The sequence below is a fragment of the Triticum dicoccoides genome, chromosome 6A (assembly GCF_002162155.2).
Source record: "Triticum dicoccoides isolate Atlit2015 ecotype Zavitan chromosome 6A, WEW_v2.0, whole genome shotgun sequence".
Classification (NCBI taxonomy): domain Eukaryota; kingdom Viridiplantae; phylum Streptophyta; class Magnoliopsida; order Poales; family Poaceae; genus Triticum; species Triticum dicoccoides.
In genome coordinates this window covers 401,560,137-401,632,225 of record NC_041390.1, presented here as the reverse complement: position 1 = coordinate 401,632,225, position 72,089 = coordinate 401,560,137, and the positions used below count along the sequence as shown (strand labels likewise).

Genomic DNA, 72,089 nt, shown 5'->3' with positions numbered 1-72,089 from the left:
TCGTGTTCTGCGATGTTGTTGGAGACCTTCTCGCCGTGCTGAAAATAGAGTTGCACGGCGTAGTAGAGCTTGTCCTGAGTGGGCGAGATGAGCACTGCTCCAGCCCCCGTGCCCTGGTGCGCGAAGGCGCCATCGAAATACATGACCCAATCGTCTGGTGCCTCACTTCCTGGGGAGGTGGGCCAGTCTTCCCCTTCCTCAAGAGCCGGGGCATCTTTCCATTCCGCCACAAAATCGGCGAGCGCGGCTCCCTTGATGACCCTGGTAGTGCTGAACTCCAACTGGAATGCTTGCAACTCGATGTTCCACTCAGCGACCCTTCCGGCTAAGTTAGGGCTCCTGAGCACCCTCTCCAATGGGTAGGCTGAGACGAACTTGATGGGGTGGCCCTGGAAGTAGTGCCGCAGCTTGCGCGAGGCCACCAAGAGTGCGAGCAAGAGCTTTTTCGGCATGGGGTAGCGTGCCCTCGCGTCCCGCAGTACGGTGCTGACGAAGTACACCGGGTCCTCGACGAGGGCTAGCACACTGTCGAGGCTCGGGTCCCACGGAGATTGTGGCATATCCTGAGGTGGTGGGTTTCCTGAGACCTGACCGTCCTCAGGAGCTTCTGTGATGTTGTCCTGCTGAGCTTGGTCTTCCGCCGCTGATGGCTTTGCTGCACCTTCCTGACCCCGCGCTGCATCAGCTCTGGCTCGGCGCGGCACGCCCTTGTCTTGGCGCTCCTCTTGAACCACCATCAGCGCCGCGCTGGCGGAGTACGGGGTGGCGGCAAGGTAGAGAACCAGAGGCTCGAGAGGCCGCGGTGCCACCATCACTGGGGGGTTGGTGAGGTATTTCTTGAGGTCTTGGAAGGCCCGGTCGGCCTCCGGGGTCCACTCGAACGGGCCCTTCTTCTTCATGAGCTTAAAGAAGGGTAAGGCACGCTCGCCTAGCTTGGAGATGAAATGCCCTAACGTGGTCACCCGCCCTGCTAGCTTCTGGATTTCCTTGAGGGTCTGTGGTGGGATCATGTCTTCGATGGCCTTGATCTTCTTCGGGTTCGCCTCGATCCCTCTGTGGGATGCGAGGAACCCCAGTAGCTTGCCGGAGGGGACGCCAAAACGCACTTCTCCAGGTTAAGCCTCAAGTTCACTTGGCGTAAGCTCTCAAAGGTCTCCTCCAAGTCTTGAATCAATGTTCTCGCCTCGCGAGATTTGACCACTGTGTCATCAATGTAGGCCTCTATGTTTCTGCCAAGCTGCCGCCCCAAGGCAGTTTGCATCAACCGTTGAAAGGTTGCGCCCGCATTGCGCAGCCCGAAGGGCATGAAGGTGTAGCAGTACACCCCGCATGGTGTCGGGAAGGCTGTCTTCTCCACATCCTCCACCGCCATCTTGATTTGGTGGTATCCTGAGAATGCATCCAGGAAACATAGCAAGTCGCACTCGGCGGTGGAGTCGATGATTTGATCGATGCGTGGAAGCGGGAACGGGTCCTGGGGTCACGCTTTGTTAAGGTTGGTGAAGTCGACGGACATCCGTTCTTTCCCGCCGTTCTTTGGTACTACGACGGGGTTCGCCAGCCATTCGGGGTGTCAAACTTCTCGGATTGTACCTACCGCCTCCAGCTTGCGCATCTCTTGGACGATGAAGGCCTGCTTCTCACTGGACTGCCGTCTTGCTCGCCTCTTCACGGGGCGTACGTTGGGGCACACCCTTAGATGATGCTTGATTACCTCTCTTGGGACCCCTACCAGCTGATTGGGCCCCCACACGAATATCTCCTTGTTCGCGCGCAAAAATCTCACCAAAGCTTCCTCTTGTCCCGGGTCAAGGCATGTTCCTATGGTGAAGGTGGCTCTTGAAGACCCGTCCTCGTTGACCGGCACCTGCTTGGTCTCCGCCTTGTCTTGAGTGAACAACTGCTTCTTCTTGGTGGGCGTGGTCTCCTTGGCCTCGGGCATACCGGCACCGGCTGGCTGTGCTGCTGCCGCAGTCATGAAGGCGAGCCTGAGCGCCGCCACGGCCTCCTTAGCGTCCCCCTTGATGGTGAGGACGCCCTTGCTCCCTGGCATCTTCATGAGGTTGTAGGCCGGGTGAGTCGCCGCCATGAACTGAGCGAGAGTCGGGTACCCGAGGATGGCATTGTACGGGAGACCGATGCGGGCGATGTCAAAGTCCACCAGCTCGATGCGATAGTTGTCTCGCGTGCCAAAAGTGACAGGGAGGCGGATCTGTTGGAAATATGCCCTAGAGGCAATAATAAATTGATTATTATTATATTTCCTTGTTCATGATAATCGTTTATTATCCATGCTAGAATTGTATTGATAGGAAACTCAGATACATGTGTGGATACATAGACAACACCATGTCCCTAGTAAGCCTCTAGTTGACTAGCTCGTTAATCAATAGATGGTTACGGTTTCCTAACCATGGACATTGGATATCGTTGATAACGGGATCACATCATTAGGAGAATGATGTGATGGACAAGACCCAATCCTAAGCCTAGCACAAGATCATGTAGTTCGTATGCTAAAGCTTTTCTAATGTCAAGTATCATTTCCTTAGACCATGAGATTGTGCAACTCCCAGATACCGTAGGAGTGCTTTGGGTGTGCCAAACGTCACAACGTAACTGGGTGGCTATAAAGGTACACTATGGGTATCTCTGAAAGTGTCTGTTGGGTTGGCACGAATCGAGATTGGGATTTGTCACTCCGTGTAAACGGAGAGGTATCTCTGGGCCCACTCGGTAGGACATCATCATAATGTGCACAATGTGACCAAGGGGTTGATCATGGGATGATGTGTTACAGAACGAGTAAAGAGACTTGCTAGTAACGAGATTGAACAAGGTATCGGTATACCGACGATCGAATCTCGGGCAAGTACCATACCGCTAGACAAAGGGAATTGTATACGGGATTGATTGAGTCCTTGACATCGTGGTTCATCCGATGAGATCATCGTGGAACATGTGGGAGCCAACATGGGTATCCAGATCCCGCTGTTGGTTATTGACCGGAGAACATCTCGGTCATGACTACATGTCTCCCGAACCCGTAGGGTCTACACACTTAAGGTTCGATGACGCTAGGGTTATAAAGGAAGCTTGTATGTGGTTACCGAATGTTGTTAGGAGTCCCGGATGAGATCCCGGACGTCACGAGGAGTTCCGGAATGGTCCGGAGGTAAAGATTTATATATAGGAAGTCCTGTTTCGGCCACCGAGACAAGTTTCGGGGTCATCGGTATTGTACCGGGACCACCGGAAGGGTCCCGGGGGCCCACCGGGTGGGGCCACCTTCCCCGGGGGGCCACATGGGCTGTAGGGGGTGCGCCTTGGCCTACATGGGCCAAGGGCACCAGCCCCAAGAGGCCCATGCGCCTAGGGAACCCTAGAGGGAAGAGTCCTCAAGGGGGAAGGCACCTCCGAGGTGCCTTGGGGAGGATGGACTCCTCCCCCCCCTCTTGGCCGCACCCCTTTCTTGGAGTAAGGGGCAAGGCTGCGCCTCCCCCCTCTCCCTGCCCCTATATATAGTGGAGGGGAGGGAGGGCATCCATACCTGAGCCCTTGGCGCCTCCCTCCCTCCCGTGACACCTCCTCCTCTCCCGTAGGTGCTTGGCGAAGCCCTGCAGGAATGCCACGCTCCTCCATCACCACCACGCTGTTGTGCTGCTGCTGGATGGAGTCTTCCTCAACCTCTCCCTCTCTCCTTGCTGGATCAAGGCGTGGGAGACATCATCGAGCTGTACGTGTGTTGAACGCGGAGGTGCCGTCCGTTCGGCACTAGGATCATCGGTGATCTGAATCACGACGAGTACGACTCCATCAACCCCGTTCACTTGAACGCTTCCGCTTAGCGATCTACAAGGGTATGTAGATGCACTCTCCTTCCCCTCGTTGCTGGTTTCTCCATAGATAGATCTTGGTGACACGTAGGAAAATTTTGAATTTCTGCTACGTTCCCCAACAGTGGCATCATGAGCTAGGTCTATTGCGTAGATTCTTTGCACGAGTAGAACACAAAGTAGTTGTGGGCGTTGATGTTGTTCAATATGCTTACCGTTACTAGTCCAATCTTGTTTCGACGGTATCGTGGGATGAAGCGGCCCGGACCAACCTTACACGTACGCTTACGTGAGACCGGTTCCACCGACAAACATGCACTAGTTGCATAAGGTGGCTGGCGGGTGTTTGTCTCTCCCACTTTAGTCGGATCGGATTCGATGAAAAGGGTCCTTATGAAGGGTAAATAGCAATTGGCATATCACGTTGTGGTTTTGCGTAGGTAAGAAACGTTCTTGCTAGAAACCCATAGCAGCCACGTAAAACATGCAAACAACAATTAGAGGACGTCTAACTTGTTTTTGCAGGGTATGCTTTGTGATGTTATATGGCCAACAAGAATGTGATGAATGATATGCGATGTATGAGATTGATCATGTTCTTGTAATAGGATTCACGACTTGCATGTCGATGAGTATGACAACCGGCAGGAGCCATAGGAGTTGTCTTTATTTATTGTATGACCTGCGTGTCATTAAACAACGCCATGTAATTACTTTACTTTATTGCTAACCGGTAGCCATAGTAGTAGAAGTAGTCGTTGGCGTGACAACTTCATGAAGACACGATGATGGAGATCATGATGATGGAGATCATGGTGTCATGCCGGTGACGATGATGATCATGGAGCCCCGAAGATGGAGATCAAAAGGAGCAAAGTGATGATGGCCATATCATGTCACTATTTGATTGCATGTGATGTTTATCATGTTTATACATCTTATTTGCTTAGAACGACGGTAGTAAATAAGATGATCCCTTACAACAATTTCAAGAAGTGTTCTCCCCTAACTGTGCACCGTTGCGACAGTTCGTATTTCGAAGCACCACGTGATGATCGGGTGTTAGATTCTAACGTTCACATACAACGGGTGTAAGACAGATTTACACACGCAAAACACTTAGGGTTAACTTGACGAGCCTAGCATGTACAGACATGGCCTCGGAACACGGAGACCGAAAGGCCGAACATGAGTCGTATAGAAGATACGATCAACATGAAGATGTTCACCGATGATGACTAGTCCGTCTCACGTGATGATCGGACACGGCCTAGTTTGACTCGGATCATGTAATCACTTAGATGACTAGAGGGATGTCTATCTGAGTGGGAGTTCATAAGATGAACTTAATTATCCTGAACATAGTCAAAAGGTTTTTGCAAATTATGTCGTAGCTCACGCTATAGTTCTACTGTTTAGATATGTTCCTAGAGAAAAATTAGTTGAAAGTTGATAGTAGCAATTATGCGGACTAGGTCCGTAAACTGAGGATTGTCCTCATTGCTTCATAGAAGGCTTATGTCCTTAATGCACCGCTCAGTGTGCTGAACCTCGAACGTTGTCTGTGGTTGTTGCGAACATCTGACATACACGTTTTGATAACTACGTGATAGTTCAGTTAAACGGTTTAGAGTTGAGGCACCAAAGATGTTTTTGAAACATCACGAAACATATGAGATGTTTTGAGGGCTGAAATTGGGATTTCAGGCTCGTGCCCATGTCAAGAGGTATAAGACCTCCGATGACTTTCTTAACCTGCAAACTAAGGAGAAAAGCTCAATTGTTGAGCTTGTGCTCAGATTGTCTGAGTACAACAATCATTTGAATCGAGTGGGAGTTGATCTTCCAGATAAGACAGTGATGGTTCTCCAAAGTCATTGCCACCAAGCTGTTAGAGCTTCGTGATGAACTATAACATATCAGGGATAGATATGATGATCCTTGAGGTATTCGCGATGTTTGACACCGCGAAAGTAGAAATCAAGAAGGAGCATCAATTGTTGATGGTTGGTGAAACCACTAGTTTCAAGAAGGGCAAGGGCAAGAAGGGATACTTCATGAAACGGCAAATCAGCTGCTGCTCTAGTGAAGAAACCCAAGGTAAAACCCAAACCCGAGATTAAGTGCTTCTGTAATAAGGGGAACAACCACTAGAGCAGAATTACCCTAGATACTTGGTAGATAAGAAGGCTGGCAAGGTCGATAGAAGTATATTGGATATACATTGTGTTAATGTGTACTTTGCTAGTACTCCTAGTAGCACCAGGGTATTAGATACCGGTTCGGTTGCTAAGTGTTAGTAACTCGAAACAAAAGGCTACGGAATAAACGGAGACTAGCTAAAGGTGAGCTGACGATATGTGTTGGAAGTTTTTCCAAGCTTGATATGATCAAGCATCGCACGCTCCCTCTACCAAAGAGATTGGTGTTAAACCTAAATAATTGTTATTTGGTGTTTGCGTTGAGCATAGACATGATTGGATTACGTCTATCGCAATACGGTTATTCATTTAAGGAGAATAATGGTTACTCTGTTTATTTGAATAATACCTTCAATGGTCTTACACCTAAAATGAATGGTTTATTAAATCTCGATCGCAGATGATACACATGTTCATGCCAAAAGATAGTAATGATAGTACCACCTACTTGTGGCACTGCCACGTAAGTCATATCGGTATAAAACGCATGAAGAAGCTCCATATTGATGGATCTTTGGGCTCACTCGTTTTTGAAAAGTTTGAGACATGCGAACCATGTCTATTGGTGTATATGCATGAAGAAACTCCATGCAAATGGACCGTTTTGACTCACTTGATTTTGAATCACTTGGGACATGCAAATCATACCACATGGGCAAGATGACTGAAAAGCCTCGTTTTCAGTAAGATGGAACAAGATAGCAACTTGTTGGAAGTAACACATTTTGATGTGTGCAGTCCAATGAGTGCTGAGGCATGCAGTGAATATCGTTATGTTCTTACTTCACAGATGATTCGAGTAGATGTTGAGTATATTTACTTGATGAATCACGAGTCTGAATTATTGAAAGGTTCAAGTAATTTCAGTGTGAAGTTGAAAGATCATTGTGACAAGAGGATAAAAGATCTATGATATGATCATAGAGATGAATATCTGAATCACGAGTTTGGCACAGAATTAAGACATTGTGGAAATTGTTTCACAACTGATACAGCCTGGAACACCATAGTGTGATGGTGTGTCCAAACGTCATAGTTGCACCCTATTGGATATGGTGCATACCATGATGTCTCTTATCGAGTTACCACTATCGTTCATGGGTTAGGCATTAGAGACAACCACATTCATTTTAAATAGGGCACCATATAATTTCGTTGAGACGACACCGTATGAACTATGGTTTGGAGAAACCTAAGTTGCCGTTTCTTGAAAGTTTGGGGCTGCGACGCTTATGTGAAAAGGTTTCAGGTTGATAAGCTCGAACCCAAAGCAGATAAAATGCATCTTCATAGGACACCCAAAAACAGTTGGGTATACCTCCTAATTCAGATCCGAAAGCAATAGGGATTGTTTCTTGAATCGGGTCCTTTTTCGAGGAAAGGTTTCTCTCGAAAAGTTGAGTGGGAGGATGGTGGAGACTTGATGAGGTTATTGAACCGTCACTTCAACAAGTGTGTAGCAGGGCACAGGAAGTTGTTCCTGTGGCACGTACACCAACTGAAGTGGAAGCTTATGATAGTGATCATGAAACTTCGGATCGAGTCACTACCAAACCTCGTGGGATGACAAGGATGCGTACTACTTCAGAGTGGTACGTAATCTTGTCTTGGAAGTCATGTTGCTAGACAACAATGAACCTACGAGCTATGGAGAAGCGATGGTGGTCCCGCATTCCAATAAATGGCTCAAGGCCATAAAACCCGAGAGAGGATCCATGTATGAAAACAAAGTGTAGACTTTGGAAGAACTACTTGATGGTTGTAAGGCTGTTAGGTACATATGGATTTTGAAAGGAAGACAGACAATGATGGTAAGTGTCACCATTGAGAAAGCTCGACTTGTCGTTAAGATGTTTTTCGACAAGTTCAAGGAGTTGACTACGATGAGACTTTCTCACTCGTAGCGATGCTAAGAGTCTGTTGGAATTATATTAGCAATTACTGCATTATTTATGAAATCTTGCAGATAGGATGTCAAAACATTGTTTCCTCGACGATTCTTGAGGAAAGGTTGTATGTGATACAACCGGAAGGTTTTGTCTATCCTGAAATATGCTAATAAGTATGCAAAGCTCCAGCAATCCTTCTGAGGACTGGAGTGAGCATCTCGGAGTTGGAATGTATGCTTTGATGATGATCAAAGATTTTGGGTGTATACAAAGTTTATGAGAAACTTGTATTTCCAAAGAAGTGAGTGGGAGCACTATAGAATTTCTGATGAGTATATGTTGTTGACATATTAATGATCAGAAATGACGTAGAATTTCTGGAAAGCATATAGGGTTATTTGGAAAGTGTTTTCAATAGAAAACCTGGATTAAGCTACTTGAACATTGAGCATCAAGATCTATAAGGATAGATCAAAACGCTTAATAGTACTTTCAAATGAGCACATGCCTTGACGTGATCTTGAAGGTGTTCAAGATGGATCAGTCAAAGAAGGAGTTCTTGCCTGAGTTGTAAGGTATGAAGTTAAGACTTAAAGCTCGACCATGGCAGAATAGAGAGAAAGGAACGAAGGTCGTCCCCTATGCTTAAGACATAGGCTCTACAGTATGCTATGCTGTGTACCGCACCTGAAGTGTGCTTTACCATGAGTCAGTCAAGGGGTACAAGAGTGATCCAAGAATGGATCACAGGACAGCGGTCAAAGTTATCCTTAGTAACTAGTGGACTAAGGAATTTTCTCGATTATGGAGGTGGTAAAAGAGTTCGTCGTAAAGGGTTACGTCGATGCAAGCTTAACACCTATCCGGATAGCTCTGAGTAGAGATACCGGATACGTATAATGGAGCAACAATTTAGAATAGCTCCAAGTAGAACAGTTATTTGGAATAGCTCCAAATAGAACGTGGGAGCTGCATCTAGGAGATGACATAGAGATTTGTAAAGCACACACGGATCTGAAAGGTTCAGACCCGTTGACTAAAACCTCTCTCACAAGCAGAACATGACCAAACCCCAGATCTCATTGAGTCTTGATCACATGATGATGTGAACTAGTTTAGTGACACTAGTAAACTCTTTGGATGTTGGTCACATGGTGATGTGACCTGTCAGAGTTAATCACATGGTGATGTGAACTAGATTATTGACTCTAGTGCAAGTGGGAGACTGTTGGAAATATGCCCTAGAGGCAATAATAAAAGTGTTATTATTATATTTCTTTGTTCATGATAATAGTCTTTTATTCATGCTATAACTGTATTATCCGGAAATCGTAATACACGTGTGAATACATAGACCACAATATGTCCCTAGTGAGCCTCTAGTTGACTAGCTCGTTGTGATCAACAGATAGTCATGGTTTCCTGGCTATGGACATTGGATGTCGTTGATAACGGGATCACATCATTAGGAGAATGATGTGATGGACAAGACCCAATCCTAAGCATAGCACAAAGATCGTGTAGTTCGTTTGCTAGAGCTTTGCCAATGTCAAGTATCTCTTCCTTTGACCATGAGAGCGTGTAACTCCTGGATACCGTAGGAGTGCTTTGGGTGTATCAAACGTCACAACATAACTGGGTGACTATAAAGGTGCACTACAGGTATCTTCGAAAGTATCTATTGTTTTATGCGGATCGAGACTGGGATTTGTCACTCCGTGTAAACGGAGAGGTATCTCTAGGCCCACTCGGTAGGACATCATCATAATGTGCACAATGTGACCAAGGGGTTGATCACGGGATGATGTGTTACGGAACGAGTAAAGAGACTTGCCGGTAACGAGATTGAACAAGGTATCGGTATACCGACGATCGAATCTCGGGCAAGTAAAATACCGCTAGACAAAGGGAATTGTATACGGGATCGATTGAGTCCTTGACATCGTGGTTCATCCGATGAGATCATCGTGGAACATGTGGGAGCCAACATGGGTATCCAGATCCCGCTGCTGGTTATTGACCGGAGAACGTCTCGGTCATGTCTGCATGTCTCCCGAACCCGTAGGGTCTAGACACTTAAGGTTCGATGACGCTAGGGTTATAAAGGAAGCTTGTATGTGGTTACCGAATGTTGTTCGGAGTCCCGGATGAGATCCCGGACGTCACGAGGAGTTCCGGAATGGTCCGGAGGTAAAGATTTATATATAGGAAGTCCTGTTTCGGCCATCGGGACAAGTTTCGGGGTCATCGGTATTGTACCGGGACCACCGGAAGGGTCCCGGGGGCCCACCGGGTGGGGCCACCTGCCCCGGGGGGCCACATGGGCTGTAGGGGGTGCGCCTTGGCCTACATGGGCCAAGGGCACCAGCCCCAAGAGGCCCATGCGCCTAGGGAACCCTAGAGGGAAGAGTCCTCAAGGGGGAAGGCACCTCCGAGGTGCCTTGGGGAGGATGGACTCCTCCCCCCCCCTCTTGGCCGCACCCCTTTCTTGGAGTAAGGGGGCTGCGCCTCCCCCTCTCCCTGCCCCTATATATAGTGGAGGGGAGGGAGGGCATCCATACCTGAGCCCTTGGCGCCTCCCTCCCTCCCGTGACACCTCCTCCTCTCTCGTAGGTGCTTGGCGAAGCCCTGCAGGATTGCCACGCTCCTCCATCACCACCACGCCATTGTGCTGCTGCTGGATGGAGTCTTCCTCAACCTCTCCCTCTCTCCTTGCTGGATCAAGGCGTGGGAGACATCGTCGAGCTGTACGTGTGTTGAACGCGGAGGTGCCGTCCGTCCGGCACTAGGATCATCGGTGATCTGAATCACGACGAGTACGACTACATCAACCCCATTCACTTGAACGCTTCCGCTTAGCGATCTACAAGGGTATGTAGATGCACTCTCCTTCCCCTCGTTGCTGGTTTCTCCATAGATAGATCTTGGTGACACGTAGGAAAATTTTGAATTTCTGCTACGTTCCCCAACAGGATCTGCCCCAGAGAGTGGGCAGCTCCACCACCCACTCCAGTGAAGGGCTTGCTGAGGCCGAGCCGTTCGAGCGGCACATGAAGAAGGCTGAAGGCTTCTATGGAGAGCAAGTTGAGGCTGGCGCCGCTGTCGATGAGGGTCTTGGTAACAGAGCATCGGCAGCATCCCGGAGCCGGCGGTGGAGTCGGGGTGGTCTTCTGAGCCGAAGGTGAGGTTGGCCTCCGGCGCAGCCCAACCCGGCGGAGCCCCTGGGCACTTGGAGGCTGCCCCAATCTGACGGAAGAAAGGTTTGACGTGGCGATCTGAAGGCGGTGCTTGAGATCCACCCAACAGTGTCGCGACTGCGTGGTGCGCCGGCACCGTGTAGCGCACGGTGAAGAGGTTGCGGAGCTCCCCTAGGATGCCACCGTGGAACCCGGGAGGTTGAGCAGCCAAGCGCGCGGCTCGCCGGCGAGGGCCATGGGGAACCAGTTGGCCATGATCTTGTCGTCGCCTCCGGCTTCGAGGACGGCCTCCTCGTACGCCAGCAGGGACGACGCCGAGTCTGCCGCGCTGTCGTAACACAGCGGCATCTCCGGCTTGAACTTGGCCGGCCACTGCACTCGCCGCAGGGCGGGGGCCAGGGCTCGGTACCCAGACTCCCTGCTGCTGGTGTTGGCCGCAGAGGTGGGTGGCGGGGCACCTGCCATGGGAGCATAGTGCGGCGATACGTGGTGCAGGTTGGTGGAGAGGAGCCCGGCGCACCCCTACCTGGCGCGCCAAATGTCAGATGTGGGGTTCCGGCAAACCCTTAAGGTTCGAACACTGGGGTGCACGCGAAGTCTTTCTTTCCTACCGATCTACACCCTAGCTCGCTAAGATCTCGCGGACGAACTCAACGAAATCGCAACATAGAAAGACACGAGGTTTATATTGGTTCGGGCCACCCTTGTGGTGTAATACCCTACTCCAGTGTGGTAGTGGTGGATTGCCTCTAGGGCTGATGATGAACAGTACAAGGGAAGAACAGCCTCCTAAGGTTGAGGTGTTCTTGTGAGTAGGCTCTCGATCGGGTTGGATCAAGCTAAGATCAGATGCCTCTACTATGGTGGCTAGCTCTACTTATATAGGCCATGGTCCTCTTCCCAAATATCGAGCGGGAAGGGAGCCAACAATGGTGGGCCAATTTAAAGGGGGACAACTAGTACAAGCTATCCTGACAAAAGTGGTCTTCGCCTGCGAAAAGCTCTGTTGGTGACGTCGTCTTGGGCTCCACGATGACCTCCGTCTCGCCGTCCTCCTGGTCTTGGTCTCGTTGCACCAACATAGCAACATTTGCCTGATGCCTCGGTACTCTTCGCCTGCGCTGGCCTCCTTAGCACCAAAGAGGAAATAAGGACGCTGCGCGCGCTGGCGCCCGCCTGGTGTCGTGCGTCATGGCTCACGTCACGAGGGCCTCGTGAGGTTTGCCCCGCCTTGATATCTCCGCTCCTTGTGAGCCTGCTTGGCTAGGCTACTCCAGTGGAGGTCTTGCGTCGTCTGCCTCGCGAGGCTTGGACCCTCGTGAGGGTCTTGGATGCCTTGTTGATGAAGATGGGCCGTACAGCCTGCTGGCTTAGCCATGCCGTGGGCCGCAGGTAGGCAAGTCTGGGGACCCCCGTTCCCAGAACGCCGACAGCCATGGACCCTGGCGTCTAGGCCGGACGCCGAGGACCATGGCGTCTGGTGCTGGAATCCGAGAAGGACTCTTCCTTGCGTTCCAAACCGACTTTAGGGAGGCCCTCTCCCCAAGTAACGACCCTAGGGCTCAACATATAAATAGAGGAGCAGGGCTAGCCCCTAGAACACAAGTTTTTGAGCCTCCTCTAGTTGATTTAGTTCTAGTTCTAGTTGGTCCTGGTTGACTCATTAGAGCTAGCCCTAGCTACCTCAAATCCTTATAATTAGAAGTCCAGTGTGGTTCTAATCTCCTCCATCTGGTTCATCCTTCACTCTAAATCCATTGTGCTTGGCGAAGCCCTGCGGAAATAGTTTCACCACCGCCGTCACCACACCGTCGTGCTGCCGGAACTCATTTACTACTCCGCCCCTCTTGCTGGATCAAGAAGGCGAGGATGTCATCGAGCTGAACGTGTGCTGAAAGCGGATGTGCCGTACGTTCGGTGCTTGATTGGAACGAATCGTGAAGGTGTACGACTACATCAACCGCGTTGATAAACGCTTCCGCTTAGCGATCTACAAGGGTATGTAGGTGCTCTCCCCCTCACGTAACTATGCATCTTCATGGATTGATCTTGCGTGTGCATAGAATTTTTTTGTTTTTCATGCAACGTTCCCCAACAATTACTTGCCCGAGATTCAATCATCGGTATCTCCATACCTAGTTCAATCTCGTTACCGGCAAGTCTCTTCACTCGTTCCATAATACAAGATCTCGTGAGTAACTCATTAGGCACATTGCTTGTAAGCTCTGTACGATGTTGTATTACCGAGAGGGCCCAGAGATATCTCTTTGTCACACGGAGTGATAAATCCCAGTATCGATCCGTGCCAATCCAACAAACACCTTCGGTGATACATGTAGAGCACATTTATGATCACCCAGTTACGAAGTGATGTTTGGATACATACTAAGTATTCCTATGGTGTCAGGGAGTTGCACGATCTCATGGTCTTAGGAATGGATAATTGACATGAAAAAAGCTATAACAATAAACTGATACGATCAACTGCTAAGCTTAAGGTTGGGTCTTGTCCATCACATCATTCTCCTAACTATCGAACTATGTTTTTCTCTGATTTTGTATGATGACTATCCAACTATTTTGTTACCTACTCAACGCATACCTTTAGCTAAACCGAATCCCCTCATTAACAACATAACTATTCAGGTAAAATACTAAAATTTACAAGGAAACAAGTTCTTCACACAAACACATAATATATCGGGACTTTTCGTTTATGGTCCTCTTTACAACGAGTGAAGAATCGAGACATATTTACGGAGGTGTGTACACGATTGGAGGCTATGGTGAGGGATGCTTTTACCCAGCGTGGATGGCAGCATGATCTTAGGATTAGGCCACCTTCAGTTTAGGCGTTATACAAATAATTTATTTTTTCTTGTATATTGTCTTCTTCTTTTATTTTGACTTGGTGTGAGGACTTTGTTGGCTGTGTGTTTCTTAGTTATGCGGAGGACAGGTGTAATGCTTAAATCTTTTAAGTAATAAAGCGTTCATTTTCGAAGAAAAAACATATATTATATGCATGTAAAACTATTTCAGTTTTTTTCAAAACTTCAATTAAATTATTTTCGTGCTTTTTAAAGGGGCTCCAAAATGCATTTCCATCGTAGCTAGCCCGTGTTGTTTGAGCCTAAGTTTGCTTGGTATAGCTCAAACATTTCGTGTATATGTATAGGGGAATTACGTCGATAACTTGATGATAGCAAGCTTAAGCCCTTGCAAAAATCAAGCACGCCTTACTATGATAGATACACGGAAATTATCTTAGCAAATCAATCACACCTCGCTCTTGTACGCGAGAAAATTCTTTATTTGACACTGTCTTAAAATCTGGTTCCTTATTTGATACTGGAAATATTTTTCTTTCCTATTTGACACTAGTCTTAAATTTTATTCCCTATACGACACTTTCGTCCATTTTAAGCCTAAATGATACCCGAAAAGACGATTTTACCCCTAATGCGGTATGTGTGTGCGCACGCGTGTGCTGTTGCGTGTGTGGGTGCACGCGCACATGTGTGCTGCTGCTGTATGTGTGTGTGCATGTGTGCTGCTGCGTGTGTGTTTGGTACTGCGTTTGTACGTGCGCGCGCGTGTGTGTGTGCTGTTGTGTGCCTATGTGCTGCTTGTGTGTGCTGCTGCTGCTGCGTGTATGTATGTGTGTGTGCTGCCTGCGTGTGTGTGCATGTGTGTTGCTGCGTGTTGTTGCGTGTGTGTGCGCATGCGTGTGTGTTGGTGCATGTGTATGTGTTGCTGTGTGTGTGCTCCTGCCCTCGCACTGATGTTGCGTGTGTGCGCTATTGCCCCACATACACATACCACATGAAGGGCAAAAGAGTCTTTTCAGGTGTCATTTAGGGTCAAAATGGACGAAAATGTCATATAGGAAATAACATTTAAAAGTTGTGTCAAATAAGGAAGATAAATTTTTTTCAGTGTCAAATAAGGAAGCAGATTTTAAAATAGTGTCAAATAAAAAATTTTCTCCTTGTACGCGGAGCAGCACGCCAAACCAAACCAAACCAAACCAAACCAAACCGGGGGAGTTCAAAACACACACACACACACATCGTTGAACCGCAAAGCCGAAGGCAGGCCAGGTCAGGACACCCGGAGGCACTGCTGCTTGAACATCTTGCTCGTCGGCTGCCCGCTGGCAGAGTCTTCCACCGTGAGCCCCTGCGCGCCGAAGCAGATGTTGATGAGCCTCCCGTTCCCGCACCCGTGGTTCCTCCGGGCGGCCACGCCGACGACCCCCTCGTCGGCGAAGGACGAGTTCGAGCACGACGGGTCGTCCGCGCCGTCGTCGTTGTCCAGGATGATGTCCTTGAGCTTGCCGAACGGCGGCGTCACCGTCGTGCTCTCCTCTTCTTCGAAGCAGATGTCCTTGAGCTTGGTGGACGTCGGCGCGGAGGACATGGAGGACCTCGGGAGCGTGCTCGGCGGGGACTGGGTTGATGCCGATGGCGCCGCGAGGTGCGGCATGGCCTCCATGATGCCGTGGATGAGCTTCTTCTTGCTGGCCGAGCTGGGGGCGGAGCTTTTGACGGCGAGCGTGCGCTTGTTGTTGAGCGCCGTCGTCTTGGTGAAGGCCTGCCTGAGCGGAGTCGGGGTGTCGGCGACATGACTGTTCAGCTTCTTGATGGTGTCCAGCGGGCCGCCGTCCTCGGATTTCCTCGGCGTCCTGGACATCTTCTCCCTGTGGCGAGGCCAGCGCAGCATCATCTTGAGACGGTCCTTGGCTCGGCCGGCAGAGCTGAGCCTCTTCTCCGACGATCCATGGTTCTCGTCACCTTCGCCGTTTGCATCCGCATGTACAGGGTCACACTTGCCATCGCTAGAGCACGAGCTAGCCCTTCGGGACTCCGTCGCCGCAATGCCCGAGTGCAACAATATCTCCGCATCCGATATCTTGAACATGGTGCCCGGACTGATCGCGATCCCTCCCCGCATCTTTATCTGCGAAACGACGGCCGACCGGCTTCTCAGCACGCTCGAGCTCAGCACCCCTCCGGCGGAGACTATCTGCTTGATGAGCCTCTCCGACGTGGTTGATCGCAGCTGCTCCTTGAGCAGCGCCAGCGGGGTCGTGCCGTCAGCGTCTTCGACATTAAGGTCGATGGACGGCGTGGTCATCAGGAGCTCGACGAGGTCCGGATGCACGCAGCCAATCACAGCCATGTGCAGGGCGGTAAGGCCCGCGTCGTTTCTCAGGTTGATGATCTTCCGGATGTCTGCGGCTCTCTCTCGAATGAGATGCTTGGTGAGCTCCAGCTGCCGGTCGAGCCGACGGAACCCCGGGGTTCTGAACCCTGCGATCGCCGAGTGGAGGAACGTATCACCTGCATTGTTGACAGCTGATATGGCTGATGGAGATGCAGCAACCAGTGCGTTTACAACGGGCAGATGCCCTCGGTAGGCCGCTACATGTAGTGCAGTGTTCCCTTGGTTGTCGGTTGAGTTGATCATGTCGAAAGAGGCCATCAGGTACGTGACAACCTGCATAAGATATTTTCTAAATGGATCTTTGCACCTAACAATTCAATGACAACAGTAGCAAGAACCATCACATGCGACATTAAGAAACAGAAGGAAAGTTGGCTGAATATCACCATCGAGAAAACAGAAAGGGAGCCGTAGATCTAAAAGTTGTTTGGTACCAATTCTTTTTCTATCTGGACAGAAGTAGAAGTACACTCGCTTTTGCCTCAGTTTATTGGAAGGGGGTCTCATGATTGGAGCTTTGACGTTTCAGTATTGTGTACTGGTACCAATCTTCTAACAAAAAAATTGGATCGTGAATTGTTCGAGCTGATCCAACTAAGAAAGGGAATCAAGTGTCTACTGATGATCGACCTCTCGTTCCCAAGTGTTGATCACGATGGTAGTAACAATAATATCTTTACTGCAATGCTTGTTATATTAAATCATAGTGCTTTTTTTTGACAAAGTAAATCATAGTGCTTGTATGTTAAAGTAAAGTACTCCTAGATAATTATCATAAATAACACAATGATTATCCTTGAATGACACTAGACATTTCATTTTGGATAGTGGCCTTTACACAATTCCAATTATCGACCGGAAAGGCGAATATACCTGAAGCAAACCGATTATCACGCACCAAAATTCCAAAGCATTTTCTTTACTGATAACGAGATCTAAACTACACGATGAACACAAACTAAACAAAAAACATGTACAGAAGATGTAAGCAATGGCAGGAAACAGTTGGCTCACCTCGAGCTGCCCTCTCCCAGCAGCTGCATGAAGCACGGTGGATCCACGGATATCAAGATACGCCGACACGTCGGAGCGACCGTCGATGAGCTCCTTCAGCATCCGCACGCTCCCTCCTCTCGCGGCAGCGTGTACAGCCCTGCTCATCATCTCCAGCCGGAACACCGAGGCGCGGTCACCGGCGCCGGCGCCAGTGCTATCCCCGTCGCGACCATACGTCGAGCACCTCGGGGACATGGCGTGGTCCAGCAGCATCCTGAACAGGTCGGCGTTGCCGCCCCTCGCCGCCGCGTAGAACATGTCCGTGACGCCGTACTCGCCCTCGCCGAAGACGAGCAGCGGGTCCCTGTCCAGCAGCTCCTGCACGAAGCCCGCGTCCCCCGCCGAGGCCGCCGTGTAGAGCAGCCAGCCGCCGTAGCCGGCCCGGAGCAGCGTGTTCTCGGCGCCGTGCTTGCACTCGCACTCCAGCAGCAGGCCCCGGGCGACGGAGGCGCGGTGGCGGGGCGCGTGCACGAAGCGGGCGTCGTCGTCCCAGAGCGCCTCGAGACGGCGGATCCGGCGGAGCGAGGTGAGCTTGATGAGCAGGTTGGGGTCAAGGTGCAGCAGCTGGCGGACGATGTCGTAGTGGCCATCGGCCGCCGCGCAGTCGATGGGCGAGGCGTACCACCACTGGTCGCCGGTGCTCTCCCACCGCAGCGGGAAGTAGCAGGACCGGTCCATCGATCTTGGAAGGACAGATCCAATCCACCGGTGCCGTGCTGTCAGTCCGGAGTGAGACGAGCTCCGCTCCGCTCAGCTTAGCAGCACATCACATGGGAGCAGCTGCAGCTGCATCAAAGGTGGAAGAAGATTAAAAGGAGGAGGGAATGTGCATGGGCAAGGCGCCATGTGGGCTGAGCAAATCCATGGAGGCAAATATGGTTTCTTTATTGCTTGTGATGAGATTGGGATCCAAGTGCAACTGCAAGCATCTGTGAACTGCAAGTGAGGCATCATGCAAACAGATGGAAATGGATAAAGCAAATCACCGTGGGGACGACGCAGCTTCGTCGTCGGCCTCGCCCGGGAACGAACGAAACGGAGAAGCACGAGGGCCTGCGACACTTATCAACCGAGCTGAGGAGATCCACTGGACTGGATTAGTAGGAGCGTTATTATGAGTGAAGCATTTAGGCCGCCAAAGTGGTTATGCGTGCTTGTAGTGGCACAGTGCGAAGGTGGCCACTCAGTTATGGACGGGTGGGGGAAGGGAACAGTGAGGCAGCGACAGTGACAGAGCGAGCATCGTGGTCCTTCTCCTCTACCCTTTGGAAAAGGAAGTGCCGAGACATCAATCACATGGTATGGAATTGAATGGATGCTTTTCCGTTGATCGAACAAAGTGCACCGGAGAAGGAGATGAGAGGAGAGGAGTCTTTGGGAGGGGCTGGCTGGCCGGCTAGTAAGGCCAACTCCATCGCACGACCCCAATCGAATGTCTTTTTTGTCTGGATTTCGTCCATTTGGAATGTCAATGAGAACGGAAACGGACATGCATGTCTGGCTCTTGCTGGAGGCGCCCGACGCGGCGATTATCCTAAACTGTCCGCCTCGCCTACGTGCCCACGCAGCCGCACTCGTGCCGTGCTTGCCGCCCGCCTCGCTCGCGCTCGCCTCGCCACCGCCGCTCGCGCTCGCGCTCGCCGCGCCCGGCGCCCGGCTCGTGCTCGCGCCAGCCGCGCCCCGCTCGCCTCTCCGCCGCCTGCTCTCGCCAGCCGCGCCCCGCTTGCCTCGCCCTGCAGCTCTTGTCATCGCCCCCGGTTCCCGCTTGCTTCCCGGCGAAGATGGTCTTGAGGTAGGCCTTGGAGGCCTTGAGCTGGCGGCCGAGGTTGAGCTGCCGGACGAACCGGAGCCTCCTGGACCAGGGCTTCTCCTCGCTGCCAGCGAGAGCCATGCCGGCGTACTCCCGGAAGAACTCCTCCACGTTGAGCTCCCGCTCACAAAGCACGAGTTGGCCGGCGACACGCCGCGGGAGCGCTCGCACGGCGTGGCGGGGGCGGTGCTAACGACGAGGCCGCTGAGCCGCGAGCCGGCCCTGCCCCGGACGGCGCCGTCGAGGAGGAGCTCCTCGACCATCTGGACGCGCGGCGACATGTGCAACGGCAAGAGCTTGCCCTTGTAGAAGAGCTCGTCGGCCGGGGACGCGAGCGGCGGCTGCCCCGACCTGTCCAGCGGCGCCGACATGTAGAAGTGGAACTCGAACTCCCTCCCCGCCGCGCTCGCACCCCGCAGCCGCGCCTGGCTCGCGGCTCGCGCCCGCCCCCGCTCGCGTCCGCCACGCCGCTGGCCGTGCCTCGCCCGCCTCGCCGCCGTCCACGCCTCGCCCTCGCGTGCCCCCGCCTCGCCGCGCCCCCAGCCGCGCCTCGCCTAGCCCGGCGCTCGCCCTCTGTCCTCCGCACCCGCTTGCTTCGGCGAGACGAGAGAAGCCGGGGCAGGTGGCCCCAGCGACGTGGCCCAGGCGTCCAGCAGAGGAGAGAGAGGGAAGGGGACAAAAGCACGGGCAGGTGGCTGTCATGTGGGCCATATGCGGACGCGAGGACGCAGACAGGCTGTCCGCGGCTGTCCGCTTTGCCTCAAATCCATCTCAAGTTTGCTTTGGATATGGGGTCGAAGCGGACACTAAACGGACAAAAAGGCAAAATGGGGTTGCGCGTTGGGTCGTTGATTTTGTTCCTTTTACTTCAAACGAACGGGGCCGGACAATTTAAAATCGTGCGGTGGAGTTGGCCTAAAGGTGGAACAGGGCCATCAATGGCAGTGCAGCTTTTGCATCAGAATCAACAGGACAGAGGCCAAAATAGTACGGCGTCGTAGGGAGGGAATAGGGGGGTGGTTGGTTTGGGTTGGCAATGATGCGAAAGGGTGGCTCTGTCCTCTGCTGTTCGGTGGTCTGCCTGCATTCGGTTCGGCTATGGAGATCAGATCAATGTGTTGCATGGCTGGAGGTTTCTTTCTTTTTGCTCTTCTTTTCTCAAGGCAATCCTTGAGACGCATCATGATGGTGTGCATGCGGCATGCACATGGATGGATGGCGCGCGGAAATCAACTCATGATGCACTCCAAAGTTTGTTTTCCAAGTTGTACTCCTAGATAATACTCGTACTATAATGGAATCATCGAAACAGTGGCGCCGAGCTCAACATCCATCCATGCATATAAATATCCTAGGATTTGTAATTCCGCACTCGAGGAGTGTACCGAATATCCTAGAACTCGCGTTTCCTAAATGACCGTGCATTTGTAACATTCGATGCGTGTCGCTTCTTCGTTGTTTTCTTGCGAGGTAAATACACCCGTGGTGCTTCAACTTGTCATGGATGTTCAGTTTAATGCCTGAACTTGAAAAATACGTCAAATTGGTTCTAAAACTTGACACGAATATGCAAATACGGTGGTAATCATCACCCGTAGACGTAAAGTGTGTCCAGGTGGCACCATATATGGCTGATGTGGCACAGACATGGGATGGGTCCACTTATAACTACCAAACATAATTATTTGAATAGTTAACATCTCTATGACTAGTGGACCCGCCTGTCAGTACCTTAGCAAAAATGAAATGTAAAATGCGCGTGACAGGAATCGAAACAGGAAGCACGAAGCTTGTACACCGATCGCGCTAGCCACCACACCGACCAAGTTTCATGTTGAATTCGGACCCTTAGAGAGCAAATATATTGTGCCAGAAACTCCTGTGTCCTGAAATGGACTGCAGCCCGTGGCCCATATTGCACACGTTATTTTTTTAATGTAAAAGGTACGTAAATAATAATCATAATAATAAAAGTAAGATTCAAATATTCATGTGTTATAAGAAAGTACCTCACGCCACACAAATATCCATGTGCACACAAGGTAAATATATAGGGGTATACCGTATAAAATAAAATAAATTATTAAAAATATTCCTGTAATATTTAGAAATATTAACTTATTATTTAGAAAATAATTATTATTCGTAAAATGTATTTTAAATGTTAATATATATGAAAACAATTAAACACTCATGGATTATTTTTAAAATAGTATTTTGGAATAATAAGTTATTTTTTCTAAAAATTACAGGGACATTTTTAAGTAAGATATTTTATTACATACCTCTATATCTTTATTTTGTATGCAAAGGGATATTTGTGTAGCATAAAGTAATTATTAGTAACACATGTATATTCAAATCTAGCTTTTATTATTATGATTATTATTGACATACTTTTTACATTAAAAAAACAATGTACGGAAAATGGGCCACAGGCTGCAACCCATTTATGTATACATGAGTTTTCGGTTCAAATACATTAAGGTTGAGGGGCTGACAGTATCTTGAAAACATATTAGGTGGAATGGTGAGCACAAGTATTTCCCAAGCGTAAGGTCACAGGTTTGATGCCCGTACAATATAATTTTATGTTAATTTTCTTACTAATTACTTAATAACAGGTGGGCCCACTTGTCATAGAATAGTATTCTAGTAATTCTGTTTTGTAGCTACAAGTGAGCCTCACGCTATGTCAGTGCCATGTCAGCCATACACGATGCCCCGTCGACGCGCTTTACGTCTATGAACAGGATTAGCATCGTATTTGCACGTTCGTGCCAAGTTTTAAAACTAGTTCGGCGTATTTTTCAAATTCAGTCACTAAAGTGAACATCGGCTACAAGTTCAGACACCATCAGTATATTTACCTCTTTTCTTGTTTGTTTTTTTAGTGTCATCATCAAGACAAAGATTGTGTTCCCGAGACCCACCTTGCTCGTCCACTCCTTGCTTCAGTTGCAACTTACTCCTACAAGGCCAGAGGAGGGGCCGATTTGTCATTGTCAGATTTTACGCAACGCCTGCAACGAGATCAAGTGTCATGTCGGCTCTACAGCTGGAATGTAAGGCCATCCTATCAGCCTCCATTTGGAGTAAAAGGAATAAACGAGACGGTCTAGTGCACGGCCTCAAACGAACAAATGTCCCGATTCGTCCTTTTTCGACCCATTCTCGACCCAAACTTGCGCTCGGTTTGGGGTGAAACGGACGCGCACGGACAGCCTCGACGCACGCCCTTCTTCTCTCCTTGCCCGCTTGTCGGGGACACTAGCAGTCCCTCTGCTCCCAACGCTTCACCCTCTCTCCCCGCCCCGTCCCGCCGCCGGCGCCGCCGCTATTCTCCGGCCGCCTCCTCACCGTGCAGCCCCCCCGCCGTCCATACCAAACCACGTCTCGACATGGCCGCCACCACGCCCGCGCTTCCGCCGTAGTTTTGGTCGTCGATCGGAGGAGGTTTGGCCGTCGCCGTCCTTGCCGGTGGCAGAGGGGACACGACTGTCGGCGACATATCACGGCGGCCGAGGCAGATTCTGACGAGAGTTCCAGAGTGGCCAGTAGCCGGCCGGCAACCACCCCCGCTGCGTCGAGGTGATCATCGTGACCTCTTCGCCACCACGACCGCAAGGTGTTCGACCTTTTGCCAACAAAGGTATGGACAGTGAAGACGAGTTTTTCTTTCATCACTTCCTTTGTTCATCGGACGATTCGTCGTCGGATCATGACGATCTTGTGGTGGCTGCACTGGTCGTTCACGACCATATTCAACAGCAGCTTCCTCGGTACAGGGGGTCAGTCCCTGGCCGTGCTCCCAATCTGAACCGCAATAGGGAGAGAGGTCACGCCCTGCTCTATGCCGATTACTTTGCCAACACCCCGCTCTTCAAGTCGGATAAATTTCGTCGCCGTTTTCGTATGGCAAGGCATGTGTTCAATCGTATTCGAGAGGGAGTGGTTGCTCATGACCCATACTTCGAGTGCAAGACGAATGCCCTTGGCAAGCTTGGATTCTCCTCCTACCAGAAATGCACCGCGGCCATCCACATGCTTGCATATGGAATTCCAGGCGATCTGGTGGATGAGTATGTGCGTATGAGTGAGACAACATGTCTGATGTCAATGTACAAGTTTTGTCAGGCTGTGATCGAGGTCTTTGGCGCAGAGTACTTGAGGCAGCCAATTGCCGCTGATACAGAGAAATTGTTGGCGACCAACGCAGCTAGAGGCTTTCCAGGTATGCTTAGCAGCATAGATTGTATGCACTGGGAGTGGAAGAACTGTCCATTTGCTTGGCAGGGCCAGTACAAGGGGCATGTTAACGGGTGCACTATCATATTAGAAGCGGTGGCATCACAAGATCTTTGGATATGGCATTCTTTCTTCGGCATGGCAGGTTCTCACAATGATATCAACGTGCTGCAGCGTTCTCCAGTCTTCGCGAGGCTTGCAGAAGGCCACTCCTCACCTGTCAACTTTGAGATCAACGGCCACCATTCCAACAAGGGATACTATCTAGCAGATGGTATATATCCTCAGCGGTCAACTTTTGTGAAAACAATCTCGAAACCCCAAGGTGAGAAGAGAAAGAGATTTGCCCAAATGCAAGAGAATGTTAGAAAGGATGTGGAACGTGCTTTTGGTGTGCTTCAATCCCGGTGGGGTATCGTTCGAAACCCTGCACTGTCATGGGATGAAAGGAAGCTTTGGGAGGTGATGACTGCTTGTGTGATCATGCACAACATGATCGTCGAGGACGAGCGTGATGAGAGTATCTTCGACCAAGGATTTGATTATCAAGGTGAAAATATTGAGCCCCTGCACCAAGACCCGGTCACATTTGAACAGTTTGCCCAATTCCACCGTGAGATGCGTGATTGACACACTCATGTGAATCTTCAAAATGACTTGGTTGAGCACGTGTGGGATCATATTGGCAACCAATAGATGTATTTGTCCATTTTATGTTCAGTCAAGACAATTTCGATTTGGTTGTAAAACTATTTTATTAAAGATAATTTCAATTGGGTTGTAAAACAATTTTAATTTTCAGACAAATATTTGGGTTTGAAACTAGTTTTGATATAAATTTGGGCATTTCTTGGTCCCAACGAACAGGATGGGGCAAAAAGATGCGGCCGCGCGCTGGACGCACGGCCACCGCATCCCAGGATAGACCTGGACACGACCCCAAATCCGTATTCAAAGGAACAAAAACCGGACAAAACGGACGTCTATTTGGAGTCGCGCGGTGGAGTTGGCCTAAAGGAGTCGCCCTGGTTGATCGAGGCAACTCTGTTCGTCCGATCAAATGGCAGTATGGTGTTGAGTCGATGATTTATCTCATATTCTCATCCAATTCGTAGACACCACAACTGGGTTGATCTCCTAACTACTCAGACGACGCTGATGCTTCAGCGACATCGATCCATGTATGCATGTGTATCATTGGCCAGCACATGTTACGCCATGCAACTGTACATGGGCCGTGGCTGGCTCTTAACGATGAGCCACAAATACTGTGCGAAGATCGTGGTTGATCTTGACGTGCGAATGGGATAATACTGTAGTAAACATGGTTGTTTGGAATGGATGTAATAGTCGCAGTTGCATGGTGTGACGTGTGCACTGGTGATCGAGACCGGGACCGGGAAATTGCTTTTGGTTTGGATCCTTTCTCCATGGAGCACGGAATTTCAAAAAATATGAATTTCATATTTTGAAGTTTCAAAAAAATTCTTAAAACGATTACACACAAACCTAGGGATATATACTACACCTCCTAAATTTTCATGATGAAATGCGTTGTGGTTCAAGCTACACTATCGCCCCAATGAAAACCAGGGTACCTTGGACCTGCGGGCCGAGGACTTAATGGTGGCCCCCAGCATGCGAACCCATCCCAAGCGGCGCGACAGAGGGTTTGACCTCTCTTCGAATCCGAAGTATGGGCGTCCAAGGTACCGTCCAAAGTACTCCGTGGGCTTCCCGGCGTCGGGAAGCGCCTCCGGGAGCCTCCCAAGAGGTGGTCTGCCCAGCGTGACCCATCCCCGCGAATGGAGCGGGGAGTCTGTTTGTCATAAGCATTGAGCGCGTTACATCCCCCCTCACAGCTACCAGCGTCGGCGGTTGGGATGGGACGCATAGGAGCTCCAGCAAGGCGCCTCGTTCCCGAGGTCATCAACAGTGATCGCTGGAGATTCACCTGCTCAGCACGCAACTACAGGAGCAGTGCTCGGCAGGCGGCAGGCGGCAGCCACCCACTTTGTACGGACGGGCACGCCTCGATCGGCCGCGTCGTGCCAGTACAAACAACTCCATCATTTCCTTTGTTTATACCAAGCCAATGGGAGACTCCGACAGCAAGGGTGAGACCCCGAGGCAGTATAAATAGGGGAAGACCTCAGCCTAGGAGGTCGACTCAGATTCACACCAAAGAACACATATCGTAGCTCTCCACACAACAATAGCATTCTAGAACTGGAGTAGGGTATTACACCTACATGGTGGCCTAAACCTGGATAGCTCCGGTGTGCTCTTGTATCTTCTTCTCTCATCTTCGGCGATCGATGACTTAGGAACTTGACGCGTTCAGTCCCTGGCTGAACTCTCAAAGGGTTGTACCTAACAGCCCAATGTCTGGTTCCTAGACACCGACATTTGGCGCCCCAGGTAGGGGGCTATGGCATTCTCGTTTCCTTTATTCGGGTCACTTGTGATGTCTACTACACAACCTTCTTCTTGTAGACTCGTGTTGGGCCTCCAAGTGCAGAGTTTTGTAGGACAGTAGCAAATTTCCCTCAAGTGGATGACCTAAGGTTTATCAATCCGTGGGAGGCGTAGGATGAAGATGGTCTCTCTCAAACAACCCTACAACCAAATAACAAAGAGTCTCTTGTGTCCCCAACACACCCAACACAATGGTAAATTATATAGGTGCACTAGTTCGGCGAAGAGATGGTGATACAAGTGCAATATGGATGGTAGATAAAGGTTTTTATAATCTGAAAATATAAAAACAGCAAGATAACTAGTAGTAAAAGTGAGCGACAACGGTATTGCAATGCTTGGAAACAAGGCCTAGGGTTCATACTTTCACTAGTGCAAGTACTCTCAACAATGATAACATAATTAGATCATATGGAAATCCCTCAACGTGCGAGAAAAGTCACTCCAAAGTTCCTATCGCGGAGAACATTGATACGTCTCCAACGTATCTACTTTTCCTAATGCTTTTCCTCTTATTTTGGACTCTAATTTGCATGATTTGAATGAAACTAACCCCGAACTAACGCTATTTTTAGCAGAACTATCATGGTGTTGTTTTTGTGCAGAAATAAAAGTTCTCGGAATGGAATGAAACTTTTCAAGGATTTTTATATAATATATAAGAATTTCTGGAGCCAAAACCTACCGGAGAGGGGCCCTGGGTGGGCATAACCCACCAGGGCCCCCTCTCCTGGTGCGTCCAGGTGGGTTGTCCCCACCTGGTGGCCCCGCAGACCCCGAAACCAACGCTACAAATTCCTATTTTCGGAGAAAAAAATCAGGGAGAAAGAATTATCGCGATCCACGAGACAAAGCCGCCGCCAAGCCCTGTTCTTCCTCGAGAGGGCAGATCTGGAGTCCGTTTGGGGCTCCGGAGAGGGGGATCTTCGTTCTTCGTCATCACCAACCCTTCTCCATCGCCAATTCCATGATGCTCCCCACCAGGAGTGAGTAATTCCTTTATAGGCTCGCTGGTCGGTGAGGAGTTGGATGAGATTCATCATGTAATCGGGTTAGTTTTGTTAGAGCTTGATCCCTAGTATCCACTATGTTCTTAGATTGATGTTGCTATGACTTTGCCATGCTTAATGCTTCTCACTTTGGGCCCGGGTGCCATGATTTCAGATCTGAACCGTTTATGTTATCACCATTATATCCATGTTTTAGATCCGATCTTGCAAGTTATAATCACCTACTACGTGTTATGATCTGGTAACCCCGGAGTGACAATAACCGGGACTTCTTCCGGTGATTACCATAGTTTGAGGAGTTCATGTATTCACTATGTGTTAATGCTTTGTTCCGGTTCTCTATTAAAATGAGGCCTTAATATCCCTTAGTTTCCAATATGGACCCCGCTGCCACAGGAGGGTAGAACAAAAGATGTCATGCAAATTCTTTTAATAAAGCACGCATGATTATTTACGGAATACATGCCTACATTATATCGATGAACTGAAGCTAGTGTCGTGTCGCCCTAGGTTATAATTGTCACATGATGAATATCATCCAACAAGTCACCGATCCAATGTCTATGAACTTTTCCATATTGTTTTTGCTAAGTTACTACTGCTATCATCATTGTTACACTTTCTACAAAACTACTGCTATCACTGTTACTGTTACTATTGCTGCTGTCACTACTATCAAAACTATCAAACTACTTTGCTACTGATCACTTTGCTGCAGATAATTAATCTCTAGGTGTGGTTGAATTGACAACTCAGCTACTAATACCTTCAAATATTCTTTGGCTCCCCTTGTGTCGAATCTATAAATTTGGGTTGAATACTATACCCTTGAAAACTGCTGCGATCCCCTATACTTGTGGGTTATCAAGACCTTTTTCTGGCGCCGTTGCCGGGGAGCATAGCTATATTTGTTGAGTCACTTGGGATTATTATCAATTTATCACTATGAAGAATCTGAAGGATCCTAAGACTAAGATATTTCCCTCAAGGACGAGGGGAGGTAAGAAACTGCCATCCAGTTCTGTTTTAGATTCACCTTCTATTATGAATAAAATTGCAACACCACCACATGCTATTAATTCTGATATGTTGTAAGGACTTCTACTATGGATGATGCTTATGATGATGCTAGTACCTTGCTTGTTAATGATGATGTGCCACTTGGTGAATTTCTTGATAAACAAATTGCTAGAGTAATACAACATGATGTTGATGAGCTTGAAACTGAAACTCCTGAAACACCTGCTAGAACTAGCCTTCCTAGATATGAAATGCCTAAGGTACCGGAAGGTTATGTTATGAGTAAAGAAACAACTAGAGATATTCTTGTTTGCAATGATAGAGATGATCTAGAGAAATGACTACACAAGTATAAAGAAAAAATTCTGAATGCTAGAATGAAATGTGATCCTAAGTTTGCTACTTCACCTATCTTTATTGATGATAAGGATTATGAACTCTCTGTCGACCCAGAGTTAATTACTTTGGTTGAATCTGATCCTTTCCATGGTTATGAAACTGAAACTGTTGTGGCACATCTTACTAAGTTGAATGATATAGCCACCCTTTTTACTCATGATGAGAAAACTCGCTACTACTTTATTCTCAAATTATTTCCTTTCTTATTAAAGGGTTATGCTAAAGCTTGGTACAATACTCTTGCTCCTGGTTGTGTGCGTAGTCCCCAGGATATGATTTACTACTTCTCTGAAAAATATTTTCCTACTCATAAGAAACAGGTTGCCTTACAGGAAATATTTAACTTTGCTCAAACTAAAGAAGAGAGTCTCCCACAAGCTTGGGGAGGCTTTGCTAGTTACTTAATGCTTTGCCTGATCATCCTCTTAAGAAAAATGAAATACTTGATATCTTCTATAATGGACTAACCGATACTTCTAGGGACTTCCTAGATAATTGTGTTGGTTGTGTTTTCAGGGAACGGACTTTTGGACAATCCGGGGAATTATTGAATAACATATTGAAAAAGTATGATGATTGGACTCTTCCTGAACCACCACCTAAACCCACTCCGAAGAAGAGGGGTATATTATATCTCAGTCCTGAAGATATGCAAGATGCACAGAAATCTATGAAGGAAAAAGGTATTGAAGTTGAGGATGTTAATTTTTTTACCTCCTATTGAAGAAATACATGGTCTTAATACACGACCACTGCCTAAGGTGGTAGAGGTAAATTCTCTTACGAAGTTTAATCATAATGACAATCCTCACAATATGCATCCTAGTCAATGCCTTTATGAGTTTGAAAACTACATTAGGAAACAAGATCACTTCAATGCAAATGTTATGAAACAATTGAAATATAATTCTCATATGATTGCCCACTTGAGTGACTTGTTATTTAGAATCTAAAATGATGTTAGAGGTGTTGGAAAACATGCTTCTATGGTTCAAACTTAGTTAGAACAAGTTGCTAAATCTCAAAGAGAATTACTTGATGAAATGAATAATAATATGCATGACTTTGCTGTTAGAGTTGCAACTAGGGGAGGGATAATGACTCGGGAACCACTTTATCCTGAGGGACACCCAAAAAGAATTGAACAAGATTCACAAAGAGCTAACACTAGTGCACCTAGTTCTTCTAGAAAGAAAAAGAAAAAGAAGAATCATAGGACTTCACATGCTCCTAGTGAACCTGAAATAGAGAAACCTCCTCACAATGATAATGAAACTTCTATCTCTGATGCTGAAACTCAGTCTGGTAATGAACACTGACCTAATGATAATGAAAAATATAATGATGAGGTTCATGAATATACTCAACCCAATAATAAAAAAACAGAAAATGATGTTGAGATAGAACCACCTATTGATCTTGATAACCCACAACCTAAAAATAGAAGATATGACAAAAGAAACTTTGTTGCTAGAAAACACGATAAAGAAAGGGAAATGTGGGTTAAAAAACCTATGCCTTTTCCACCCAAGTCAACTAAAAAGAATGATGATGAAGAATTTGCGTACTCGCTTGACTGATATCCTAAAAATGCCTCGTTATGCAAAGTATATGAAAGACATCATCAAAAATAAGAGAAAAATACTGGAAGCTGAAATCTCCACTATGCTTGCTAATTACACTTTTAAAGATGAAGTACCTATAAAACTTGGAGATCCGGGAATACCAACTATACCTTGCTCTATCAAAAAGAATTATATGAAAACTGCTTTGTGCGATTTAGGAGCAGGTGTTAGTTTTATGCCTTTCTCTTTATATAAAGACCTGACTTGAATAAACTCACACCTATTGAAATATCGTTGCAAATGGCTGACAAATCAACTGCCATACCTATCGGTATCTGTGAGGATGTGCCCATTGTTGTTGCTAATGTTACTATTTTGACTGACTTTGTTATACTTGAGATGCTCGAGGACGACAACATGTCAATTATCCTTGGTAGACCCTTCTTGAATACTGTAGGGGCTGTTATTGATTGCAATAAAATCAAGGTCACCTTTCATATCAATGGTAATGAGCATACGGTACACTTTTCGGAGAAACAATTCCAAGTGAATGGTATTAATGTTATTGAAAAATCTCTAACAATCACTGTTGGAAGTTTTCAAATACCTCTACCTACTGTCAAAAAGAAATATGAAATACTTATTCTTGGGGAAATGCATATCCCCATTGAGGTAACTTAGTGATTTACGAAAGTTCTTCGGTTTCATCACTACAAAAAAATACACTTCCGTGATGATACGTGTTTGTCACAGTAGGTCGCGTTTTTTGTCATGCATGTACATCCATGACAAATTTATGACAGAATCAAGATAGTCATACCTGTGCTGTCGTAGAAGTGTTCCATGACATTACCAAAATTATCATCACGGAAGTGTCCACTTCCATGACGATAAATCGCGCGTCACAGAAGTGTTTTCGTCAAGGGTGACCGACACGTGGCATCCACCGTAACGGAACGCCGTTAAGTTATCAGGTTGAGTTTTGGATCCGATAACCCATTAACAGCCCCGACCAATTGGGATTTTCCATGTGTAAAATCATCATTGGCTGGAGGAGACACGTGTCAGGTCCGTGTTGGCACAGGTGTCACTCATCCAATGGGCGAGACACGCCTATCATATGTTGACACGTAGACCGGCCCATCAAGTTAAATGGGCCGGCCCAACTAAAGGCCCACAAGATTTTGCGGACCATAATGGGCCGGCCCAGCTAAAGCCCCACGAGATTTTGCGGACCATAATGGGCTATCTCAGATAAAGGCCCACAAGATTTTGCGGGCCATAATGGGCCGGCCCAGGTAAAGGCCCACAAGATTTTTGTGTGCCATAATGGGCTGGCCCAGGTAAAGGCCCACAAGATTCTTGCGGATCATAATGGGCCGGCTCAGCTAAAGGCCCACGAGATTTCGCCGACATTAATGGGCCGACCCAGCTGTAGGCCCACAAGATTTTGAGGACCCTAGTAGGCCGGCCCATTAACTGGCTGCCATGTTTTGGGCCAAATGCCGACCCATATTTGATCCGGTCCATTAATGTCCTGCCACGCTCCGGGCCTAATAATGGCCCATATGAGATCTGGCCCGTTAAAAGCCTACCACGTTCTGGGCCAAATTATGGCCCAGATTAGGTCCGGCCCTTTAAGAGGCTTTGGGCTCAATTATGGCCCATATCAGATTCGGCCCGTCAACTGGACACTATGTTTTTGGGCCCACTTGCTAAAGACCCACTTAGTAATTCGACCTGATATTAGTTTTGGCCTGTTAAGGGTCCGTTTAACATTTCGGCCCTATATTAATTTCGGCCTGTTAAAAGCCCGTAATATAGTTGGGCCTAACTACGGCCCGGTTTGCATCCGGCCTGCTCGTAGCCGATATCTGATTGGGCCAAACAAGGACCGAGACAATTTTGTCTTGTTAAAAGCGCGTGATTTGATTCGCACAATCATGGGCCGGGGTTCATTTCGGGCTGTTGCCGGCCCGTGAGCTGTTCGGCACGTTCTAGGCCCAACCTACATCGTGATTGCATGACGGCCCGATTATGTACCGTAATTTTACAGTTTGGCTGGTTTACTGCGAAGACAAGATATATATACAGTAAAATAACTGCAACATCGTGAATAAGAAAAAAACCTAGACTATACAATAAAGAAATTACGGCATATTACATCCACTGGGCATCAAAGTTCTCCACTATGATAATAAAGCACAAGCAGACAACAGATTACATACACTGGGCATCAAAGATCGCCACCAGTGCAAATAAACACGCCGACAAAATAATATACAAAACCGACAACACTTCAATAGATTTCAAGAAAGGTTAGCCCTACTGGGGAGCTGCAGCACAAGCAGCTGAGCAAGATGATGAGACTGCGCTTGTTCAACACTTATATCTTCCTCACTCTAAAAGATAAACAAGCAGACAGATGACAAGTTTTGTACATAAAAGTATCAGTGCTGACAATTCATCACATTTCTTACTGACGAATAAAGTGACACAGTTTAAAATTGCATTAACACAATATGGTATTGTTCAGGTCAATACATGGCAGGAAATGACATTGTGAAGGAGTTGACAGCTTCACAACACCACTGGATTACAGATCAAGAACTCATAAGTATCAATGGTTAGTGTGTTGTCAATTTATACCATTTCAGATTGGCAAATAAAGAGACGGTTTAAATAATAGTAGAATGATATGGCATTGTTCATAGTTAAGACATTGCAGAATATGACATTATGCTGTAGTGGGTAGGTTCACCACACCACTGGATTACGGATGAAGAACAGAAGCATACATGCAGTGCAAAAGAAGATCACTTGCTCTGTATAGTTTAATTTACATGGTATGAAGAAGGAACTTGGTTGTACAACTGAAAACTTAAATTGAGAAAGGACAAACTTTTGTTTATGAACTACATAATAAACTTTAAACAAGCAATTTGATGCAAACACCCAAAAAAAACAGATGTTGCAGTCATGCCTAACCAAATATATACAACAAAGTTTGAAGGCTTGAGATGGACAAACTTACATTATTGGTGAAGACAGGCTCTATAAAGGCCTTGTCCATGCTGAGGGGGGGGGGCAATTCAAGAAGTTTACCATAGAATCTTCTTCAAAAGCATTGCCTTTATTCTACATTTTGTTAAGAGTAAATATAGATGTGATAATATACGAAAAAAGGAGAATATTTAAGATAAGATGAAGAGTGATGCTACATAACCAAGTAGCTATAAATGTAAGCGCAGTGATACAGGAAAAAGGTACATCCAAGAGCAATGCACAGCTAAACTTCTTCAGTACCAACCTTATGGTAAGAGTAAATATAGATCTGATGTGTAGAAAATGGAGGGCAAAGGAAAATAAGCTGTAGATTGATGGTACATGAACAACTACCTGTCATTATAAGTACACTGATAAAGGACAACATGTACTTACAAGAACAATGCAGAGCTAAAAAACATTGGCATTGGATATACTCTACACTAATGTAACCATTCATACAGATCAGATAATTTGGAGCGAACAATTGATAAGCAAGCTATCATGCATACTGCTGTCACATAATGAACCAGGTATGTATGCAAGTACAGTGATACAGGACAACAGGTACTAACAAGAGCAAAGCAGCGGGCAGCATATTTGCGATATCCTGTCGTTCTTGTCAAACTAGAATTCTTCTTCGAGCAGATTTCCTGCAAAAAAGATCCGTAAGGCACATGCGGAAAAGTAGAAGTTCAAATTGTCATGTGATTTCATAGATAGTACCTCATCCTGGGAACGAGACCAGTGCATAACAAGGTTTTTCCATTCAATGTCTTCTAAATTTAGCATAGGAGACTTCACCGGAAATTCGTTTATAGACTTGCCATCGAAGTGTGATTTCCTCAGGTAACACCGATACTGTTGCAATGCTTCCTTGAAAAGCACAAGCAAGCTTTGCTCGTCATGACTATCCAGATTGACCCTCGCCTAGTTACAACAATGTAATGTAAATCATTGATGTGTTCAATCAGCAGAAAACAGAAAAATAATAACCATGAATAATAGCACTTACACGTAAGTTGGACAGGAAGATGTGAAAATGGTGTTTGTCTTCACAATAATCTTCCCATGATGGAAATATATGCACGTAGTGCCTAACAACATTGAAAGTATTGTCTTTTAAACTGGGAATAAATGGAATGGGGTTCCAATCTGCAGGAATTGGCCGTCTCTGCAGTTGGGATAGGTCTTCGGTCGGTGGACTTGCTGTACTTTTTGCTGGAGTGGGATTTTTCTGTGGTACAACTGGTGCTATGGCAAATGAAATCGGTATACCTTTTGCTGGAGTGCAGGTCCTGTGTGGTGGGGCTAGTGGTGTGGCCAGTGAAGTATGGGTACAGTCTGCTGGAGTCGGTCCTACGTTTTGTGTCACTGGTTGTACAACCAATATAAGTGGGGTGTTGTTTGATTTCTCCGGCACCACCACATTTTTCAAGGACTTTGCTGGTGCTCCTTCAGGTTCGGCCATCACCCTCTTCCTTTTTGATGTCTGATGCACAAGAACAACATTTGAGTGGAAAAACATGGTATGATGACAGATGGAATATGTATTGATAATGGATGGGCATGACATCTCGACATATATGATGAGTAAACTAAGCAGATGGTGGTGCAACAAAGTAGAAGAAATGCAAGATACCCGCAATCAATAAAACATTGCAAAATTAGAACAGACACCTTGATGGGTGAACATGACAGACCATCTGCCTTTGACTCATCGAGGTTAGAATAGTCATTAGGATCATATTCTGAACAAGAATCAACAGGTGGGGAGCGTATGAGTTTCATTGCATCCAGAATGGCACTCAATGCCTTGGTGCCAATTTTGTAAGTCATTGCAGTGTTTAGCTTCAAGAGTGGACTACTGCTAGTGCGACACAAAGCAACTATACAGATCATAGTGTAGATATAACGAGAAAACCTTAAGCATCAGAGCAAAATCAGCAAAGTGGAACTTGCTGGAATATATGTGCTAGTATTGTCGGTACGGCTGGAAAGGCTTGGGATACCAGCTCTCTTCAAGTGAAGGTGCGGTACTGTTAATATCAGTGTAACTCTCAAAGGCGACACAGCTCCCCGCATTTCCTTGCGATTCTTATAGGATTCAAGTGGGCAGGCCACTACGAATCCTATTCCTATGTTTACAAGATCCTACGAATCAAAGAGGCTCAAAGTGTCCATCACAACCGACCGTATAGACCTCTACACTGCAAATGTCCCTGCTCATCTTCAGTACAAGGAACATACTGTACTACTATCATACTCCCTCCGTTCCAAAATATAAGTCTTGGTAGAGATTTCCACTATGGATCACATATAGATGTATCCAGATACATTTTAGAGTGTTGATTCACTCATTTTGCTCCATATGTAGTCCATGGTGGAATCTATACAAATACTTGTATTTAGGAACGAAGAGAGTACATATTAAAGAAGAACGGAAGAGGAACATGGTAAAGAAGAGCAAGCAGATTTTGGATAATAAAATGATGGTTGCGCAGTGCCCACACATGATGAACCAGAGCACATTAAGAATGCAACTCTCAGCTGTCTCTCGACCATTTCAGGCGGTTGGATGAAGATCCTACGTCTCCTAACCCTTCTTCTTCCTCGTCTCTGATTCTTCCCATACAGAGCACCGCATGAGCCGCCGGCCGGACCACCGTCCCCCACCGCCTGTGTTCCTCCGCCACCCCACCCCACCCTCTTCCCAACCCCCACCCGCGTCGAGTTTTCTTCGTTCGACGAGGCCCCACAACCACCTGAGCCCCTTCGATCGCACCGGCGAACTCCGGTGAGCTCTGAAAAATCGACTGACCCAGTTTTGAAATTTAGCCTACTGTGATTTAACTAGTGTGGAATATAAAAGGGGAAAACCATAAGCATTGGGAGTATAGTGTTGAGCGTGCCATGGCGGATCTGAAGGTGCAAACCAAACAAAGGCAACTTCACAACCAAGACAAGAAATCAGAGTAAAGCAGTGGCGATCTATTTTCTTACTGCGACAAATAAGTTGAGCAGATACGAAAGAGTACCGCCTCTGGTGCGGCGCCGTGTACGCATCTACTGAGAATTTGACGGTGCTGCGGTAGTGATGGCTGTCGGCAGCGTGGAAGCAGATCTAGGAGGGTAGACGGTGGCGGCAGGGCGCGGTGGACGAGACAGTCGTAGGAGCGGCGCCAACAAGGTGGACGACAGCGGGGATGAAGCAAGAGGACGGGATGCAAGGATCCCGGTACGAAGCCATGGATGAGAGAGGTCGATCTCTTGTAATGGACGGCGGCGTCGGGGTATCAGCTCCGGCATGGTGGAGGAGGACGGCGGTGGATGGGTGGCGGACGGCGGCGGACGGAGGAGGGTGGGGTGGAGAGAGTGTTTTGGCGCCCACGAAGTACGAATGGGGAAAAGGGAGGTAGAGAGGAAGGGTGGAACCATGTATTCAGGGTGCGCTTGTATCAAATGCAAGAAATTTACAAACTTAGCCCACGTTTCAAATTTCTACTACATCACAGGAACATTAGTCAGTTGGGGATATGACGGTAATCTCGCATAACCGAATATTTGCCGACGAGAGTTTGTTTTTGGCGCCCACCGTGTATGAATATGAATCGGGGAGGGAGTCGATTTTAGCCGAGGACACTCTGTGTTTTGGCGCCCACCGTGTATGAATCCGGGTGAGAGGCGGTTACGTCACGTTTGGGTGAAATTACAAACCTACCCCTATCGAAACCTATAGAAATCCAGCAGATAGGCTTTGCGTGGCAGGGATAGGAAGTAGTGATTTCCATCTCGCGGATTTTGGTTTCGGAGGTTACTGTGACTTTCCCCGCTTCGTTCAAATTTTGCAGAGTGCACGTTTACCGTGCCAACTCAATTCGAATCCCGTTTGTATTCTATTTTTTTCCAGGCGAGATCCATTTTCAATTGGAATTACATTCTATATACATCATTCTATATACATCTGCTGAGAATTTGATGGTGCTGCAGTAGCGATGGCTGTCAGTGGCGTGGAAGTAGATCTAGGAGGGTAGACGGTGGCGGCGGAGCGCGGTGGACGAGACAATCGTAGGAGCGGCGCCGATAAGGTGGACGACAGCGGGGATGAAGCGAGAGGACGAGATGCAAGGATCCCGATACGAAGCCGTGGATGAGAGAGGTCGATCTCTTGTAATGGATGGCGGCGTCGGGGTATCAGCTCCGGCATGGTGGAGGAAGACGGCGGTGTATGGGGTGGCGGACGGAGGAGGGTGGGGTGGAGAGGGTGTTTTGGCGCCCACGAAGTATGAATGGGGAAAAGGGAGGTAGAGAGGAAGGGGGGAACCATGTATTCAGGGCGCGCTTGTCTCAAATGCGAGAAATTTACAAACTTAGCCCCCGTTTCAAATTTCTACTACATCACAGCAACATTAGTCAGTTGGGGATAGGACGGTAATCTCGCATACACCGAATATTTGCCGACGAGAGTTTGTTTTTGGTGCCCATCGTGTATGAATATGAATCGGGGAGGGAGTCGATTTCGGCCGAGGACACACTGTGTTTTGGCGCCCACCGTGTATGAATCCAGGTGAGAGGCGGTTACGTCACGTTTGGGTGAAATTACAAACCTACCCCTATCGAAACCTATAGAAATCCAACAAATAGGCTTTGCGTGGTAGGGATAGGAAGTAGTGATTTCCATCTCACAGATTTTGGTTTCGGGAGGTTACTGTGACTTTCCCCGCTTCGTTCAAATTTTGCAGAGTGCAAGTTTACCGTGCCAACTCAATTCGAATCCCGCTTGTATTCTATTTTTTTCAGGCGGGATCCATTTTCAATTGGAATTACATTCTATATACATCATTTTTTTATATATACTTTGAAAAACACAACAAAGAATTATGCTCCTTTATATGTATAATATGATTTACAAATACAACGATCTCGAAATCTTAAGGTTGAATTCGAAAAAATTTAACCAAATTATGTTCTACTAAAATGTATGGATCAGTAATATCTACATATTAAATAACATAGATGTGCGTGAATTCATATGAGTATGCATGTTTGATAGATCAATTCTGGTTCGAGTATGGATTACATGTATCATCATCTCGAATTCAAATATTTGAATCCCTTTTTTGTTCACTCCTTTCACGCCCATCTCTCTCGCATGCATGCTCCTTCAGGTAGCTATCACTCTCTTTTCTCCAGCTCACCCGCACGCTCACTTCATGTTTCTCCTATCCTCGCAAACATGGTCTCTCGACGTCTCCCTTGAGAAGCGTCACACTCTCCCTATCATTATACATTACACAATTTTCATTATCTCTCACGTCTCTGCTGTTCTCTGGTATCACTCGGTACCTAAGCTTTCTTTTTCATCGCCACACACACAGTCTCCACTCGTCTTTCACTTTGTCTTTCTCTCTATGGGATTCTCTCACACACCCTATATGTCTCTACATATGACACATACCACTAAAATTACTCTCTCTCTATCTCTCTCTCTCTCTCTCCTGTAGACACAACATTTGTTGCGGTCTCCTTTTCGTCTCCATCCCAGACTGACATTATTCATTTGTTTACCGATCAGACAACCCCGACTACCGTCTCCTCTCTCTCTCACAGACACACACAACTCCTGCTTCCACTCCCCTTCCCGACTACCATCTCTCTCTCACACACACAAAACTCTCGCTTTCGCACCCCGACTCGTATTTATCTCATAAACATTTATCGACTAGCTAGCCTCTAGATAGGTTTATACACCCGCACACTCATGCTTCCACCATCGCATACATGTCTCTCTCCCGCTCCTTGTATCTATGTAGATTTTTCTTCCCTTCTTGAGACACGCCCTCTCGATCGTGCACACACACACACACTATCGCCTCATTTTAAGCTGATACCTATCGCACACACACTCCTTGTGTCTTTGTCACACATGCACTCCGTCCTCCTCCACTCTCCCTCTCTCTCACACACACATGGGTTTCTTGCAACAACTAGCAAGATGCCCATGCGTTGCACGGAACATCAAGATGCATTTGTATGAGTAGTTTATCTTGTGGGGGAAAAGGATGAACGAGGGAAGGCCTTATTTGCAAATGTGGAGAGGGGTGTGGGTATCTTTTTGCAAAATTGCCATAGTTTCCTTCCTATCCATCAGATATAGATCGGACGGCCTATATTGCAGGATGGCAGGCACACGATCATCACCGACAATGCTCTTTATAAGAGTAGGGATAAAAAATAGAGTTGGTGATGATGGTGGGCATGTCATCCTGCAATGTAGGTCATCCGATTTATATCTGAAGGATAGGAAGGAAAATATGGCAATTTACCCGCACTCTTCACCACATTTGTAGATAAGGCCTTCCCCCGTTCATCCTTTTCTCCCACAAGATCTTGATGTTCCATGCAACGCACGGGCATCTTGCTAGTAAGAGTAGAAATTAGACATATACCACTTCTTGAATCTTGAAACCAACAACATTCCTCCCTTATCTCATCAAAACCGCCAAAGGAATATATTTTGAGTGAAACATAACATATTTTTAGTGATATACGTATTTCAAAACTAGACTTTTTTTTATCAAACCGGTGAATATGTATTAATCTACTTTGATCATGTGGCAACGCATTGGCACATTGCTAGTAGTTATTATAATTTTTTGGACACCAGACAAACGGTGGAGTACATATACGAAGAGAAGAGGCGCACGCACGCATTCGGCCTTTCGCTGTCTCGCACACATGAGTGTTACGTAAAGGCGACGTTAACAAATAAACCCTAAAACCCTAGGTGCACGATTGCTGTATTCGCGGGTACCGGGTACGTGGTGGAGCACCTTTGTAGGAATAGTCAGCTCGTGTGATAATTTGATCCGTAGGAGTTGATGGTCGGGACCACAGGTGAACGACTTGGAGCGCGGTGGCTCGCCAGTTGCCACAGATCGAGTAGCCACGTTTAAAATATCATTTCTTAGCGGGGTTAAGAGTTCCGATTTTCAATGGCACATTATAAGTAGTGAGTAGTTTTTAGAACGATTGGTATGGGGCGAAAATGGAATTCATAGTACTACGTACCTCCTTGGCGTATGGTTGTATGGTTTTTTTTGCGATGGAGGTTGTATGGGTTTATGTTGCGAGATGTTGAACCTGGTAGTTCTAGGGCAAATACTATGGTTTACATTTAGATGCTGGTTTTCAGTAATGAAAATCGGAAGGGGAAACCCTTCTTTGATTAAAAAAACTACTACCTCCATTCTGGTTTACTAGTCCCCATCGTACTTTGGGTCAAAGTTTTTCCATGAATTTTACTTGTAAAATGTGAATGGAAAATGAGATTTTGTTATACCCAAACAAAAAGGACTGGAGGGAGTGATTGCTCTGACACGGACGCGACCTCTCATAGCGCAAGCATTGAACTGGCGCGCCGGCGAAGAGGGCCGCACTCGCTGTAGGCCCGGCTGAGCACGCCTCCTCGCCGCGTGCAACCAGCTTAAGACTGCCCCACCCGCCTTCATTGAATCCACGCGTGTGCCGGCAACACGTCCTTCTGCGAGCCGACATGCATTTTAGAACACAAAAAATGACTAAAATATAATTAATTTACGCATGGTCTTGACTTGTTGTGTTCGCACTGGTTGCAGGAACTAGTAGAGGATTTTCTTTATTTATAACTCTCCTCACATTTTTTTGGCTTTGAAGTGAATCATGGTTGTGGACATTATGTATGAATGTGCAGATATCTGTGAACATGAGTTTGATGTGGAAGTTGAACTTGGAATGTCGGGCTTGCGCGTGAACTATAACATGTCCAATGCTTCGTCTGTTATTGTTTGGAAAGTAATTGCTGTTATTACATGACCCGAAAAAAAACATTTTGTGCCACATCAGTAGATGCACGGACATCACAACAGGCATGCTGACTGGATAAACATTTGAACCTAGCCGTTATGAAGGAAAGTTTGTATTGACAACAGTTTTAGATAGCAGGAGACGCCTAGCTTGCTCTGCCTCTGCTAGCTTATTTCTGGCTTCTTCCATCTCTTCTTTGGCTTGGGTGAAGAGAGCATCTGATTGCTCTTTTCTCTTCTTCAGGAACTCAGCTACATTCTCAAGGGCTGCTACACGCTTTCTTTCAGCCTTTACTAATGCCACGAGGACACGAACAGCTGACGACTCCACCTGGCTTGTGTGTAATCCAGCATCATCTGGGAATTTGCACCTTGTGTCTAATCCAGCATCATTAGGGAACTAGAACCTTGTGTGTAATCCAACCTCATTTTGGAAACATGATCTCGAGGTTGACCATACTTCCCTCCTCGCAGGAACTGCATCCTAACATGAAGTTACTTCTTTTTTAGATCAATACCTAGAGCAACCTAGATCCATTTAGTAGAAGCAAGATAAACAGAACTCGGAGAAGTGAATTCAACAGGAAATAAAAAATAAAAACAGACAACAAGGTGAGAACACCCACTTCCTACATCAAGCTAAAAATGAAAGCATTAGGACGATTAAGACTCTTCTTATTACACATCGAAGAACACCACGCTTAAGAGAAACAGAAACTACAACATATACACATCGAAGAACATGAGGCTACACGAAAGTAATTGAAAGGGTGTTACTTACCAAAGCTCATTTTACAGGTTCGGTGCAGCTCCTCTTTAACTTGCCACGCTCCTTGAAGATGTCCCGAATATCCCGTGTTTGGTCTTCATTGCTCCTCTACGTGTTCGCACTCGTGGTTTTAAAATCTCAACATGGCAAGAAAATATACTACTATTAATACTCGCGCATCTTGTGGGCAACATTAAAGCACTCGTCTGCCATGTCAGAGCATCTCCAACAGAATCGCAACGCGCGGCGCTTTAAAAATCTCAACATGCTATCTCTACTCTCTTCTCTACTATTATATTTATTTAATATTTAATATTTAATATTTATCTCTACTTCCTTTACTGTCTACTTTTTTCTCTATACTTTTTTTCTTGCAATATAGGCCGTCCGATTTATATCTGACAGATAGGAAGGAAACAAATGGGAATTTTGCAAAAAGATACCCATACCCCTCTCCAGATTTGGAAATAAGGCCTTCCCTCGTTCATCCTTTTCTCCCACAAGATAAACTACTCATACAAATGCATCTTGATGTGTGCAACGCATGGGCATCTTGCTAGTTCTAAAAACCTTTCCATCATTTGCCACACTACTGGTTGCAGATGGAAAACTGTGACACCCCAAAAATTTGGCCTTGTTTTATTAAATTAAAATTTTGCCAGGATTTAAAACTTTGAAATTTTTGAGCTCCACTTTGATTTTTTTAAGTCATTTCCTTCCCTGTTATGATGAGTTTCTCCAAAAAGAAAACTTTTCAAAAATATTGTTAGACTTATTTAACCTCTCAATAAATACTTTCCTTTTATCAGTATAACTAATTAAATAATTAAGTTGCTTGATCTTTATTTTCTTGAAAATGGTTTTTCAGGATTAAATTGACCATATTTGAACTACAACCATTTGATAGATTCACTTAAAATTTCCACAAAAATTTGGAGATGTCATGTGATGTTTTTAAGTCTCTATTATGCAAAAATATATTTCATTCATGAAATATTTTGAGCCCTGCACTCAATTTTTCTTCTCTGGTCCAGAGTGCATTTTGCACTGCAACCCTTTTATATATTCATTTAAAACTTCTACCAAAATTAAGGGAGGTCAGTAGGAGCCTATTATTCCACCTTGTGCAAAAATCCAGGGTTGTTCTTTGAAAATATTGAGTGAATCAACCTCATTTCCATTCTGGACCAACTTGATAATTTGTGCAGCAACCATGTTTTTGCTTGCTTTTTAGCCCTTGATCTTTTCTCCTACTTGTAGACCCCCATGTTAAACCCTTAAGTCCAGGAGCATGCACCATTTAGATCATTTTTGGTTCATGGAATAATGCTATTTATTTCCTGTCCAGAAATGTAGTTTTGCAAAGCTTGCACTAGCAAGTTTCCCCTTTTGTCCAAATAACCACACCACTCCCTCTTTCATCCACAGAGACACTGATCTGGAGATTTTAGCCACTCCAAGAAATGCCTAAGTGCCCTTGGCATTTTGTCAAACACCTGGTGTGTATGGCCAGTTTTGACATGTTTTTGTCTTTGCACTGTGAACTTGCACCTCTGATCAAACCAGCATGTCCACTAGACTCCCCGTTGCTCCTAACCTCGATCTGGTAAATCCCATCCTCACCTGCGACCTGTAGCATGCCTCGGCATTGTGTCGAACATCTGGTGTGCGTGCACTGGACGCGCCCAGAGCGCGCGTATTGCAGCCACGCGGCTGAGCCGACACACTGGCCCCCACGGCTTTGGCCCGCTCTGCAGCACCACGCCACGCGCTCCCCTCCTCGCAGCAACGCGCCAAGCAGCCTCCGCCGCGCCCGGCAGGCCAAGCGCTAGCCGCCGCCGCCGCCGACAGCCCCTGCTCCGTTCAGCGCCGCCCAAGCCACCCCGGCTCGCCACCTGGCCCCTGGAACAGCGCGTGCTCATCCGCGAGTGTGTCGCCTAGCTCTCGTCGACGCCACGTTCCCCTGCAGCTACAGTATGACGGTTCGCCGGCCGCCCTTATCCCCACCGCCGCGGAACCGACCTCGGCGTGCTATAAATGGACACCCCGAGCCCCTCTGAGCATTCACGCGACCTCATGCTACCCCCATGGCGCTCCCCTGCCTCGCATTCGACCCGGGGAGGTCTTCTTCATCATCTCCGGCAACTCCTGCCGCCGCCACCGCCCCGGCCAATCCGGCACCTCCAGTACCTCCCCCTCTCCGTTCTCTCCACCAGGAACCATCTCATCCTCTTGTGAACTCGTTCCCCTGCTTGATTTTTATCGGGAGCCGTCGCCACCACAAACTCACTTTGTCACCGAAGCTTTCCTCCGCCGCGGAGCTCGCCGCCGGCAGCTCCCTCCACCTCCGACAACCCCACGACCACCGGGAGGACCGCCTCGGTCGTGCGGATCCATCCCTACCCTCTGGAGCCCGCGAGGAGCAGCCAAACGCCGGCGACGATCGCCGGAGCCCCGCTCCGCTCGGACAGAGGAGGGAGACGACGCGCGGCGACTGGTCAAACATGACCAGTGGGCCAGGCGGGCCCACTATCAGCGACACCCCGCGCTGACCACGTGAGATTAAGTGAAGGCGTATTATCCCTAGTACGTTTTCCCCGCTCCGAAAGCGTATTCCCCTCCGAAACGTTTTCTTTTTCTGTTTTATTTAAAAACAGATTTTGACCAAATGTTTGACTGGCTCTAACTTTTTAAATATAAGTCCAAATAAGTTGATTCTTTTTCCTACCTTCCTCATATTTGATCTAGTTTATTTTAAGATTTATTTGAAAAATTTTCAAACAACTTTTTGTTCTGTTTTTGAAATTGTGTTAATTCAAATATATTTTCAAATAGGATTTTGGGGAAAGAGAAGAAAACTTTCAAAAGTTGGAAAGCACCCTGCCCTTCCACACATTGAAGGCAAGCATTCTGAATCCCGGCATAATATTTTTGGAGTGATCGTTGATGCATTTATAACACCACCGCATTTCGAAGGACTTGTTATTTCATGTGATATGATCATATGCATGGGTGCATGTTACTGATTTCCATGCTGTTGGTAATGGACACACTTGTGATGATAATCACCCTCATGAGCTTGGCATGCATACCGGCAGGAAACCGGGGAAAACCTCTGCCTTGGGTAGGTATGAGTTTGCCGCCGGTCTCCGTCGGGACGGTTCTGTCTGGTATGGCATGGTAAGGTGATATGAGTGGTGACTCTGTTTGATGAAATATATTTGTTACGCTAATCATGCAGGGAATACTTGAACCTCCTGAGTCGACCGTAGATCGAGTCTTGTTCCAGTAACCCCCATACCTGTTTCGTACTACCACTCGTCTCTACAACAAGTAGAGTACGGTTCAGTAAGTTGTCAACCTCTTTCTAGCACACACTGTACAGAGAGGCCATGGTGGAAGATACCGGTTGTAACTGGTAGGCAGACCACCTGGTCCGGGGGCATGGGTGTTTCCGGTTGGGACCGAGAGGGGAGGCCACCCCTTAGAGCGCGCGATATAAGTTTGATCCCATGCTACGCGAGGTTGTAGCCTCCCCACTTAGAGTTGCTTAACAGGTGTCGTGGGTGATTCCAGACACGTGTGAGTTAAGCTGGTGTGTGCAAGTTAGGTGTGTTTTCAACAAAAAGACCGTAGACGGAATTAGTCCTGCTGGACTAAAGAAATCCGTTACTCGTGGGTAAAGAGTACACCCTCTGCAGAGAATAAACCTATTCGAATAGCCATGTCCTTGGTTAAGGATTACAGTCTGGGATGGGTCAAGTATCGGTCTTAGTGTTGGCCTTCGGAGATGAAACTGTTAATCCAGAAATGGAATTACTACTTGTGACTGGTGATAACTATGATTATTATTATTTGACTAAACCATGATGTTATTGTTATTATCGTGTATCTCTGGGATGGTTCTACCTTCGGGATATTCACTATGATTGTTTCTTTTAAAGCCCTTTATGTGGCGTCGCCCAGACGCCCGACTGTGGCATTTCTTTAAAGCCCTTTATGTGGCGTCGCTCAGACGCCCGACTGTGGCATTTCTTTTAAAGCCCTTTATGTGGCGTCGCCCAGACGCCCGACTGTGGCATTTCTTTAAAGCCCTTTATGTGGCGTCGCCTAGACGCCCGACTGTGGCATTTCTTTAAAGCCCTTTATGTGGCGTCGCTCAGACGCCCGACTGTGGCATTTCTTTTAAAGCCCTTTATGTGGCGTCGCTCAGACGCCCGACTGTGGCATTACTTGTTATTTATTTCATAAATTTCTTTTATACTATCATGTTATTGCAATTTTATAAATAACTTGCTTGCACGCATCTGAGAATTACTTATCCTTTGAGGCTGGCGTCATGAGCATAAAAATATTTTTCAGCACATCATTGTTATATTATGCCTGTGTTCATAATGTTTGCGAGTACATTCAAAGTACTCACTGGCTTGTCCCTGGCTATTGTCTTGGCCAGATTTTTCTTACTCGGAGAGAAGCGACGCGATGCCAGCCCCAGAAACCACTCAATGGAGATAGCAGCCTCGCGAAGATAGGAGTTAACCTGGTCAGCTGTTCCTGTGGGAATTGGAGTCCCATAGACACTGATGATCCACAGACCGCTTCCGCCATCAACCACTAGAAACCATTTGTTGTACACGCAGGCCAGAATGGTCTTGTACTACATATTTTGGATTTTGCTTGGAATTTCTGTATCAAGTTAGAGCCTCATCAGCTAACAGTAATCCTGGGGCTGATGAGCACGACGGTCTTTTCTGGAAAGTTATTACCCGGAAAACCGGTTGTGACAGGCTTGGTACCAGAGCCAGGCTGACCATTGGCTAATCCTATCTTAGCCAGGTCAATAAACTAGGCAAACCAACCCACCAGACCTTAACCAAACCCCAGCCAAGCTTCTCGTGCAAGATAGCCACAGTGACCCAACACTTTTGGCAGTCGGTGCCCAACCTATCAACCTAACCTGTCACTCATGCGCCAGTGACCGGCCCCTAAATAGTCTTTTCTCGCAAGCGTGCGAAGGAAGATTCCGTTTCCTTTTCCCTATAAAAAGGGGCGCGCTAGCCCCAAACCAGCACACATAGTCGCTACCCCAAACCGAGCCACAATGCCTGGACCTATAGTGCACAACGAAACCACAGCAACCAACCTTGGAGGTTTTGTGACCATCCTCGCAAACCTCACCTGTCGTGCCTACACGTTAGAGGAGCCACCAGAATATGTTGTGTATCAAGGACCCATGAGCGGTGAAGACCGTCAATTCTGGGCCACTGTGCACATTTACGGTAGGAGTCTAGCACCCGAACGCCCCTACCGGTTCACCGGAAGAACAACTTCCTTTGAGCCACAAGCCATCCAGCTAGCCGCTCGAGAGGCTATAGTTCATCTCAGGCACTTGTCGCCCAGAGTTAACTGTCGCTCGTTCCACTACTACCCCAGACGTGAAGGATATGGTAGACCACCCCAAGTCGCCAATGGAGACCACGAGACGGACTCCGCATTGTTGCACCTAGTGCGCTATGTAAGTGCACTAGAGGCACTGTTCGACCAGATCACTATTGATCTAATCGCAGCTCGTGGAGAGTTGGTTCGTCGAGCCCCGGCGAGAGAAGGAAACGAGCCCAACACCGACAACCCAGTCGTGTTGTTTGGACAACCAATCGAGACCCCGAGATCTGCCCCAGCCATCGGCCAAGGTGCTGCGATAACCCCAGAAGTGCTTCGTCGCATATTGGGAGCACACTCCAACGGGGTTGAGGCCAATAATCCCCGCAATGGTCATTCTCACTACCCCGACCCTGCAGTTCCTCCGCCATCTCCGACTAATCCCGGCAGAGAGACACGTGGAGAAGCCTCGACATCCACCAGGCACGCACGTTTAGACATAAACGAGGTAGACTGAGCCGTATGAGTAGTACCAAGTTTCAATGTATCCTCGCTTTGTAATCATGCGACCGCGTATATTAACGCAGCCTGTCTTTGTGCCTCTATGTTAATAGTAGCCTTGCATGTTTGGTCAGCGCATAGCTGCATATTTTCCGGGCACAACTACCAAAACCAGCCCGACGACAACCACAGTAACACATCTCTTTATGAGATATGTGTATCTCTGACACTGACCTGACCTTTGGAGCCAAGCTGGCAAATTTATTACCTTTCACCACGGTAAAAAAATGATCCAGCTCCATTGCTATATAAAGGCCACCTTGTGACCTTACCCAGCAACCCCCACCTTGTGCACAACACTCACGCTTCTTCCTGTCATGCCGAACCCCAGCATTCATCTGAGAACCCCAGATGCAACCCCAGGTAGCTTTGTCAAATTATTGTGGGATTTTACCCGCAGTACCATGGGTTCTACCCAGCCACCCCAGTACGAGCTGTTCAAATCAAGGATCACCTCATCCACCTTGGAATATTGGGCAGCAGTACACATTCCTCCTGTAGACCCCAACCAAGATCCAATAGAAGTTTCCTTCGTGGGGAAATCTATGCCAACCCCACACTTGGCCATAGAAGCTGCTGCGAAAGAAGCGATTGCTCGTCTTCGATCCGCAGTACCCTATGCCCGCGAACGAGGATATTATTACTTTCCGAGTCGTGCAGCACCCGGAGAAGTAACGTCTTTTCCCGGTGGGCGTATTGAGAGAGACCCAGTTCTGGCCAACCTCATCCAGTACATCATTGCTCAAGAGCATTTAAACCAGCGAGTGATGGATTATCTCCAGAGCCTCGCAGATTTAAATCCTCAGGTTGCCATCGGCAGACCACTGAGACCCGACACGGAGAGACGCATACATCGACTGGTCAATCCACTGCCTCCAATTGAAGAAGAATGTATCCCTTTACCAGAGACATTTTATCAGAACCCCTCCCAGTTACCATTTTCATTTTAGACGTCACTACTGTATTTGTCCTTTGCAGCATTTAATTATGTGTGTGACTTATGCGTGAATACCCTGAGTTTGTACGACGAGTCAATTATTTGGCTTCTACTAATGGGTGTAGTTTTTTTGGTGGTTTATGCTCCTTTAGATTAACTGTTTTTTTTCCCTCGCGAAATCCTGGAGTGAGATTTCTTTTCCCTGAATTGCTACACCTGCCACTTCACGGCGTGGATTATTTGATTCCACTCAGCACCACGAGCAGACTCACAACCATAATCATTCGGACACATACACTGTTTGCAAAACTTTGCAACGGTGTTACATCCAGCTAATCACCCCCTAACAACAGTTAGCACCCGGCACACTCCATCTACTCCTCATGATCACCACCGCCGCGGAGAGCCAACACCCGAGCCGCAGCATCGTGATACTCGTCGAAGATCATCGCGCACAGGAGCACAGAGAGCCCCAGCAGCGTCGCTAGCCCTCCGCATATCAGGATCACAAACCAGTCCGGCATCGCCTCCGCCATTAGAGCCTCGACCGAGCTTCTGTAAGCAGTAACGGAGAAATAAGGAGGAGGAGAAGTGAGGCCAGGTGTAAGGAGGAAGAGAGAGGCACCCCGGCCGTTTTTATAGCTCGAGCTCGGTGTACGGTGGGCGAAGTCCACCAACGCCGCTCGTCGCCGATCGCCGGTGTTCGGAGTCGAATCCGCGAGCAGTGCCGATAGCGCACTGGCCCGCGAGGTGAGTGCACGCTGCACCAGCAGCTAGCACGCCGTGCACTACCACGGTACGGCCTAGATGCCCTACCCACTAGGCGTCGCCGGAGGAGAAAGAGCGCGGGAGAGAGGAGGAAGAAAGGTCCAGAGGGAGAAGAAGAGGAGACTGACAGTGGACCCCGGGTCCACCTGTCAGCCAGAGAGAGCATTGTACTCTCGGGTGCGATCAGCGTATATCTAAATTTAGGAGTTATCCTAAATTTATATCCAGCGTAGAAATCGCCCGTTTTTGTCCCGGACCGTAGACTTTTCCGCGCAGCACCAGTTTTCACACTGTGGTTTTTCACCACTTATTGCCCTCTCACTATAGCCACGTCTTTATTCGTAATTATTCTCTTAACACCACTTTTAGCAAATCTCGAGGACGAGATTTTCCTTAAGGGGGATAGTATTGTGACACCCCAAAAATTTGGCCTTGTTTTATTAAATTAAAATTTTGCCAGGATTTAAAACTTTGAAATTTTTGAGCTCCACTTTGATTTTTTTAAGTCATTTCCTTCCCTGTTATGATGAGTTTCTCCAAAAAGAAAACTTTTCAAAAATGTTGTTAGACTTATTTAACCTCTCAATAAAAACTTTCCTTTTATCAGTATAACTAATTAAATAATTAAGTTGCTTGATCTTTATTTTCTTGAAAATGGTTTTTCAGGGTTAAATTGACCATATTTGAACTACAACCATTTGATAGATTCACTTAAAATTTCCACAAAAATTTGGAGATGTCATGTGATGTTTTTAAGTCTCTATTATGCAAAAATATATTTCATTCATGAAATATTTTGAGCCCTGCACTCAATTTTTCTTCTCTGGTCCAGAGTGCATTTTGCACTGCAACCCTTTTATATATTCATTTAAAACTTCTACCAAAATTAAGGGAGGTCAGTAGGAGCCTATTATTCCACCTTGTGCAAAAATCCAGGGTTGTTCTTTGAAAATATTGAGTGAATCAACCTCATTTCCATTCTGGACCAACTTGATAATTTGTGCAACAACCATGTTTTTGCTTGCTTTTTAGCCCTTGATCTTTTCTCCTACTTGTAGACCCCCATGTTAAACCCTTAAGTCCAGGAGCATGCACCATTTAGATCATTTTTGGTTCATGGAATAATGCTATTTATTTCCTGTCCAGAAATGTAGTTTTGCAAAGCTTGCACTAGCAAGTTTCCCCTTTTGTCCAAATAACCACACCACTCCCTCTTTCATCCATAGAGACACTGATCTGGAGATTTTAGCCACTCCAAGAAATGCCTAAGTGCCCTTGGCATTTTGTCAAACACCTGGTGTGCATGGCCAGTTTTGACATGTTTTTGTCTTTGCACTGTGAACTTGCACCTCTGATCAAACCAGCATGTCCACTAGACTCCCCGTTGCTCCTAACCTCGATCTGGTAAATCCCATCCTCACCTGCGACCTGTAGCATGCCTCGGCATTGTGTCGAACATCTGGTGTGCGTGCACTGGACGCGCCCAGAGCGCACGTATTGCAGCCACGCGGCCGAGCCGACACACTGGCCCCCACGGCTTTGGCCCGCTCTGCAGCACCACGCCACACGCTCCCCTCCTCGCAGCAACGCGCCAAGCAGCCCCCGCCGCGCCCGGCAGGCCAAGCGCTAGCCGCCGCCGCCGCCGACAGCCCCTGCTCCGTTCAGCGCCGCCCAAGCCACCCCGGCTCGCCACCTGGCCCCTGGAACAGCGCGTGCTCATCCGCGAGTGTGTCGCCTAGCTCTCGTCGACGCCATGTTCCCCTGCAGCTACAGTACGACGGTTCGCCGGCCGCCCTTATCCCCACCGCCGCGGAACCGACCTCGGCGTGCTATAAATGGACACCCCGAGCCCCTCTGAGCACGCACGCGACCTCATGCTACCCCCATGGCACTCCCCTGCCTCGCATTCGACCCGGGGAGGTCTTCTTCATCATCTCCGGCAACTCCTGCCGCCGCCACCGCCCCGGCCAATCCGGCACCTCCAGTACCTCCCCCTCTCCGTTCTCTCCACCAGGAACCATCTCATCCTCCCGTGAACTCGTTCCCCTGCTTGATTTTTATCGGGAGCCGTCGCCACCACAAACTCACTTTGTCACCGAAGCTTTCCTCCACCGTGGAGCTCGCCGCCGGCAGCTCCCTCCACCTCCGACAACCCCACGACCACCGGGAGGACCGCCCCGGCCGTGCGGATCCATCCCTACCCTCTGGAGCCCGCGAGGAGCAGCCAAACGCCGGTGACGATCGCCGGAGCCCCGCTCCGCTCGGACAGAGGAGGGAGACGACGCGCGGCGACTGGTCAAACATGACCAGTGGGCCAGGCGGGCCCACTGTCAGCGACACCCCGCGCTGACCACGTGAGATTAAGTGAAGGCGTATTATCCCTAGTACGTTTTCCCCGCTCCGAAAGCGTATTCCCCTCCGAAACGTTTTCTTTTTCTGTTTTATTTAAAAACAGATTTTGACCAAATGTTTGACTGGCTCTAACTTTTTAAATATAAGTCCAAATAAGTTGATTCTTTTTCCTACCTTCCTCATATTTGATCTAGTTTATTTTAAGATTTATTTGAAAAAATTTCAAACAACTTTTTGTTCTGTTTTTGAAATTGTGTTAATTCAAATATATTTTCAAATAGGATTTTGGGGAAAGAGAAGAAAACTTTCAAAAGTTGGAAAGCACCCTGCCCTTCCACACATTGAAGGCAAGCATTCTGAATCCCGGCATAATATTTTTGGAGTGATCGTTGATGCATTTATAACACCACCGCATTTCGAAGGACTTGTTATTTCATGTGATATGATCATATGCATGGGTGCATGTTACTGATTTCCATGCTGTTGGTAATGGACACACTTGTGATGATAATCACCCTCATGAGCTTGGCATGCATACCGGCAGGAAACCGGGGAAAACCTCTGCCTTGGGTAGGTATGAGTTTGCCGCCGGTCTCCGTCGGGACGATTCTGTCTGGTATGGCATGGTAAGGTGATATGAGTGGTGACTCTGTTTGATGAAATATATTTGTTACGCTAATCATGCAGGGAATACTTGAACCTCCTGAGTCGACCGTAGATCGAGTCTTGTTCCAGTAACCCCCATACCTGTTTCGTACTACCACTCGTCTCTACAGCAAGTAGAGTACGGTTCAGTAAGTTGTCAACCTCTTTCTAGCACACACCGTACAGAGAGGCCATGGTGGAAGATACCGGTTGTAACTGGTAGGCAGACCACCTGGTCCGGGGGCATGGGTGTTTCCGGTTGGGACCGAGAGGGGAGGCCACCCCTTAGAGCGCGCGATATAAGTTTGATCCCATGCTACGCGAGGTTGTAGCCTCCCCACTTAGAGTTGCTTAACAGGTGTCGTGGGTGATTCCAGACACGTGTGAGTTAAGCTGGTGTGTGCAAGTTAGGTGTGTTTTCAACAAAAAGACCGTAGACGGAATTAGTCCTGCTGGACTAAAGAAATCCGTTACTCGTGGGTAAAGAGTACACCCTCTGCAGAGAATAAACCTATTCGAATAGCCGTGTCCTTGGTTAAGGATTACAGTCTGGGATGGGTCAAGTATCGGTCTTAGTGTCGGTCTTCGGAGATGAAACTGTTAATCCAGAAATGGAATTACTACTTGTGACTGGTGATAACTATGATTATTATTATTTGACTAAACCATGATGTTATTGTTATTATCGTGTATCTCTGGGATGGTTCTACCTTCGGGATATTCACTATGATTGTTTCTTTTAAAGCCCTTTATGTGGCGTCGCCCAGACGCCCGACTGTGGCATTTCTTTAAAGCCCTTTATGTGGCGTCGCTCAGACGCCCGACTGTGGCATTTCTTTTAAAGCCCTTTATGTGGCGTCGCCCAGACGCCCGACTGTGGCATTTCTTTAAAGCCCTTTATGTGGCGTCGCCCAGACGCCCGACTGTGGCATTTCTTTAAAGCCCTTTATGTGGCGTCGCTCAGACGCCTGACTGTGGCATTTCTTTTAAAGCCCTTTATGTGGCGTCGCTCAGACGCCCGACTGTGGCATTACTTGTTATTTATTTCATAAATTTCTTTTATACTATCATGTTATTGCAATTTTATAAATAACTTGCTTGCACGCATCCGAGAATTACTTATCCTTTGAGGCTGACGTCATGAGCATAAAAATATTTTTCAGCACATCATTGTTATATTATGCCTGTGTTCATAATGTTTGCGAGTACATTCAAAGTACTCACTGGCTTGTCCCTGGCTATTGTCTTGGCCAGATTTTTCTTGCTCGGAGAGAAGCGACGCGATGCCAGCCCCAGAAACCACTCAATGGAGATAGCAGCCTCGCGAAGATAGGAGTTAACCTGGTCAGCTGTTCCTGTGGGAATTGGAGTCCCATAGACACTGATGATCCACAGACCGCTTCCACCATCAACCACTAGAAACCATTTGTTGTACACGCAGGCCAGAATTGTCTTGTACTACATATTCTGGATTTTGCTTGGAATTTCTGTATCAAGTTAGAGCCTCATCAGCTAACAGTAATCCTGGGGCTGATGAGCACGACGGTCTTTTCTGGAAAGTTATTACCCGGAAAACCGGTTGTGACAAAAACCTACCCAAGCACAGCGCGATACAGGAGCGACGCACAATTACAAGCTGATATTCTGTTGGACAATGGAGGCTATAACCAATTACTTTTTCGGGAACAATAGCACCCAGGAAATTTGAAGGGTAGGTATGCACAAAATTGGAACTGCACATGTACTGCTAAGTGGTTCAATACACACATTACCAATCGAGGAGGAGAACGATGGTCGCGGCGGCCTCTGTGAGTCATGGTCGGGAACGGGAGTCAGTTCATTGTCCACGACGGTGGTACTTCTGCGCTTGGCGTCGGCTTCCAGGAAGCAGATCCGAGACCGTGGAAGACGATGCCTGGGAAGAGGCTCAGTGTACGACGACGACGGTGGACCGGCTCCAGTGCGGTCGATGAGGCAGATGTGCTGCAGTGGACGAGTGCGCCGATGTAAAGGGGAGGAGCACGAAGGCTGCGGTGCCGTGGAGAAGTCTATTTTGCGGTGGGGATAGAAAATGGGGAGTATTCAGGTGTACTACTCTGGGTGCTGGGGTGGGGTTGGCTGGGTAGGGTGAACCTGAAGTTATGAAAACAACCCCCTACCAAGCGTCATCCGTAGGCCTGTTCCGAAGGCTATGATGGTAACTTCCCACTGCTCGAATCAGGGTCGCGGGAGATTTTCCCGCCGACCTCAAAATTTTGTGACACTGGACTCCCCCTGTGGTGTGTTGAGTGATTCGGCTAAGCAACTAGTGAGTAGTAGTAGTAAACTCTGCATATTAGGTTTGACCGAAGTAAAACTTCCTAAAGTTTGACCAAGTTTATAGAAAAATATAAACATTTACCATAACAAATATGTATGATGTGAAAGTACATTCAATAATGAATCTAATGGTATTTATTTGTTATTGTATATGTTAATATATTTTGTTATAAGCTTTCTGAGAGTTTACAAAACTTGACTTTGACCAATGCTAATACGCGGACTTAAATAAAAACGGAGGGAGTACACGTTTGTTTTCTTAGTTTGTGGTGAACTAATCATTTGTTGAAATTGTGAAATAAATATATTAGGCTATTGACTTCGAATGTAATGGTCTATACAATTCAATAGTTACAATCATTGTCGAATCCCAAGATGTATACAAGGTCTATAGTACTTCACAACATGCTCAAACTCACATAATCCCAGTCAAATGAGAATCTAAATGCATTTCATAGTTATTACTTTGTAGGATGCAACAAAAACAATCATAACTCTACATCAGCCATTATAGAAGCAACATTTTGACATATCCCAATGTGTGAATGAAACGTGCAGAGAGAGCTTTTGAAGATGGAGCAGATAGGGCGGGAAACATTGTATGTATGTGGAAGAGAGAGTAGGAGACAAAACTAACGAGACAGAGAGAGAGATAGAGAGAGAAAGAGAGAGGAAGAAGTTAGGTCTGTGAGAAAGATGGATACATGTAATATACATGAGATGCATGTGCATCTAGATTCTGTATACGTGGAAGGAGAAGAGACGACATGTTTGATGAGAGAGCTAGAAAAACATGGACGAGAGGGGAAGGACCTCGTGGGTTGAGGGATTGACAATTTTGTGCGGGGGAGAGAGGGATTGGTAATTTTGTGCAAGAGAGAGAGAGAGGGTGGGGGGAGGAGTCAGTCAGCCGTCGTCACATCACCCTGCTTCCAAATGACCCCGCATTTTCTAGCGCGGTGTGGTCGCCGTCTTCGATCTGCTCGATGCCCTCTTTGAAGATTGAGGTGTTGTGCATGTTGGGGTGCAAATAAGCACAAGCGAGAGTGGTCGCCGTATAACCTTGGATGGGGATGAATTGTGTGCTCGGGGGAGTGTGTGTGTGTGTCTCTGTGTGTGTGTGTGTCAGATATTGAGAGAAAACAAATCTAAGGAGAGAAATGGGTATTCACGAAGAGATTGTGCGGGCCTTGAGGTGGGCAGCGGCCGGGTGAGGGTGTTAAAATGTGCGCGTTGATGCATGTGTTTGATACATCTCCAACGTATCTATAATTTTTGATTGCTCCATGCTATATTATCTACTGTTTTGGACTATATTGGGCTTTATTTTCCACTTTTATATTATTTTTGGGACTAACCTATTAACCGGAGGCCCAGCCCAGAATTGCTTATTTTTGCCTATTCCAGTGTTTCGGATAAACAGAATATCAAACGGAGTCCAAACGGAATAAAATCTTCGGAAACGTGATTTTCTCACTGAACGTGATCCAGGAGACCTGGACCCTACTGCAAGGGATCAAAGAGGTGGTCACGAGGGTGGGGGGTGCACCCCCCCTAGGGTGCGCCCCCTGCCTCGTGGGCCCCTCGGTGCTCCACCGACGTACTCCTTCCTCCTATATATACACACGTACCCCCAAACGATCAGAACAGGAGCCAAAAACCTAATTCCACCGCCGTAACTTTCTGTATCCACGAGATCTCATCTTGGGGCCTGTTCCGAAGCTCCGCCGGAAGAGGGCCGTCATCACGGAGGGCTTCTACATCATCATAGCCCCTCCAATGAAGTGTGAGTAGTTTACCTCAGACCTTCGGGTCCATACTTAGTAGCTAGATGGCTTCTTCTCTCTCTTTGAATCTCAATACAAAGTTCTCCCCCTCTCTTGTGGAGATCTATTCGATGTAATCTTCTTTTTGCGGTGTGTTTGTTGAGACTGATGAATTGTGGGTTTATGATCAAGTCTATCTATGAATAATATTTGAATCTTCTCTGAATTCTTTTATGCATGATTGGTTATATTTGCAAGTCTCTTCGAATTATCCGTTTGGTTTGGCCCACTAGATTGGTAGTTCTTGCCATGGGAGAAGTGCTTAGCTTTGGGTTTGATCTTGCGGTGTCCTTACCCAGTGACAGAAGGGGTAGCAAGGCACGTATTGTATCGTTGCCATCGAGGATAACAAGATGGGGTTTATTTCATATTGCATGAATTTATCTCTCTACATCATGTCATCTTGCTTAAGGCGTTACTCTGTTTTTAACTTAATACTCTAGATGCATGCTGGATAGCGGTCGATGAGTGGAGTAATAGTAGTAGATGCAGAATCGTTTCGATCTACTTGTCACGGACGTGATGCCTATATACATGATCATGCCTAGATATTCTCATAATTATGCTCAGTTCTATCAATTGCTCAACAGTAATTTGTTCACCCGCCGTAGAATACTTATGCTCTTGAGAGAAGCCACTAGTTAAACCTATGGCCCCCGGGTCTATTCTCATCATATCAATCTCCATCACTTTTATATTGTTTTGCTATGTACTTTGCTTTTACTTTTTACTTTGCATCTTTATATCAAAAATACCAAAAAATATTATATCTATTAGATCTCACTCTCGTAAGTGACCATGAAGGGATTGACAACCCCTAATCGCGTTGGTTGCGAGTAGCTATCGCTTTGTGCAGGTACGAGGGACTTGAGCGTGGGCTCCTACTGGATTGATACCTTGGTTCTCAAAACTGAGGGAAATACTTACGCTACTCTGCTGCATCATCCCTTCCTCTTCGGGGAAAACCAAAGCAAGCTCAAGACGTAGCAAGAAGGATTTCAGGCGCCGTTGCCGGGGAGTCTGTGCAAAAAGTCAATATACCAAGTACCCATCACAATCCCTATCTCTCACATTACATTATTTGCCATTTGCCTCTCGTTTTCCTCTCCCCCCAATTCACCCTTGCCATTTTATTCGCCCTCTCTCTCTATCCTCCCTCTTTATTTGCCTTTTTGTTTGCTTGTGTGTTAGTCTGTTTGCCTCTTTTGTTCGCTTGCATTTTGTTTGCCCGTGTGTTAGATTGCTTGTTGTCGCGATGGCTCAAGATACTACCAAATTGTGTGACTTCACCAATACCAATAATAATGATTTCCTTAGCACTCCGATTGCTCCTCTTACCGATGCTGAATCTTGTGAAATTAATACTGCTTTGTTGAATCTTGTTATGAAAGATCAATTCGCCGGCCTTCCTAGTGAAGATGCCGCTACTCATCTGAATAGCTTCGTTGATTTATGTGATATGCAAAAGAAAAAAGATGTGAATAATGATGTCGTTAAATTGAAGCTATTTACTTTTTTGCTTAGAGATCGTGCTAAAGCTTGGTTTTTGTCTTTGCCTAAGAATAGTATTGATTCATGGAACGAATGCAAAGATGCTTTTATCTCTAAGTATTTTCCTCCCACTAAGATCATCTCTCTTAGAAACGATATAATGATCTTTAAACAACTTGATCATGAACATGTTGCACAATCTTGAGAGAGAATGAAATTAATGATACATAATTACCCTACTCATGGTTTGAATTTGTGGATGATTATACAAAAATTTTATGCCGGATTGAATTTTGCTTGTAGAAATCTTTTAGATTCGGCCACGGGAGGCACTTTTATGGAAATCACTTTAGGAGATGCTACTAAACTCCTAGATAATATTATGGTTAATTATTCTCAATGGCATACTAAAAGAACTTCTAATAAAAAAGTGCATGCAATAGAAGAAATTAATGTGTTGAGTGGAAAAATGGATGAACTTATGAAATTATTTTCTACTAAGAGTGTTTCTTCTTATCCTAATGATATGCCTTTGTCTACTTTGATTGAGAATAATAATGAATCTATGGATGTGAATTTTGTTGGTAGGAATAATTTTGGCAACAACGCTTATAGAGGGAATTTTAATCCTAGGCCATATCCTAGTAATCCTTCTAATAATTATGGGAATTCCTACAACAACTCTTATGGAAATTATAATAAGATGCCCTCTGATTTTGAATCTAATATTAAAGAATTTATTTCTTTGCAAAAGAATTTTAATGCTATGATTGAAGAAAAATTGCTTAAGATTGATGATTTGGCTAGGAACGTTGATAGAATTGCTCTTGATGTTGATACTTTGAAACTTAGATCTATTCCACCTAAGCATGATATTAATGAGTCTCTAAAAGCCATGAGAATTTCAATTGATGAGTGTAAAGAAAGAACCGCTAGGATGCGTGCTTCCAAAGATGCCTTTATTAAAGTGTGTTCTTCCAATTCCTATGAAAATCAAGATGAAGATCTAAAAGTTATTGATGTGTCTCCAATTAAATCTTTATTTTGCAATATGAATCTTGATGAAACTGAATATGATCTTCCTTTACCTAGAAGGCGTTCTAAACATTCGGACTGTTTAGATCTTAATGATGAAATTGATGAAAGTGGGACTGAAAGAAATAAAAATCTAGATGTTGCTAAACCCACTATATTGGATTTCAAGGAATTTAATTATGAAAATTGCTCTTTGATTGATTGTATTTCCTTGTTGCAATCTATGCTAAATTCTCCACATGCTTATAGTCGAAATAAAGCCTTCACCGAACATATTGTTGATGCCTTGATGCAATCTTATGAAGAAAAACTTGAGTTGAAAGTTTCTATCCCTAGAAAACTCTATGATGAGTGGGAACCAACTATTAAAATTAAAATTAAAGATCATGAGTTTTATGCTCTGTGTGACTTGGGTGCTAGTGTCTCTACTATTCCCAAGACTTTGTGTGATTTACTAGATTTCCGTAATTTTGATGATTGCTCTCTAAACTTGCATCTTGCGGATTCCACTATTAAGAAACCTATGGGAATAATTAATGATGTTCTTATTGTTGCAAATAGGAATTATGTGCCCGTAGATTTCATTGTTCTTGATATAGATTGCAATCCTTCTTGCCCTATTATTCTTGGTAGACCTTTCCTTAGAACGGTTGGTGCGATTATTGATATGAAGGAAGGGAATATTAGATTTCAATTTCCATTAGAAAAGGGCATGGAACACTTTCCAAGAAAGAAAATAAAATTACCATATGAAACTATCATGAGAGCCACTTATGGATTGCCTACCAAAGATGGCAATACCTAGATCTATTCTTGCTCGTTATGCCTAGCTAGGGGCGTTAAACGATAGCGCTTGTTGGGAGGCAACCCAATTTTATTTTTATTTCTTGCTTTTTGCTCCTGTTTAGTAATAAATAAATTATTTATCCTATGTTTTGGTTGTGTTTTTTGTGTTTAATTAGTGTTTGTGCCAAGTAGAACCGTTGGGAAGACTTGGGGAAAGTCTTGTTGAACTTGCTGTAACAAACAGAAACTTTAGCACTCACGAGAACTGATGTCATTTTTATTTGAAGAGTGCTATTTAGCTAACTATTTTTGAATATGATTAATAGATAAATTCCTCACGTCCTGCAATTTATTTTAGAATTTTGGGGGTTCCAGATCTTGCGCTAGCTACAAATTACTACAGACTGTTCTGTTTTTGACAGATTCTGTTTTTCGTGTGTTGTTTGCTTATTTTGATGAATCTATGGCTAGTAAAATAGTTTATAATCCATAGAGAAATTGGAATACAGTAGGTTTAACACCAATATAAATAAATAATGAGTTCATTACAGTACCTTGAAGTGGTCTTTTGTTTTCTTTCGCTAACGGAGCTCACGAGTTTTCTATTTTCAGTTTTGTGTTGTGAAGTTTTCAAGTTTTGGGTGAATTCTTTTGATGGATCATGGAACAAGGAGTGGCAAGAGATTAAGCTTGGGGATGCCCATGGCACCCCCAAGATAATCCAAGGACACCAAAAAGTCAAAGCTTTGGAATGCCCCGGAAGGCATCCCCTCTTTCGTCCACTTCCATCGGTAATTTACTTGGAGCTATATTTTTATTCACCAACATGATATGTGTTTTGCTTGGAGCGTCTTGTATTATTTGTGCCTTTGTTTGTTAGTATGCCACAATCATCCTTGCTGTACACACCTTTTGAGAGAGCCATACATGAATTAAAATTTGATAGAATACTCTATGTGCTTCACTTATATCTTTTGAGCGTAGTAGTTTTGCTCTATGTGCTTCACTTATATCCTTTGAGCTAGATAATTTTGCTCTGTGTGCTTCACTTATATCTTTTGAGCTAGATAATTTTTCTCTATGTGCTTCACTTATATCCTTTGAGCTAGATAATTTTGCTCTATGCGCTTCACTTATATCCTTTTAGCTAGATAATTTTGCTCTATGTGCTTCACTTAGATCTTTTAGAGCACGGTGGTGGATTCGTTTTAAAGAAACTATTGATCTCTCATGCTTCACTTAAATTAATTTGAGAGTCTCTTAATAGCATGGTAATTTGCCTAACAATAATATGCTTGGTATTCAAGATTTGTAAAACTTTCTTTTGAGTGTGTTGAATACTAAGAAAACATTGAAGCATGATAATTGTTTTGAGATATGGAGGTGATAATATTAAAGTCATGCTAGTTGAGTAGTTGTGAATTTAAAGAATACTTGTGTTGAAGTTTGTGATTCCTATATTAAAGTCAGAGCATGATTTATTTATTGATTGTCTTCCTTATGAGTGGCGGTCGGGGACGAGCGATGGTCTTTTCCTACAAATCTATCCCTCTAGGAGCATGCGCGTAATACTTTGCTTTGATAACTTGTAGATATTTGCAATAAGTATATGAGTTCTTTATGACTAATGTTGAGTCCATGGATTATACGCACTCCCACCCTTCCACCCTTGCTAGCCTCTAATACCGCGGAACTTTCGCCGGTATCATACACCTACCATATACCTTCCTCAAAACAGCCACCATACCTACCTATTATGGCATTTCCATAGCCATTCCGAGATATATTGCCATGCAACTTTCCACCAGCTAGTTCATCATGACACATCCATCATTGTCATATTTCTTAGCATGATCATGTAGTTGACATAGTATTTGTGGCAAAGCCACCGTTCATAATTCTTTCATACTTGTCACTCGTGATTCATTGCATATCCCGGTACACCGCCGGAGGCATTCATATAGAGTCATACTTTGTTTTAGTATCGAGTTGTAATCATTGAGTTGTAAATAAATAGAAGTGTGATGATCATCATTCAATAGAGCATTGTCCCAAAAAAAGGAAAGGCCAAAGAAAAAAAAGAAGGCCCCAAAAAAAAAGGGGCAATGCTACTATCCTTTTTTTTCCACACTTGTGCTTCAAAGTAGCACCATGATATAGCAAGTCTCATGTATTGTGCTTCAAAGTAGCACCATGTTCTTCATATAGAGAGTCTCATATGTTGTCACTTTCATATACTAGTGAGAATTTTACGTTATAGAACTTGGCTTGTATATTCCAATGATGGGCTTCCTCAAATTGCCCTAGGTCTTCGTGAGCAAGCAAGTTGGATGCACACCCACTAGTTTCTTTTATTGAGCTTTCATACATTTATAGCTCTAGTGCATCCGTTGCATGGCAATCCCTACTCACTCACATTTATCTATTGATGGGCATCTCCATAGCCCGTTGATACGCCTAGTCGATGTGAGACTATCTTCTCCTTTTTGTCTTCTCCACAACCACCATTCTATTCCACCTATAGTGCTATATCCATGGCTCACGCTCATGTATTGCGTGAAGATTGAAAAAGTTTTGAAAAAGTTAGAGTATGAAACAATTGCTTGGCTTGTCATCGGGGTTGTGCATGATTTAAATACTTTGTGTGGGGAAGATGGGGGCATAGCCAGACTATATGATTTTGTAGGGATAACTTTCTTTGGCCATGCTATTTTGAGAAGACATAATTGCTTTGTTAGTATGCTTGAAGTATTATTATTTTCTTTGTCAATATAAACTTTTGTCTTTAATCTTTCTAATCTGAATATTCATACCACAATTAAGAAGATTTGCATTGAAATTATGCCAAGTAGCACTCCGCATCAAAAATTATCTTTTTATCATTTACCTATGTCGGGGAAACTGATCCACGGACACCTATGGGGCCGGTGGACCGAGCCCCTTTCGGTTCGGCGGGGGGCGGAGATCACACGAAGAGCAGATCGAGGCGAAGCACACGAGCAGTTTACCCAGCTTCGGAGCTCTCCGGGGAGATAACACTCCTACTGCTGCTTGTTTGATTATCTTGTGTTCTTGCTCCAGAGAGGGAGCGTAGTGTTTTTCTAGGTTCCGAACCAGTCGAACCTGGCGAACCTCCAAACCTCACGAACCCCCTCTACATTGCGCATGGGCCTCCTTTTATACGCTAAAGGGGTCACCGACAGGTGGCAACGCAGAGAAGGGTACAAATGTAAAAAGTGAGGTGGTTGGTACAGTTACTTGTACAGTGCACCCTACCTAACCCTGACGGCAGGGGACAAGGGCATTAAATGCCTGTCTGAGTCGCCCAAACAGTGCAGAAAAGGACCATTAGGGGCGCCACCGTTCGCCACGATGGCGATCTTGTCAGCTTCGCATGCCACTGCGCACCGCTGGCTGCACAGCCTCCCTCCACGCGCGCCTAGAGAGGCCCCCAGAGCGACACGTTGGTGGATGCGCTGGAGCGTGGGCACAGAGTGGCCGCCTGCCGCGGCAAGCGCCTTGCCGCTGCTGTTATCTTGTCGGGTCCGGAAGCTTTTCGCTCACCGGGCCTCGAGGTACTTTGGTAGGTCTTCCCGGCAAGCTCCTCTTGCCGGGGCCTTGTTGCCTTGCCGGAGCGCGTGGCACGTCGCGGCAAGTTCCTTGGAGTGCCTTGGTTGGCCTTCCCGGCAAGCTCCTCTTGCTGGGGCCTTGTCTCCTGAGCTTAAATACTTTGTTCTTGAATGGCTCCAAGGGAACCACGGAGGATCTTGGCGTTCGACCGGCAAGCCTTGCCGCGGGGTGCTGCAACTGCCCATGCACAAGTTCGGGGTACTAGGGTACCCCTATTCTAGTACACCGACAGGAGCCCCCGGGCCTGGGCCAGACACGGTGCCGAGCGCTGCTGGGCCAGGCCCAAGACAGGGCACGGGCACACGCGGACTATGCCACGCCGAATCTCGCTCCGTATCCACCGCGCTCTCCCCTAACGGCACGCGTTGAATGCGGCGTCGTGGGAGAGATCGTGGGTGGTTCTTTATTCGGAAGGGCGAAACGTCTGCCCCGTCCCTCTGACGAGAATCTCCAACCCAGCGCCAAGCTCAGCCTGTTCTTGAAGGGCGTGGCGACAGCACTCCAGCGGCTCCGGGAGAGGATCCCAAAGCAGCTGGCCGACGAGTCATGCAAAATCTGCGCCGGAGTTCTCTAGAAGGTGCTGATGAAGGTGGCCTTCCGCAATCCAGGCCTCAGCTTCACCAACGTCCTCAAGTCCTTGCCGCCAGACGCTGATCGGGACGCACTCAAGGCCCTTGTCGCACCCATTGTGGACAAGGTGAGCGAGATCAAGAGGGTTGAGGGCGACCGCGTAGACTAGGCCGCCCATTTCTTCTTTTCCCTTGTCGCTGCTAATCATGTTATGAAAGCAGTCTGTTAGAGCTGTGACAAGTTATCTTGTAATATAACTTTATTTCTGTTATCAATTGCTATGTTGTTTCCTCTACTAGATTCCTTCCTTTGTATGTTTTTACCCTACGCTTCTAGGGAACTTGTCGGCGCAGGCACCCGAGCCGCGAGCGCTGAGTGCGGAACATCAGCAGCCTGCTAGAGGCGCTGCTTCCGACAAGAAACCTTGTCGCGACTAGATGCAGCACACTTAAGTTGTTGAGCGGACTCGAAACAAAGTAAGGGCGCAACTAGCCACGAGTTGGTTCCTCCGCGCACAGGTTTTCCATACAAAGCAGGGTCGTTCGAGGAAGATAACTCAAAAATTTAAAAACTGATTGCTCAAACTTTGGCAACTTAGCTTTTCTGTCGTTTGCTTCCCGGCAAGGCAAAACTTTGCTTGAGCGACGCCTGGTCCATACCACAATCTTCTCCTTCCCCCCCGGCAAACTTGTGTGCGATGGAACCTTCTTTTCCTTTGTTAAAAAGAAGAAAGAAGAGAAAATAATGATATGGAGCCCTTCGGCTCGTTATTGCTTACCGGATGTAGGTGCTGCACAAAGTGTCAGATAACACATGCAAGAAAGAAACTAATGCATGAAATGGACAAGTTGTGCGGAGCACATGGGGTTTTACTTATGCACGGGATCTGTGCCCGGCTTTGTACAAAGGATTACATGCAACAACGGTAAGACTTGTACAAAATGTGGTTGCCGGAACGGGTTCCGGCAACCGCGCCCTATGGGAAAAACTTACGAAGATGTTCTATGTTCCAGGAGTTGCTCACCGGAATGCCATCTTCGGTCTCAAGGCGGACAGCGCCGGGCCTTGTGACTCGTTTCACCCGATAAGGGCCTTCCCACTTCGGCGTCAACTTGTTGGAATTCTTGGCGGACTGAACGCGCCGAAGAACAAGGTCGCCTTCCTCGAAGCTTCTGGCCTTAACTTTGCGGCTATGGTAGCGGCGCAAAGCTTGCTGGTATCGAGCAGCTCGTACAGCAGCCTGAAGACGATCTTCCTCAAGGAGCAGCGCGTCGTCTTGTCGCAGCTGTTCTTGCTCAAGCTCATCATAAACGAGCACTCGAGGCGATCCGTATACGAGTTCCGTGGGGAGAACTGCCTCTGCTCCATAGACTAGAGCGAAAGGCGTCTGGCCAGTGGCTCGATTTGGCGTCGTTCTGATCGACCAAAGAACTACCGGCAGCTCCTCGATCCAGTTTCTTCCGCACTTGCGCAGCCTGTCGAAAGTTCTGGTCTTGAGCCCGCGCAGCACTTCAGCATTTGTCCTCTCTGCTTGACCGTTGCTTCTCGGATGAGCAACAGAAGCGAAGCAGACCTTGGCGCCAAGGTCTTGGACGTACTGCATGAAGGTGCGGCTCGTAAATTGCGTGCCGTTGTCGGTGATGATCCTGTTAGGGATCCCAAAACGACAAATAATTGACCTGAAGAACTTGACTGTTGACTGTGCTGTCACCTTCCTCACTGGCTGCACTTCCGGCCACTTTGTGAACTTGTCGATTGCGACGTACAAGTACTCAAAGCCCCCGACAACTCGGGGGAAAGGGCCGAGGATATCGAGCCCCCAGACCGAAAATGTCCAGGATAAAGGGATCGTCTGGAGAGCTTGAGCTGGCTGGTGTATCTGTTTGGAGTGGAACTGGCACGCTTCACACTTGGTTACTTGTGCAGTTGCATCCTGGAGGGCTGTCGGCCAAAAGAAACCTTGCCGGAAAGCTTTGCCGGCAAGTGCTCTTGCGCCAATGTGGTGGCCACATATGCCTCCATGTATCTCTGCCAACAGCTTTTGTCCATCTTCCCGGCAAATACACTTCAATTTCACACCGTTGAGTCTTCTTCTGTACAGTATGCTATCGACAAACTGGTACATACTTGACTGCCGGGCTACTTTTTCCGCTTCTTCTTGCTCTTCGGGAAGTTCTCCTGTCTGAAGGAAATGGACAATCTGCTGTGCCCATGCTGGAGCTTGTGGCTGGACAACAAGGACTAAAGGCACATCTGCTGCTGCGGGAACATCCGCTTCTACGGCAAGGACTTGCGGCCCTGCCGGAGCTTGATGTTCCCCGGCAAGCTTGCCGGAGCAAAACTTGTCGGGAGCGTCTGCTTCAACAGAACAAACCATAAGGTTTGCCGGAGCAGACTGCCCCTCAGCATTCTGGGTGTTGATCTTGGGGACTTTCTTGGCGGCGGCTTCGGGGAGCTCTGCCGGAAAGTAGTCGCCAGAAACCAACTTCCTCTTCTTGCTTTGTCCAGTTGATGGTGTTACGGATGGTTGAGTCAACTTAAGCACAAAGATCCCTGGTTCCACAGGTAACTTTAGTGCGGCGCACTTTGACAGGCCATCAGCAATGTCATTCTGAGCTCTTCGGATATGCTCCATCTGTAGGCCGTCAAAGTGCTCTTCTAGTTTCCTCACTTCATCAACATATGCTTCCATCAATGGACTCTGGTAGTTCTTGTTCACTTGGCGGACGACAAGCTGTGAGTCACCCCTGACAATGAGCTTCTTGATCCCAAGGTCTACTGCGATTCTGAGACCGGCAAGCAATCCTTCATACTCTGCAGTATTGTTGGTTGCTTGCTCCTTGGGAAAGTGCATCTGGACTACGTACTTGAGGTGCTCTCCGGTGGGCGCGACAAGCAGCACGCCCGCACCGGCGCCTTGCAGCGAGAAGGCACCATCAAAATACATCAGCCACTCTTTGCTTGCCTCTTTGACGGGGATGCTCGTCTCTAGAATTTCTTCATCTGGTGTTGGCGTCCATTCTGCTATGAACTCTGCCAATGCTCTGCTTTGGATAGTTGAAGTGCTCTCAAACTTGAGGCCAAAGCTTGACAGTTCCAGCGCCCACTCGACAATCCTGCCTGTCGCTTCTGGATTTTGCAGTATCCTCTTCAGCGGAAAGCGAGTGACGACTGTGATCTCATGTGCTTGGAAGTAATGGCGCAGCTTTCTCGAGGCCATGAGGAGGCCGAAAAGCAACTTCTGCACACCAGAGTACCTTGATCTAGCCCCCTGTAGAAGGGAACTGACAAAGTAAACTGGACGCTGCACCATTCTCTTCTGCATCTTATCATGCTCCTGCGCAGATCCATCTCTGTCGGGACCAGAGCTTGTCGGCAAAGCCCCCTGCTTGTCGCTGGATGCATCTGCCGTGGTTGCTGGCTCATCATCTGCCTCCCTTTCCGCCACTAACGCAGCACTAACCACTTGATTGGTTGCCGCTATATACAGCATCAACTTCTCTTGCGGCTTAGGTGCGACAAGTGTTGGAGTGGAGGACAGGTATCTCTTCAAGTCCTGCAGCGCAGCCTCCGCCTCCGGAGTCCATTTTATTGGACCTGCCTTTTTCAAAATTTTGAAAAATGGCAGGGCGCGCTCAGCAGATCTAGAGATAAACCTGCCGAGAGCAGCCACGCAACCGGCAAGCCTTCGTACATCCTTGACGCGCTTTGGTGCTTTGATCTGCTCAATGTCCTTGATCTTGTCGAGATTGGCTTCAATTCCCCGCTGAGACACGAAGAACCCGAGAAGCTTGCCGGAAGGAACTCCAAACACGCACTTCTCGGGGTTAAGCTTGAGGTTGATCTTGCGCAGATTTGCAAATGTCTCGTCTAAATCTTGAATCAGGGTCGCCCTGTTCTTGCTTTTGACCACTATGTCATCCATGTAGGCTTCCACATTTCTGTGCATCTGCGGTTCAAAAGCGTGGTGGACTACCCTTGTGAATGTTGAACCAGCATTCTTCAAACCGAAAGGCATCCGTACGAAGCAGTACGTGCCACACGGGGTGATAAATGCGGTTTTCTCTTCATCCTCTTCTGCCATGAAGATCTGATGGTATCCTGAGTATGCATCAAGAAATGAAAGCAAATCACATCCGGCTGTGGAGTCAACAATCTGGTCAATGCGCGGCAAGGGAAATGGGTCTTTAGCACAAGCTTTGTTAACATCGGTGAAGTCAATACAAAGCCTCCATTTCCCGTTAGCCTTGCGCACGACGACAGGATTGGCCAACCACGTGGGATGGAGCACTCCTCTGACAAGGCCTGCTGCTTCCAACTTCTTGATTTCTTCTGCGATGAATTCTTGGCGCTGCACTGCCTGTTTCCTGACTTTCTGCTTGACGGGCCGCGCATGAGGACAGACGGCAAGGTGGTGCTCAATTACTTTCCTAGGAACACCGGGGATATCAGACGGTTGCCACGCAAACACGTCGACATTCGCCCGCAGGAAAGCAACGAGCGCGCTTTCCTATTTGGGGTCAAGAGTGGCGCTGATGTTGAAGGTACCACCAGTGCCGTCCTCCTTGGTGGACACCTTCTTGGTCTCAGGTGGAGCTGCCATTGCCTTCTTACACTTGCCGGTGGAGCTCGATGGTGCATCCTCGACGGTAGCGCAGCACTCCGAAGAGGTGCGCTTGCCGGAGTGGGCATCAGAGCTCTTGCCGGACTTGGTCTTCTTCTTCCCCCCGGGAGCTTCAGCGGCAAGTGTCTTGCGTTCTGCTGCGGCTGCTGTTTCCCGATAGATCTTGTCGGCACAGATAAGAGCATCCTTCTTGTCGCCAGGGACAGAGATGACACTTATCGGGCCTGGCATTTTCAGTACGTTGTACGCATAGTGAGAGGCTGCCATGAACTTGGCGAGTGCCGGATGGCCAAGGATTCCATTGTAAGGTAATGGAAAGTCAGCAACATCAAACGTGACCCTCTCAGTCCTGAAGTTCAGCTCGCTGCCAAATGTTACCAGCAACGTGATCTTTCCCTTCGGCTTGCTCCTTCCCGGGTTGATTCCTTGAAATGTACCGGTCTCTTCGAGCTCGCTGTCAGGGATCTGGAGTTTCTGGAGCACCGCGGAGGAGATCAGGTTCAAGCCGGCCCCGCCGTCAACTAGCATCTTGGTGACCTTGAGGTTGCGGATTGTTGGTGAAACCAACATCGGCAAGCACCCGACCGCAGTTATGCGATCAGGGTGGTCCTCAATATCAAAGATGATAGGTGTGCTGGACCATTTCAGAGGCTTGCGTGACTCGACGGGTGGTTCTGCTGCATTAACTTCCCGCACCCACTGCTTGAGCTGACGGTGCAAGGTATGCAGAGAAGCACCACCGTCAACGCACAGGACCTCTGTGGCTTTCTGGAACTCCTGCTCATCAGTCTCCTCATCATCCATGTCTTCATTGTCGTCGTCATCTTCATCCTTGTCGCGGCCGCGAGGAGGTCTGTCTCCTTGCCGCTGCATGGCCTTGCCGCGGCGTCCTCCTCGGCCGGGACGTTTCTTGCCGGATCCCCCAGCACCTTCCCGGGCCTTCTCCTTGTCGCGCCGCTCGTATTCAGCTTTCTGTTGCTCAACAAGCTGCTCGACTTTCTTGCAGCTCTGGAGATCATGGCCCTTGGTGCGGTGGATCTTGCAATACTGCTTGTTGGTGCCGTCCTGCTTGTCGGCGACCGCCACCTCCGCGGCAACCTCCTTGCCGGAGTCACCAGCTTTGGCTTTCTTGGCGCCACCACCGTTGCCGGACTGCTCAACAACTAGCACCTCTTTGCCTTTCCTCCTCCTGTTGTTCCGCCGCCGGTTTTTCCTTACCGGGGCAGCATCTTCACTGTCAGATCCTCCCGCTCCTACATTCTCTCCGGGGAGTCTCCTCCCTTCCTCAGCACGTGCACACTTGTCGGCCAGTGCATATAACTCACTGACGTCCCTGATCTTGCACATCGCCATTTCCTCCCGCATCCTGCGGTTTCGCACGTTCTGATGGAACGCGCTGATCACCGCGGCAGGGTGGACGTCTGGGATGTTGTGCTGCACACTGCTGAATCTCTGAATGTACTTTCGCAGGGGTTCTCCTTCCTTCTGGGCGAGCAGATGAAGATCACTCTCCTGGCCATGAGGCTTGTGTCCGCCTGTGAAGGCGCCGACAAACTGATGGCACAGATCAGCCCAAGAGGATATGGAGTTGTCCGGCAAGTGCATTAGCCAGGACTTGACATTGGGCTTGAGCACCGGCGGGAAGTAGTTGGCAAGGATCTTGTCATCCCGTCCCCTGGCAGCCTGCACCGCAATGGTGTAAATGCTGAGGAACTCCGACGTCTGGCTTGAAGTTCTTCGTGCTGGGCCACTGGACTTGCCGCAGCTCACGAGTGAACATAGGGCAACCTACCGCGTACGGCAGACCGCCTGGTTCCCCTGGCGCATGCATGTCAACAGAGGGCCCAGCGCGCTTGTCGGATTGACGTCGCGCTTCTCTTCGGCGCTCGATGCGAGTTCGAGCGTCTTCTTGTTGTCGATCATGAAGAACTTGGCGCTGATCGCGACGAGCTCGTGGATCCGACGATGCGGTGGAGTCGCTGTCGAGGTGGATCCGGCGAGTCGGGGATCTTGGCCTTCGGGGCGGTGATTGCATGGTAGTTGCACCTCCACCCGTTTCGTTGCAACTGGCTCGCGCCCGGCAACCCTGCCGCGGCGGCGACGCGCTCGGCCGCCGTGGAGTGTCGCCGTTGGCGTAGCCGATGAGACTCTGAATGGTGGCCCTCCATTCGTCGATCTTGTCCGACGTCGGAGGGTAATCTAGGAGCAGTTGAGCTCGCGCCAAAGCTTCTGCTGGAGTGGTGGGTGGCAGTGGCAGACGGCGCGAGGAGCGGGACGTGCTCGGACTTCTAACTATGTTAGAAGGAGCAGTATCCCGTCCAGGCGACCGTGCCCCGCTCGTGCCAGCACGCTGGCGTGCATGCTGGTCTTGAGCGCCCCGAGATCCACCAGCTTGGTCTTGGCCTATCATGCGTATGGCACCGCAAGTGCCATGACGCTGTTGGTCTTGCGCCTCCTGAGAGTGGCGCGGAACATGTACAGTCGCCGAGGTTTGTGCAGCCTTGTTCTTGGACCTGGCAGCATCGTAAACTTCCTCGTCAATGTCCATTCTTCCGCCGGCGTCCATTCCACCACCCGTTTGCTCCAACGGTGGCGGAAGTGACATGGACGGAGCGGCTGCCGCCGAAGTCTTCTTCTTCGGTGGCATGTTGATGAAGGAAATGAAGATCTAGCTCGTGTGAACGCCGGATCAGGTTCACACAATCTCGACACCCCCTACCTGGCGCGCCAAAGATGTCGGGGAAACTGATCCACGAACACCTATGGGGCTGGCGGACCGGGCCCCTTTCGGTTCGGCAGGGGGCGGAGATCACACAAAGAGCAGATCGAGGCGAAGCACACGAGCAGTTTACCCAGCTTCGGAGCTCTCCGGGGAGATAACACTCCTACTGCTGCTTGTTTGATTATCTTGTGTTCTTGCTCCAGAGAGGGAGCGTAGTGTTTTTCTGGGTTCCGAACCAGTCGAACCTGGCGAACCTCCGAACCTCGCGAACCCCCTCTACGTTGCGCATGGGCCTCCTTTTATACGCTAAAGGGGTCACCGACAGGTGGCAACGCAGAGAAGGGTACAAATGTAAAAAGTGAGGTGGTTGGTACAGTTACTTGTACAGTGCACCCTACCTAACCCTGATGGCAGGGGACAAGGGCATTAAATGCCCGTCTGAGTCGCCCAAACAGTGCAGAAAAGGACCGTTAGGGGCGCCATCGTTCGCCACGATGGCGATCTTGTCAGCTTCGCATGCCACTGCGCACCGTTGGCTGCACAGCCTCCCGCCACGCGTGCCTGGAGAGGCCCCCAGAGCGACACGTTGGTGGATGCGCTGGAGCGTGGGCACAGAGTGGCCGCCTGCCGCGGCAAGCGCCTTGCCACTGCTGTTATCTTGTCGGGTCTGGAAGCTTGTCGCTCACCGGGCCTCGAGGTACTTTGGTAGGTCTTCCCGGCAAGCTCCTCTTGCCGGGGCCTTGTTGCCTTGCCGGAGCGTGTGGCGCGTCGCGGCAAGTTCCTTGGAGTGCCTTGGTTAGCCTTCCCGGCAAGCTCCTCTTGCCGGGGCCTTGTCTCCTGAGCTTAAA

General features: G+C 47.5%; 1 protein-coding gene across 1 annotated transcript; it reads right to left on the bottom strand.

Moving 5' to 3' along the window:
- Positions 1-14,368: 14,368 nt before the first annotated feature.
- LOC119317022 (ankyrin-3-like) lies at positions 14,369-18,748 on the bottom strand. Its single transcript, XM_037591406.1, has 3 exons — positions 18,395-18,748; positions 17,367-18,194; positions 14,369-16,625 (listed from the first exon to the last, which is right to left on the bottom strand). The coding sequence occupies exons 2-3, from the start codon at positions 18,084-18,086 to the stop codon at positions 15,228-15,230; spliced, it is 2,118 nt and encodes a 705-aa protein (XP_037447303.1). The 5' UTR covers positions 18,087-18,194; positions 18,395-18,748; the 3' UTR covers positions 14,369-15,227.
- Between the last annotated feature and the right edge of the window lie 53,341 nt (positions 18,749-72,089).

Excerpts from the sequence above, each read along its gene's own strand:
- LOC119317022 (XM_037591406.1), bottom strand. The coding sequence starts at position 18,086 with ATGGACCGGTCCTGCTACTTCCCGCTGCGGTGGGAGAGCACCGGCGAC. Across the intron at positions 16,626-17,366 it reads CTGGGAGAGGGCAGCTCGAG|GTTGTCACGTACCTGATGGC; the intron begins GTGAGCCAACTG and ends TATCTTATGCAG.